General features: G+C 50.0%; 2 protein-coding genes across 4 annotated transcripts in view; one reads left to right on the top strand and one right to left on the bottom strand.

Annotated features, from left to right (window-relative positions):
- EIF2S2 (eukaryotic translation initiation factor 2 subunit beta) overlaps nt 1–8,357 on the top strand; it is an 11,416-nt gene extending 3,059 nt beyond the window's left edge. For 2 of the 3 annotated variants that reach the window (XM_075720993.1, XM_075720994.1), the window contains exons 2-9: nt 1,625–1,805; nt 2,726–2,829; nt 3,858–3,993; nt 4,319–4,419; nt 4,885–5,033; nt 5,947–6,003; nt 7,006–7,091; nt 7,885–8,357. In XM_075720993.1, coding sequence (XP_075577108.1) covers nt 1,625–1,805; nt 2,726–2,829; nt 3,858–3,993; nt 4,319–4,419; nt 4,885–5,033; nt 5,947–6,003; nt 7,006–7,091; nt 7,885–8,060 — 990 coding nt within the window. In that variant the 3' untranslated portion in view covers nt 8,061–8,357. The remainder of the gene's footprint in view (nt 1–1,624; nt 1,806–2,725; nt 2,830–3,857; nt 3,994–4,318; nt 4,420–4,884; nt 5,034–5,946; nt 6,004–7,005; nt 7,092–7,884) is intronic. The other variant, XM_075720995.1, reaches the window with a different exon arrangement.
- A 16,457-nt stretch (nt 8,358–24,814) lies between these two features.
- Nucleotides 24,815–45,353, bottom strand: RALY (RALY heterogeneous nuclear ribonucleoprotein). Its single transcript, XM_075721108.1, has 7 exons — nt 45,098–45,353; nt 39,889–39,961; nt 31,869–31,916; nt 31,457–31,617; nt 30,683–30,796; nt 29,982–30,127; nt 24,815–24,859 (listed from the first exon to the last, which is right to left on the bottom strand). The coding sequence occupies exons 1-7, from the start codon at nt 45,351–45,353 to the stop codon at nt 24,815–24,817; spliced, it is 843 nt and encodes a 280-aa protein (XP_075577223.1).
- Nucleotides 45,354–70,336: the final 24,983 nt, after the last annotated feature.

The raw sequence follows: 70,336 nt of genomic DNA, 5'->3' as shown, positions 1-70,336 counted from the left end.
TGTGGACTCTTGCCTATGCAGGCAGCTTTCCTTCTGTTTCAGCAGGCTGTGGAGGTTACAAGGGGAAGCCAGCAGACAGTGTAACTGGCTGTTCACATTCTTTGATTACTGTGCATGATTCATACACATATCTAAGCATTAGAGGGAAGCCCTCTGACAGAACTTTTTTGAAAAGCATTTTAGTGCAGGGTGTACAGCTAAAGACACACTTCAGCAGTTTGAAAGCGTCAAGCTTCAGTGTCCCATATATGTGGACGCTTCTGTGATGCTGTGCTTCAGACACCCATATGTGCAGTTTACTGCCTTTCAGTAGAGCCTTTATGAAACATGTAAGTTCCAGAAAATAGGAAGAAAATCACAAGAATATCATCTGTAGGAGAATGAGAAGCATGAGGAAAAGATTGCTTCGGGGTGGGGGGGGTGACATGACCTCCAAACTTGCAGGGTGTAACGAAACAAGAAGTTGGAGAACTGCTTCTTTGATGAAGTGGCATTTTCAGGAGTGGGGGTATTCATGGTGCTGAATTTTAACTGTCTAGGAGAATACTCTTCCATTACTAGATAAGAAAAACTGGAGGAAGAGTCTCATTAAGTGTCTAAAATTTTGATGTATTAAATACATACTGTGCTGTGAAAATATGGCCAGATATATGGAACAAAATTGACCAATAGCTATGATGTCAAACTTTCATCTTAAGTGAAAATAGTAAGAGGCATTCCTTTTGTTGGAGAACTGAAGAGCTCGTGTGTTAATGATCTCAGGTCTGTAGATGATGAATAGGTTAAAAGTGAGTCATGGGGTTAGTGCCTTCTTCACAGTCAGACTAGGGGAATTAAGCTGCTTCGCAGGCTCAACTCATTAACAGCTTTTAGTCACTTGGTCTCTGAGCTTCAGTTGCCCACCTGTGGCGGGGGAAAGGATGAGACCTTTGCTATTTCATAGTGTTGAGAGCTGATACAGGTCTTGCTGTATCACCAGCCCCTTCTAGGTTTCTCCCTAGTCCAAAGCATTCTTGTCAAGAGAATTGCTGGTAAATCTTGCCTTTTAATAAATCTGGAAATTAATGTGTCACAAATGGAAGTACAAAGTGTAACTGACATGTAATCAGGCTCTGTGGTATAGGTGTGCTTAAATCTTTTTCTGATGCTGAGTAGTTAGTGGTTGCTTTGCATAGTCTTACCTAAAAATTTGAGCCCAAAGTGATAATAAAATGGAGAAGTAGCTGGTAGCTAGTCTGTCAAAGATTCAGAGCTTTAATATATTTTCAGCTGAACTAATGTGTAGATGGCAGGAAACCTGGACTATCGTAGGAAAAGTAGCGGAGGCTTTAAACTGTCAAGCAGTCTTCTCTTGTAGTTGGTCACATCAGTTACGCCTTGGGACAAGATCTGCGATGTTTTTAAAGAAGCCTTGTGTAATCACTGTTTTGAGTCAGCTAACTTGTGTTACGTTGTTACAGATCCAGAAAAACCCGAGCTGAGATTGAAGCCAAGGAACAGTTTGAGTAACTGAAGGAATGTTGAGAGAAACTTAAAGTTGTTATAAATACTAAGTCCTTAAGGGTGTTATAAATTAAATGGTAGGTGATTTATTACGCTGCTAAGGAACTCTTGACTTTTACAGATGATTTTCGATCCCACTATGAGCAAGAAGAAGAAGAAAAAGAAGAAGCCCTTTATGTTGGATGAGGAAGGAGGGGATACACAAGCAGAAGAGACTCAGCAATCAGAAACAAAAGAAGTTGAACCAGAGCCAACAGAAGACAAAGATGTTGAAGCAGACGAAGAAGACAGCAGGAAGAAAGGTAAAGTGAATCCATGTAGATAAACTCTCAAAGGTAGTCCTTCTGTATTTTGAGGCTGCAAGCCCCATTTCAAGAATTTGGCATCATAGTCTATAATGCTGGGGCCCTAGTTTGTTTAGAGGCTTGTGAGTAATACTCTGCTGCCTGTTTGCAGGGCATATTTCCCTCCTGCTTGAAATCATGTTCACAGGCATCCAGTAAGCTACCAGTGATTTATGTGAATTCCACTTTCCTGACTCAGAGTCTTTTTGTGTGAGACGATGAAAAGAGAATCCCTGAGATAGTTAAAATCTTCCACATGTAGTTGTTGCAATAATGCCACAATTACGGCTGCTTTTCGTTGGAACAGTTAAGCAATAGTGTGAGTAACAGAAATATGGTTGAAAGGGTTTCTAGTTTTTGGACAACTGTGAATGTGATAACTAGAGTGTTCTTTGGAATCTCTCGGGAAGTAAGCTTGCGATTGCGTGTATAACCTTGCTTTTTAAATTGAGGCCGATGTCATTTCAAGATGACCTGATTCAGGGAATGCTGTTAACTTAAATCCAGTTTGTTGATAAAATTGGCTCCTGCAGTAGACCAAAGAAAGTATACCCTCCTCCTACAGTTTTCACTTTTTTCAAGCATCTCTACTATAATGACAAAAGTGGCTGGTTTCTCTTGTACAGCAGAAAGAAAGATTAAGCACTTAAAAAATAAGAAAATGCAGTTAGAAGTTGCAGAGACTGTAAAATGGTACTGAGGTATCTGGGGGTAGAGGGGACTGACCTGTTTAAAACCTGAAGGATATCTGGGGGGGGCTACAGATCATTGCTTAAGTCTTATTGTAATGTTTTGAAGATTTGGATGTAAATTAGAAACCTTAATGTCTAAGCTGTTTCTACAGTTACACTTCTTTTGGCAATCCTTTGGTTTTTTAGATGCCACAGATGACCTGGATGATTTAAACTTCTTCAATCAAAAGAAAAAGAAGAAAAAAACAAAAAAGATATTTGATATAGATGAAGCAGAAGAAGGTGTAAAGGTTTGTTTACATAACTAGGCCATCTTGTCTATGGCTGAAAACTTTCTTGCTTTCATTTTCTCAGGATTGGTGGTGCAGGAGTTGTTTCAAGTCTGTCATTGTGTCTTAGTGCAGTTAATATGAGACTTGCATTTCACTCTGTCTTTCATACATAGTACGTTCTGCTGAACGTGTTGCTTCTGCAGGGCTTTTTGTCCAGAAGTGAAAAAAAATCTAACTGATCTGCACAATGAGCAAGTAATCCTGCAATCTGTAGTGTGGGTTGACTAGCATCGAGGTTAATTGTCTTTTGGGGTGAGAGAAGTAAATGGATGTCAGAAGCCATGCACAGAATAGTCCTCTAAAGGCGAGCCCTCCAAATAGAGGGTATATATCTGCTAAGAAATCTGTTTTTGCTCTGGTGTTTTCTTTAGAAATGATTGGCTGCTGTTCTGTGTTCCAGAAGGTGTATGGGATATTTTTACTCTTCTCAAGTTTTATTCCAAGTTGTGTTTTTGTATCACATGTCAGCATAAGTGGCAAGCCCAGAGAGCAAGAGGACAGAGAAATGTTACGTTATGTGTAAACCTCTTCTTTGGATTCTGCCTTTTGGGGAAGAAAATGTCCCTCTGATTTGCCCCAGACAGGCGAAATGCTTGCTCTGTGTTCTCCACATGTGCAGAATTGTGATAACAGATTGGACTGGCTGCAGGTAGCACAGCTTTGCCTTACCTTATTGTCTGGCATGTCGGGTGTTTTGTTCCCGTATGCCCTAAAATGGCTGATGCCCTTAGGTAAGTGTAGCAATGACCTTGTTCTTGACCAGCCAGAAGTTAGACCAGAAGATAAAATCTACTCCTACTTCATGGTAGTAGTGCAGTGCTCTCTTCAACATACTTGGTTCTGTTCTTATGTGTTATGTTTCAGGATTGTGGTGGATGTTACTAGTATTCATTTAGTATAGTGTGCTACTAGTATTATTTCTAATGCTGTGCAATGGAGATTTGTGTTTAATACTGTAAGCTTACGGGCTTATTATTTCTTTGCAGGACTTGAAAATTGAAGGAGATGTGCCAGAGGCAGTAGAACCTGAAGATGACCTTGATATCATGCTGGGCAATAAGAAGAAGAAAAAGAAGAATGTGAAGTTTCCAGATGAAGATGAGATAATGGAGAAGGATGAAGGTAAAAGTATAAACTAGCCCAATGAGATGTTTAAAGTGAAATGTAGTCCATGTTGTAGGTGAGTAAGTTCTGTTCAAGTGCCTTTTTTGTTTAAAAATTCACTTTGTTACCTTTACTGCTATATTACTTATCAGAAGAATGTTCTATAAAACATAGTATAAATTTGCCATAAGTGCTGGTGTCCCTTGCAGGCGGACAAAAAGAGAAGACTTGTGTCCACATCTTAGTGGAATCTTCTTTGATGTACCTTTTAGAAATGGTGTAAGCATGAGGTTAAAGACTGTTTCTTTTCTCCTTAATGAATCCCAAACAACATTCTTTACAGCTTTTGAGGATGAAGATAGCAAAAAAGATGATGGAATTTCTTTTAGCCTTCAGTCAGGACCTGCATGGGCAGGCTCAGAAAGGGACTACACATATGATGAGGTAATGTTCAAAAGACTTTATAAAAGTATTTTCCATGTTGATGTGTATCAGTAGAGCAGGGTCTTGTGCTTGTATGTCCTGTTTCTAACTTAAAATTAAAGGACTTGTAGTCAGAAGCTCATGAACAGAAAAATAATGAAACACGTCTTTTATCACAGTTTATTTTCATATAGGGCAGTATTAGTGATAGTTAAAACACCTCTGCAAATAGGCTGAGGTACTTGTAAATTATGAAATAAACCCTTGGGGAAAGAGCTTTTATATTTTGCATTATCAGAACATACTTTTTAAGTGTGTGTTCAAAAGCATATGGGGAAATGCTAAGGGGCAAAGACAGTCTAATATTCATTGTGAACGCTGTTTCGAGTTTGGCTTTTTTAGAAGCGATGTACTTCATTTGAGAAATGCAAGCTATTTATTCCTGTTGATGTGAATCCCCCCCCCTTTTTTTTTTTTTTTTTGCAGTTGCTCAATAGAGTATTTAACATCATGCGGGAAAAAAACCCAGATATGGTGGCTGGAGAAAAACGAAAATTTGTCATGAAGCCTCCACAGGTTGTAAGAGTAGGGACCAAGAAAACATCTTTTGTCAACTTTACAGATATCTGCAAATTGTAAGTTTCCTCTTTAGATTTGCCAGGGTTAGCAGATGAATATGCTTTCCTGTGCTGTTGGCTGTTGTGTTGAATGCATGTTTTCTGACAAAAGGCTACGGCAAACCAGAAGTAAACTGAAAGCTGTGTCAATCGTACTGCTCATTTCCGCTACCCTTCTCTGAGAGATATTTATGGAGATGATTTATTGAGATAATTTCTTATTTTATACTTATGGTAGGCTTGCTGCATGGGCCTCATGGACTTAGACTAAACCTATTGCTTTTGTGAGTTCACTGGCTTCTATCAAGTCTGTAGTTGGGTCACCAGTGATATTTGCAAATCTTGGAGCGGGGGGGGAAAGTTCTTTCTAATTTGAGCTGACCACAAATGCTGTTCTCTTGGTAAATGGTATGGAGTTCAGTAAGTTTTTTTTTTTTCCCACTGTTTTCTGCAGTGCTTTCTATGTCTTAATTATTTCTTGTGAAGGTGGTTCTGGGTTTTTTTTGTGGGCACTTCTGGGAAAGCATATCTGATTTGCTTCATAAGTGTGCCAGAAAACAGTCCTGATGAAATCATACTAAGGATCCAGGTAGTATACTGAAGTGAGTTTTTAATGGTAGCTAGTAACACTTGATTCAGGGAATGGCAGGGGGATGGGAGAATAAGAATGGAAAATCTCAAATAGAAAACTTTTTTCAATAGTTACTGTAATTGTGAGTTTGGATTGGGGGGGATAGTGGGGCTTTTTTGTGGACTGCTCAGCTTTCTTGTGCCCTCAGTCATTGTCTGCCTGTGCTCTTTGGTGCAGACCCTGGGACACTGCCCCCTTTTAAACTTGGTAATTTAAGATCGTTTTAGTCTGCCAGTCCTGTATAAATATCAAATTTCTCTGAAGGGGGAAGGTTAAACATATTCTTACTTTTATTTTTAGATTACATCGTCAGCCAAAACATCTCCTGGCGTTTTTGTTGGCAGAATTGGGTACAAGGTAAGGCTACTGGGCTATGTGTGTGCTTGTGCATGTAGGAAGCAATGGCAACGTAGTTGTTGTCCGATCAAAAACCAAAATTCTTGGGCTTAGGTCTGTCTATATGTGCTTGAACATCAGGCTGCTCTTCCCTGCGTGCAGGTGCTGTGCTGGGTGATTGAAGAGATACCATCATAGGGAAGAGGTACAGAGGCAAACTATAAGTCCCAGGGAACAGTTTGGATAAGGGTTTGAATTCCCTATTTGGGAGCTTTCTCCAAGATGCCCTGACAGCAGAGCTGTTTGTCACAGTCGGTGAGGATGGCTCTGTGGCTTGTGTCAGCCTAAGGCAGGTGATGGGCAGCTAGGGAAGAGGCCTGACTGCCTAGTGGCAAGTCTTGTGAGCCTGTAGCTAGTTATTCTGTCTAATGCTGCAGTTAAATCCACCTGTCTTAGTGTAAAAGCAGTGTGGATTTTATATGCCTCTTATTGAAGATCTCATGCTGTGGTGGTATACATCTGCTTGTCTGTTCATTCTCTGGTGTAGACTACAATGTTGTTACATGTAGACAGAGAGAATCAAGGAGTCTAACCGCAGTGTGTATATAACAGATGCCCATTTGATTGGGCTTTGGAGTCTCTTCAGCTCCAGACGACTTAAACTTAGAAACCATAATGTGAAAAAACATTCAACTTGCTACATCAGAATGGCTAGAAGAGGATCTTGTTAGTCGTATTACACCATAACTAGGTAGTTGTCTTGGTCACTTAGGTGAGATAAGCAGGTGTTAATTCTCAGTTCTGTAAAGCTCTTCTGACTCAGTATCTTAACTATGAGGATGATCTCTGCTGGAGTTTGCTTTTACTGCAGTGGGGGTTATGCCTGGGCAAAACTTCCTGTAGGTTTTTAAGTGCCTTCAGAATTTTGCGTATTTTCTTTCCACAAAGTAATTTTGGCTTACTCTTATCTTGAAGAATGCATCATTATCTTCCTTAATGCACTTAATTTTTCTTTTAAATTAGTGGCTCAATAGATGGTAACAACCAACTTGTAATCAAAGGAAGATTCCAGCAAAAACAGATAGAAAATGTCTTGAGAAGATATATCAGTAAGTATAACTCCCTTTTCCACTAGAGATTTCTCTCAGACCCCTTTTGCTGACCAGCGGTCCATGTATGGCCCGTGTGTGTGCACGCTGTGGAGATTCTGTGCTAAGAAGCTACAACTTTGCTGCAGCTTTATAGTGGAATAATGCGAGTGCAGGTGGTTCTGCCCTGGTTATAATAAGCACCTAGGTCGTGGCACTAGAACATACCAAGGAAAACAGTTAAGAGCATTTGAGAATTGCTTGTTTTCATCTGACTTTCATTTCTTGGCGTTGAGGCCTATGGAAAATAACAGTAATTGTTAATTTTAAAGTCTGTTGTACACATTAATTAACAGATACAGTGTGCATGTCACTGACTGCTGGTCAGAGGACTCATTATTATATACATCATATATTTACATTATATATATTATTATATACATTATATGAAACAAAAAAGTACTGCTTTAGTGCTGTGTCTGTACAAGAGTTGCCGACATCTGGGAATGCTGTTTCAGCAGAGGAAGTTACGGAACGCCAGTGGGAAGTCTTAACTGGTGGTTGTTATTTTTAAAACACCAGTGTCCGTGCATAATGTGAAACCATATGAAACCTACAGTTGTTATTAACCTGGGAATGGGGGAATTTCGAGGTTGCCTCAACCTCTGTGGTTTTCATAGTAAGCCACTTCTAAGTTGGTAGATGCGTTTGAAAAGCCTTTCAAGACAACTGCTAAACTAAAGGCTGAAGAAGTGGTGACTTGTCTGCTGATAATGCATTATCTTTTAACTGCAACTTAATTCCTTTTCTGCAGAGGAGTATGTCACCTGTCATACGTGTCGGTCACCAGACACAATCCTACAGAAGGACACCAGATTATATTTCTTGCAGTGTGAGACCTGCCACTCTCGCTGCTCCGTCGCCAGCATCAAAACTGGTTTCCAGGCTGTCACAGGCAAGAGAGCACAGCTCCGTGCCAAAGCTAACTAGTTTGCTAATCAACACTGGATTTTGCAAAGTGTTCTGGGGAGATATGACTGGACAGGTTTACAATCTGAATGGATTTACCATTGTATTAAAACAAGATTGTAAAACAACAAGAAATTTGGCTTTTGATTGATTGGTCTGTGAAATCCTTGCGAGATGCAGATCCTCAAGCTGTTCACATGCATTTGCTCATTGAATATATTTTACCAACTGTAAGGAACGTGATGGGAAAGGAGGTGCTTTTTAATCCGTTCAGACTTCTGTAAAACACAAGATAAATTAAAGATACTATAACAGTGAGTGTCTTCGATTTGGATTTTTCCTTCAGTTTCCTCTTTAAGCAGCTCACGGGAGTGGTTGGCATGTTGTTCTGCAGATCATGTCACTGAACTATGTCCAAGACCCAGAATAAAGTTTAAGATAAAGGTTATTTTGCTTTTACATAACAAGCTTATTTTTAGTTAGGCTATCATTAAACAGAGAAACCAGTCACAAAAAGTCACGGGGACGATACACCATGAGAACTGCTCATGCTTTTATAGCCACGTTAATATGGGAATGCATTTTGCACAGAAAGTGACATCAGGATGTGTTGATACTGCTCAGTTGGGCAGAATGTAGCTCTGAGAGTTCAGACACCATACTGATGCTGATCTTAATGTAGAATTGATAAACTGTACTGTAAGCTTTCATAGTGTCATAGTACTAAATTTTGCAATTTCTATTAAGAAATGTTTATGTTTCCTAAGTCCTGCACTCTTCACCACTTTAAAAAGAATCTAACTAAATGCAGCAAAAAAAAAAAGGATATAGGTAACATCATTATATGATGGCTGCAACACGCTGTCTTACATGAATCTTGAATTTACAGAAGATACTGCCAAGTAGTTTGAGTTCCAAATTAACACATTATGCTTCTTGATCATAACATGCACTTCTCTCCGCTAGCGTCGGTATCAGTAATCTCTAGGGGACATGCATAGTGCTGTCCTAACTAGTTTTTCTAGTGCTGTAGAAATTTTGTTACAGCTGCCAAGTGCAAAGATGCAAATGGGGAGTGAAGACCCTCTTGAGTACCCTAAGGGGGGACAGTTCTCATTTAATCACCAAAACGGCACAGAGTCAGGGTGAGGCGGGGTAGCTCAGGACCCTGGGCACCCATCCCCGCAGGTAAGCGGAGTAGCCTCCTCCCCAGAGAAAACAGTGGGCATTCGGAATGCACTTCATCCGGTATCAGAAACTGAAGGGTTTCTACCAAGTTTTAATTTTTGTATGTATGTTAATACAGAACACAGTCTTGCTGGGAAGTCACTTACTTGCTATTGGAAAACTTGACAGCACTGTAAGGCAAAAATCAAGGTTTTATGGTTGGTTTCTTAAAAGCATTTTGAATTTCAAGTGAGCTATAACAAATGTTGGATGTATCTTGAAGTGAATAAAGCCAGGATCAGTGCCTCTTGTAACGTTATTGTTGTATTCTTGTTTTTTCTCTAGCAAATAGGCGTTCTTCTGTTGGTAGTAAAACTTTTTGGAGATGTGCTAGTTTTGTTTTTGTTTCGGTGACCTGCTGTCGGGACATGCTGAAATAGCTGAAGAACGATACTTTCTGTTTTTAAATGTTTGCTTTTTCCTGGGTCAAATACCTTTAATATACTTTAAAAAATACAGTATGGCCTTGAGCTGGTGCTGTATTTTAGTGCACTACATACAAAGTTTGACTTTAGTATATTTGGATCCAAAAGATCAGGTTAATAAAGGAATAAATAATTGTTCAAACCCATCATCTGTGAGCTCTCCTGGCTCACAGGAGAGCTTTCTAGGTGTATTTTATAGATGTGTTTTGAGTCTGGGCATGAAATCCTGAAGGCGTTGGTTTTGATGGCTAGTACTTGAGTGAAACATCTTGAGCTGTAGACTCTAATTTAGCTGTGGAATAACCTCACTGACACATGAGAAGTCTTCTGTGTCTAGGAGCAGATAATTAATTGATTTTTATTTATTTTAAAAAACAAACACCTTCTTCCAGTGGACGTTCAAAGAGGAGTATAGTCTACCACAGGTGGTGTATGAACATAAATGCTCTTGCCGCTTGTAAGGCTGATGTAAGTTTGAAGTGTAGTCGTGTTCACAGGCAAAAAAGTAGAGTTTTGTACTTAAGCTGACGTAAGTAAGCAGCTTAAGGACGGAGTTCTTAACAGAGTAAGGTGGTAGCTTTGTTTGCCTTGGGTCTGCGTGCAGGCGTGTACTTGGAGGCAGACAACTGTGTTTCTCCATGCTTTTTTCTCTGCGAGCTGAAGATTGGCTGTGTGGTGCTGATGGAAATGTGGGAGCCATATTTTTTTAGGTACTGAAAGATTGCAGAGCAGAATGGAATCCCTGTTTGACTGGGTTGGGGAGGAGCCTGGGAGCTAACAAAGCACAGCGATTTCAGCTGGGTTGCTCCTCTCCGCGGCTCCCGCTGTGCCCGGTGTTCTCTTACACCTTATCCACATAATCTAAGCTGTTGCAGGTCTGTTCCTTTCCGGCAGTAACATCTTTCTAGCAACCCATCTTTCAGCCCAGAACATGCAAAAGAAAATCTTCTGAGACTTGTCACTGGAGGTCCTAGGAGAACTGCACAGAAGGAGTCGTGTTGCTGTCAGCCAGCCTGAAATTTACTGATGTCTTTGTAAGAAGAATAAACTCTTTACAACCCACTTCTGCCAGGTAAATGCTTTTATCTCCATTGTGTAGTCAGGGGGTTGGAACTCAAAGGGTTAGGTGACCTTGCTCGGGTCACCCAAGTCACCAGTAAAATGAAAACAGATCTAGCTCCCTGGTTCAGTACAGATGCGGTGGGATCAGCTACCTTCGAGGTGGTGCAGTTCTGTTCTGCTGAAATAACTGTTTACTATTATGAAAATAACTGAGATCAAGCTCTTTTTGTGGAAGCTTCTGCCCAGAGCAAGGATTTAATCAAAGCAGTAGTATTTTTATAACCAGAAGTGGTGTAAAGGAGGAGAAGCATTTATAAAAAGTTTCTACTGAGAGCGGGGGATTTCTGGTTAGTCCTGTGCGTGGGTCATCGTGCATCATGTCCTCCAGATGTGTGCACCGCACCCTAAAATCCCTGATTTGCGTCAATTGTGGGCCTGCTTGACAGGGAAACTCGGTCACCTAAGAATGTAAGCGAGGAGAAGAAAAAGCAGACTTCTGAAGCTGCTGCTGCTGAAAACAGGACAAGGTTTGTCACGAATTGCATGGGATGTTCAGCTGTAGTCAGGCGAAAGTGCGTATGATGGTAACTAGTGGAGGAGGTGCAGGAATAGAAACAGCAGGAAAGCTCTGAAAGTCAAGAGAATATGAAGTTGAGTGTGATGCTGACGGTTAAGATTCGTTACGACTTATCTATTAATGTTTTAAATGACCTTTCTCCAGCTATGTGTTCTGCCCCTCTGCTCAGTTTTGTGCTAGAGGCTTATTCCAGATTCCCAGACTAACAGAAGAGTATCCAAGCAAGTGGGAGGCCAAGCTTTGAGAAAGAATTGAATGCAGCTATTTAACAGAAAACAGAAGCTGCACAAGAATTACCAGTTCAGCTTCAGCCTGTATGGACAACAAAACTGCAAAGCTACACCAGCTTCCAAAATAATTGCTTGCTTTTATTTTTAAATTCTTTTTGCCCCAGTAAAGGTTAGTCCCATGTTGCCTGAGTAGCAGAATATAGTTTTCTGTAGCTTTCCGTCTGGCCAGCGGTTGCCCTCGCAGTATGTGGGTTTGCACCCTGGCTGCTCCGGCGCAAGCTCTTCACTGAGCAACCTGCCAGAGGCAGGACGTCAGGCTGGGTTCGCCGATGCTGCTTCTGAGCCATCCTGTTAACTGTTGTATTTTTCCAGCCACTAAGCTCGCTCTTCCCTAGAAACGTGAAGGACTCAAATGATGGGAAAACGGGCAGTTTGGTGTCCCTGGAGGAAAATGGCTGGAACACCCAGGGCAGAGATAGTGGTCAGGTATCGGGACGAGCGTGTCCTGGTGGAAGTCTCTCTTGGGCTTTTCCAGCAGTGCAAAGGACTTGATGATCTTAAAGGTCTTTTCCAACCTGAACAATTCTGTGAAACGATTCTAAGGGGGCCTACAGCTAAAGTCTGCAGATGTTTGGATTCCTGCAATGTTTGTGGGGATCGGCCAGGGTTAGGTTGGACCTATATGGCTCTACCTCGCATTCTGCTTTCTGCATGTATAGGGGCATTTTGGCAGTTAACCGAAGTCATGGCTTGCTCTAGTCCCAGGTTTCTGTCAACCTTGGGAAAACTCTTCTCAAATGGCTCTAATTCGGGCTAATAGCTAAAAGGATTTGGGTAAACAGTAAAATCCCATGGCAGAGAAGGGAGGGCAATGCCATGTGTCCCTTCCCTCAGTATGCCTTTGAATGCAGAGCGCTGATGGAGAAGAGAGGTTGCTCTGATCCTGATCAGTTGCTTAAATGCTGTCATGACAGGAGGAGGAAAAAGGCTCTTGAAGGAGGATACTACTTGGAAATTGTGGAATCCTGAAGAGAAACAGGTTTGAGAGCTCTTGCTGATCTTTAACATGCGCTCTCTCACCTGTAAAAGCCTTTGGCTTGAAGGGACCTCACCCAGCTCCAGTCCCTTGGCCAAGAAATCCATTTTTTTCGGCTCTTTCTATAGTCAGTGATGAAGATGGGGAAGTGCCTCCAGAGGCCATTCAGCCAGTCCCTTAGTTTTTAGAAAGAGCCTAAGGAGACTGTGCTTCTATGGTAGGTGCTTCACCATAGATGAATGTAGATAAGATATATGTACATATTCACATGGGTATCTTATACATACACGCACGACACATTCTTATATATTCTGTATATAAGAATATGGCTGAACCTGTGCTGTTAGTCTCTGTCACAAGCCCAGGGGAGTCAACCATACTTCTTTATACAGCAGTAGAAATTTAAGCTGGCCCTGGAAACACGTGGCTGCCTGATAGACATGAGGAATTGGCTTCTCCTTGCAGGAAGAAAAAGACTTTCTCGCTTCCCTTCTGCTTGTGACTGTAACACCAGGCTCATTCCTTGCACTGTAAGCTTCCAGCTCATCCTTTTTCCTTTTCGCATATTGCAAACAGCTGCGTATTTCTGAAATGAAAGTCATAACTTTATATCTGTGTTATTAATCATTTTTTCTGCTGAATACCCGGCAGAAATGTGTGGATGCCTCCCTCTTCAGCCTGTTGCATCTTCCATAGTGGGTCTCTGGCCTCAGAGAGACTTTGGGTTTTCTAACACAGAAGCAGCTTCCTTAATTCTACATTCTATATTAAAGCAAATTGGTTTTGAAACCTTTGTTCCTTCCCCCAGCCTTGCTCGCTGCTTTGGGTAATTATCCCATAGGTTTCATGTATTTCTTCCTTACAGGAGGAAGCATTTCACTTGGAGTGGGGCAGGACCGTGTGGCTTTGATGGCAAACCATGCTTGTGCCCTAATTGTCACCAGTGGTAGGTCACACAGCTGGATCTTGGTGCTTCTATGTGGTCTTACAGTCCTCTTCTGATATTATGCCTTTTCATTAAAAAAGGAAAATAAAAGGGAATTTTATTGCCTTTGTTACAGGGAGAAAAGCTAGATGTGATCATTTTGAAAACAAGGCACAACAGGCAAGTAAAAAATAAATTTTCAGTTCTTTTTAGTTTTGTGGACTGATACGTCTTTCTGTACTGCTCACGGTCCTCAGAGCCTGCTGCAGGCCTTGTGCTATGTCTTTGTTCAGCACCAAAATAGCCTTTTTTCCACCATAAATGTGAAAAAATGAGTCCTGGGAAACATGAACTCATCTGAAATGAAGCTTACAATGTTTTTCTTCCCTGCATTGTCTTCACGCTTTCTGATACCCTCAAACAATGGGTTGCTTTCCTACGGGAGCCAGCCAGTAGGCAGGAGTGCATTTCTTTCTCTTTTCTTCTGAAGGAGCTGTGCAAAGATCTCTTGGGTTCTCTTGAAGTGGTTATTCAGGTTTGAGGCTCTTGCCATTGAGTTTTCCCTGTCGGTGAGAGGCTGCTTGAGGCTGGCCATGTGGACTCAATTTTTTTTTTTTTGTACATGACAGTTTAGTTTTAATTCCAGACCTACTCCAGTTTCTTAAATACATTTAAGCTGTGTGCTGAAGCACATTGTTTCCCTTTACACTTTCCTCTGGATGAGGGAGGTGGCCATTAAATCCTGCCCCTGACCAAAAACATACTTGGGCTTGAAGAATGAGGAGGGTGCTGGGGCTGGAGCCCCATCTGCACCTCACGGAGATGCTGTGGGCAGAGAGGTGTCTTCCGAGCTGGCCAAAATCAGGAGAACAGGATGTTTTGGCACGTGTGGATATGACAGGGATCTTCTGAGCAGTGAGGATGGGGCCAAGCTGGAGCACAGGGTGAAAATCAGGAGTGGATGTCCCAGCTCTGCTGTCGCCCTCTCCCTGAAGGGCTCAGGACCACCCAGCAGAAGGAAACTCTAAGCAAACACAGGGATTGTTTGGACCGTTGTGGCTCTGAGCCCCTCCTGCCTGGGCTAACCTCCCCTCCGCAGCCCGAGCCCCCTGGGCTGGCATCTCGCGACTCCTGCCGCCACCATGGCAGTCCCGCTGCTGCCGCCTTACCAGAGATGGAGCTGCGGTCGTCCCCGCGCAGCGGAGAGCGGTTTTGCTGTGAAGGTTGAAGGTTCTTGAAGATAGAAAGGAAATACGTAGGTAACGAAAAAATAAGATTAAACTTAATGCACAGAAATAACAGAAGGCGAGGATTGGGCAAGTATGCAAATGCCATAGAGAAAAAACTAAGCAATGCAATCAAAAAGGTATCGATTTGTGTGTGCGGAGGCGCTGCTGCTGGGTTAGTATTCCTGCCACCTTGAAATACTGTTGTTTGAGAGCTCTGCTGTTAAAACGGTGATCGTGTATATCAGATTTACCTTTCTAATGTGGATCGTAATGCCCAGTGCGCCACACTTTGCCTGTTAGGCGTTGAATGTTTTCCAGAAGAGTATAATATTCACAGTGGGTCTTGCGTATCCACAGCCTTGGGGGTTGAAATAATGCTTAAAAGGAGTCAAGAAGCCAGAGGCAGGGAAGAGGGGAGTGCTGTGAGGGGCAGAGCTGATGGGGATGAGACGGAGGCAGGAGCTAGCACAGCACGCAGCGACAGCCCGTCCCTCTGCATTCCCATCGAGCGCTCTGCCAAGCCATCGCTATGGCCAGTCCTCGTCTTCTGAAGTACAGAAGGGATTAGGCTGTATATTCTCTTTTTTTTCACTGGTGCTGCCTGTGTGCTTTATACTGCCACATATGAAGTGGGGTATGAGCAGGATTTTTCCATCTCTAAGTTGGGTGGCTCTTTGCATATCCTTGGCGTGGTCGTGTTCTTCCAGTCTCTTTACTGGCTCGAGTTCAGCGGGCTCTCCGAGTTGGTCCCTGCTATGTGTTTAGCAATTTTCCAAGGCAGACGTTCTCCATACGCAACCAGTGGCGATGGACAGCAAAGGTGTTAAGCTGGACATCTAAACGCAAATCCTCTCCTATTAGGATAGTTCCTGGCTGTGGTTTGGGAGGACACAGGACTCTCCCATACGTCTGGGCTTGGTGGCTGGAAAGGCAGGGAGCCTTGCTGCTCGTTTGCTGATGCAATTATTTTTTTCTTTGGTAAGAGAAGAGCAGGGATCTGTCTTGGATTGGAAAATGATCCCACAACAAAAATTATAATGTGGGAAATGGTCTCTACTACGATACTGTAGAAAGGCAGTGTCATTCCGACTATTTTCAACATAGATATTTATGATTAACTGAAAAAGCTATCTTTTACCAGAAAACCAGCTGAAACGATGGCAATAAACCCAGGGTTTTTTGTTCCTTACAGTGAAGTGGTATGAGAGAAATAGTCTTAAAACCACGACAGATTAAATGTACCTCCTGCAAGCGAGTGCTACGTTTTTTGCCCCAGCTGGCTGGTTCTGTGGTGTTGCCAGCCAGTTTCAGTACCTCGCTCACAGCTTCAGTGCAGGTTTCGTAGGTTCTGCTGCTAGGGAAATGCTTTTCCCGCTGGGGGAATAATTCCGATCCATCAAGGCACAGGCTGAAAGCGGTGAGGAGCAGTTGCAAAAGCAGCGCTTGATTTTTGCGTCCATATTTTAAATGAGTGCAGTGATGGATTGTGAGCTGGGGTGATGGAAAGCACATGTGGTGCCGTACAGAACAGGAAAATCCCGCTTGTGCGTTGCCTGTTGCTAGCCCCCACGTACCCCTGTTAGCTTCTCTGGCTTCCCTCTTCCCAGCGCTGCGGCTGGGTGAGGTAACCCGCCCAGCGAGGACAGGTGGGTGGGTGGTGTTCTGCTCCAATGGATGGCGGATCCTCAGATGCATTATTAAGGTTCTTGCAGATGAGAACAATTCCTAATGGCCCATTGTTTTTCATTAATATGGGACTAGATTTCTCAACAGCTTTTTGTAGCACAGCTCCAAGTGTCAGCATTCACAGCTGGGATGGATATTCTTTTTCAAAACAACTCAACACCCAATGCATGGAGTGGTTTTGAAAGCTTAACCAGAGTGAATTAGAGAAGCCAAATACATCTTTTGTCCTTAGTTTTGCTATTAAGTTTCTGAAGCACTTGACTTTTAATACAGGGTTTTGCGGTGTCAGCATTCTTCATGTCAGCCATGTTTTGGGCCACTTTCCCACCAGTCTCGGTGCCCGTGAGGGCAGCGCCGCTCTGAAACCTGTGCTCCTGCCTGCAGCGTTGTGCTGACCGGGGCCGAGCTCCACAGCCTGGGGAACGCTCCCAAGCGTTGCAATGAAGGAAGAGAAATTTTTATGATGGCCTTGTTGGGAAAGCTATGTCACGCGTGCAGGTATGTGACGGGTAACAGTGAGGCTGGAGCAAGGGCGCATTGCTCAATCAACTGCTGCTTTTCAGGAGAGGAGGACAAGAGCAGAAGGACCAGCCGCTTGCGTGCCCCAGCGATTCAGCCGTTGCTGACCTGCCCCCTCCGTTTGCTTCCTGGCAGGCAGAAATGCTGCCCGGCCTGAATCCCTGCAGGCAGGGAGGGTACGGAGAGGTGCCGTACCCTGGAATCATGGAATGCTTTGGGTGGGAAGGGACCTTTAGAGCTCACCCAGCCCAACCCCTGCAGTGCCAGGGACAGCTTTAACCAGAGCAGGGTGCTCAGAGCCCCGTCCAACCTGGCCTGGGATGGTTCTGGGGATGGGGCCTCCACCGCCTCTCTGGGCAACCCATGCCAGTGCCTCACCACCCTCAGTGTAAAAAACTGCTTCCTTATATCCAGTCTGAATCTACCCTCCTTTACTTTAAAACCATTACTCCTTGTCCCGTCGCAACAGGCCTTGCTAAAAAGCCTGTCCCCGTCTTTCCTGCAGGCCCCTTTCAGCGCTGCCAGGCCGCACTCAGGTCTCCCCGCAGCCTTCTCCTCTCCAGGCTGAACACCCCCAGCTCCCCCAGCCTGGCCTCGCAGCAGAGGGGCTCCGGCCCTCGGATCATTTTTGTGGCCTCCTCTGGGCCCGCTCCAACAGCTCCACGTCCCTCTTGTGCCGAGGGCCCCCGAGCTGGGCGCAGGGCTCCAGGTGAGGCCTCACCGGAGCAGAGCAGAGGGGCAGAATCCCCTCCCTCGCCCCGCTGGCCACGCTGCGGGGGATGCAGCCCAGGATGGGGTTGGCTTTCTGGGCTGCCAGCGCACGTTGCCGGCTCATGTCCGGCTTTTCATCCCCCAGCACCCCCAAGTCCTCCTCCGCAGGGCTGCTCTCCACCCCTTCGTCCCCCAGGCTGTGCTGATTTCGGGGGTTGTGCTGTCCCAGGTCCCTGGAGAGGTGCCTCCCCTCGCCACGTCCCCGGGATTTACACTCTGCAAGGACAGAGGCCCCGCCATGGCTGTCGGGTTCAAACCAGTCGCTTCCCCGCGGCGCCAGACAAGTGCAGATGTGACCAGCTCTGTCTGGTGAGCTTTCAAACCAGACTGTTTTGTAAGAAACCGAGAGCAAATGGCTACAGTTAAAACTGATAGGAATTGTATTTTTGCTTCAGCAGAACCACTGGATACCTTCCGAGTTGCTGCGCTGCTGCTTCCTAGGATGTCCCGCGTGTCTGAGCCGTGAGAACTGGGAAATGTCGTGGGGATACCTGTCTGCTGGGGTACGCTTTGGGCTGCGACCGTAGGTGTCCTGGAGGGTTGGGTGCCTGTCTGTTACTTTTCTAAATGTCTTCCTTCCCCCCGCACCGTCCTTTTGGTTTAAATCCACCTTCCCACATTGCTGCTCACGCATCTTGGTTTCTCCTTTTATCCCTCCAGCGTCTCTTCAAGTTTAGGCTTTCGAATGCAAATGCGCGTCCCAGGTGGCTGCATTGGCCGTAAGTGCTCCAAGTCCATAAAACAATTTCTGACTCCTTGTTCATAGCCAATCAGCCAGGGGTATGTGAATTACTGCCGAAGAGCTTTTAGGTACAAAGATAGTTCATTATGGTATGTTTAAAATTATTCTGCTTTTGTCCCTATTCCTCCTGCTTGGCTGCCTGCTTACTGCCTGGCCTGAGCTCCCTTCACATAAAGCTCTTAATGCATTTACTGAAATATTCTATTAGAAGCTGATATGCAAGCAAGTTCCTAATTTCTTGTGTTAGCAGCAGGTGCACACGCTCCCTCCCCCTGTGGCACAGCGTTCAGACACCGCTGCTGCCGCCTCTGGGAACGTGGTGCTGCCGTGGTCTGGGGCTGGACCTGCCTACGAGGACAAGCCTCCCGTGCTGCTGGGCTCCTGCATCGCGATGGGGTAGGATGCTGCATTTGGGTCCCTGGGCCCCGCAGCCGGACTGGTCTTTAAGCAGTTTAAATGGATATATTTAAGTGTCGCCACCTTGTCCCACCCAAAGCAGTTTTATTGGAGACGTGCAGATGAAAGTTCTCGAAGCCTCCCAGGTCTCAGCCATGGTCCTAATGCAGGAAATTTTCACCTTGGCCTCAAGGAGCTGCTTTAGGCTGTGCCCAGAGCGTGATGGTCTGTGCTCCAGAGCTGCTGACAGTGTTCCCGTCCAGCTGCTCGCAGCCAGCCCAACAGCCGAGCGCGGACATCTCTGGCTCCCGAGCGCGGACGTCTCTGGCTCCCGAGCGCGGTGAAGTCAATGGCGGTGCTGAGGATGAGCCGCAGCGGTTGCTCACCAGTGGGGCAGGAGGGGCGAAGAAGTGGCTGGCGAGCAGACGGGGAAGGCTGCAGCTTTGGTCCGCGCTTCACCCCCAGCGACGTCTGCTTGCAAACGGGAGCAGCAGGCGTCAGCGAGGCGGCTCGGGTCGCCGCAGGCAGCTCTGCGGGCAGGGCTGGGAGACCGGGTTCCTGCTTCTGCCTGCATCTCTCACCCCTGTCCTTCCCTTTTACCCCTCGAATCTTGTCTATCTTCATCCCGCTTTCTCTGGGTCTCCTTTGCAACTAGTTTGGGCGAATCACTGGGGCTGTGAGCCTAGGGAGGGGGTGAAAGCTGGGTTCCGTAGGAAGTTGCGTTTGAGGAACGCCCTCAAACCTGTCAGAGAAAATAATCTACCTGCTGGGAAGTAAATCTGGGCAATGTAAAGGTGCTGAACTTGAGGGTTTTCTCACTAAAACGGTACAGCGTGTCTGTGCTGGCACGTGCCTGCCCACATGCCACCACAATGGGTACGCGAGCGGTGCCAGCGTTGCAGGGCTTGGTGTGGGAAAGGCTGCTCGGCCCCTCTGCCAGATGTGTGCAGAGGATTTTGGATATGGACGAGTCCTTTTGGCATCAGACCATCCCTGTCCCTGGCTTGCGTGTGTTTTCCTGGTAGAGGATGGACAGACTCCACCAGGAGCCCTTGGGGTTCTTGCCCACATCTCCAACTATTTCAACAACTTGCTTGAGAAAAGGAAAAAACATGGAATTAAATCTCCTGTAGATAATGGGAACACAATGGAGGAGGCATATGACAGCTCTCACAGGGGCAGCAACCCCCAAAGAATGGGTCCTGTTACAGCTGCAACAGCTGCAGTATTTCCCAAGTGCCCCATGGACTGTAACTGTGATGCTGGTTAAAGTCAATAGGATTTATTAAAACCAGTGGGGGCTTTTGTTGCATCTCCTGACTCAAAATGAATGCAAGATTACAGGTGTTGGGGCCAGACAGTCTTTCCATGTCTAGAAGCACATAAAAGGAGGATTTGGGGCTGGAGTAACCCTGCTCTGTTGCTCTAATGCCTGCTGAGGCCAGCATATGAAAAAGCAGAGCACCAAAGCTTCCCACACATCTGCTGTTCCCATCCAGAGCAGCACGTTCAAGCCCAAAGTGTGTCGGCAACCTCATACATTTCATCTTTCCTTTGCAGAGGTGCAGGCAAGGCAGTGGGGATTGAGACCTTTGGCTTTGTTCCTCGAAAAGACCACCTGCTGTGGCCACCAAATGCAGATGGTAGGAGCAGAGCAGCAAATGTGAGAAGCCAAGCGAGGTCAAGGGCACTTGGTAACGAGATCTTGCCTTTGTGGGTGGTGGGGAAAGGATTTAACAAAAGCTTTTTCTTTTTTTTTTTCCAGTTCACAGGATGGAAACTGCGTGTATATTCGCTTGAGTTGCTCGGTTTGTGTTGGTTGTTTTTCTTCAGAATGTGCGGATGTTGAATTAACTGTGGCCTGGGGGGAGATGCTGGAGAGAATGGGCTGGCCCAGGCCTCATCTTCCCACATCCCAGCAGGGCAGGGATGATTTACAGGGAGCAACTCTATGAGGACACTGGATCACGGAAAAGGAGTTTGAGAGCATGAAGGGTGGGACCCCTTTGACTCCATTCAAGAACTAATAAGATGCAACGGATCTTTTTGTGTCATGGATATTTAAAATGCCTCGGGGAGGAGCACGCATCCTTCTGTTAACAGGCCAAGCCCAGTAACGGGGCTTCCACCCTTCACTGTGGTCTGTTCCCCTGTGGCAGCCGAGCACGGTTTGGGCTGGGGTTGAGGATGAGGAGGGATGGGCTGGGGTTAAAGCGCTGCGTTGCGCTCTGAGCATACAGCACCCTGCACCGTATCTCACGTGCATGGTCACGCTTGGAAAGGTGGGATGGGGGGAGTCGGGGAACAGGAGCTGACTGTGACCAGGCGCACACTTAAACAGCACCCACGGCTTTGTCCGCACTCTGTGTGTGTGTTTGGTGTAAATGCTGGGGAGTCCTTGACTGTCGACAGCCCATGTGCTTTCACCTGCCTTTCTCCAAAGCTCTGCCCCTCTCCGTCCCTGGGAAAGCTCCGAGGGAGGCAGTGACACCTCCTCGCCCTCTGCTCCTCTCTTGATGGACCCGGTGAAGTCAGGAGGAAGCTTTGCAGCTGCTTTACGGCCATAAGGGGTGAAAGGGGCAGCGTGTGTTCCCTTCCCCACCCCTCTGCGGTGCCCTCGCCTCTTCATGCCAAGATTTCCTGGATGGTCATGTACCGAACTCAATGAGCACCAAAACCCCAGAACTCATTTTGTTGAGGCCCTACCTACAGCCAATAGCAAAGTTAATTACCACACAGGGGCCTGCCTAAGAGCTCCCAAACTCCCTCACTCTCCTCCCAAAATAATTAAAACCAACACAGTTGTTTGCTAGGAGACCTTGGCCATGCTCTAATGGCCTAAAGGTGATGAGCTGCACCGCGCTGCGATTGCCCGGTGCCAGGCTCAGTGTTTGGCTGGTGAGGCCGGGTCTCGGTGTGGGGATGGAGCTGGGAACGCTCTGCATTCAGTCTCCAAGGCACTGAGCCACGGTCGCTCTCAGAGCCCAGGTACGCGGCTCAGCAGACCTAAGGTTGGGCTGATTTTGATCTTCCCGATAGCCAAAAGTTTTGACTTGCTTCCCCCTCCCCGTCTTTCCTCCCTCCCAGCCACAAAGATGTCCAGCCATTAGTCTGACCCATCGCGAAGTGAACTGATGGCAGGATGGATGCATGGATGGATGTTCAAGCATCCCCAGGCTCACCATGAACTTGAACAGATGCAATAGGCAGCTTTGTCCTCCAGTGCTGGATGATGGCTCAGGCCAGGCTCAGCAGAAAACTTTCTAGGGCTGGAAATATAAAAAAAGCCTTGCAAATGTGGGAGCAGCTGGCTTCTCCCCACGTGGGCACTGGTGCCCTGCAGACACAGCTCAGGTGCCAAACGCACCAGGGTTTGGATGGTGACGCCAGCCAACACGCGCACCGCTGGCAACACGGGGTGAGCTTTGCTCTGCTGAGGCGGGGACCGGCGAGCCGGCCAGAAGACATTGCGCATAAGGAGCATTTATTAGCACTGTTGGCTTGTGCAAACTGGAACAGCGGCCTCGTTCTTTCCAGTCTGTTATGAGCTGGACCATAGAATCATAGAATCATTTAGGTTGGAAAAGACATTTAAGATCATCCAAACCAGTGCAAAGTCCAGAGATTAAAGGCCTGGATTTGTCTCCTGCATCAAATGAGTTTCCAGGCCTCCAGAGGAAAAGTCCCAGAGCCCCTGTGAACCCAGTGTTTTGCTCAGCCCAGTGGGATATACCATGTGGAAGGGAAAGCAAATCCTGTGGGCAGAGGTGAAGCTTAGAAAGGGAAAGATGACTTGTCTGAAATAGAAGAAAAAAGTGTGTATGTATGACAAAGAGAGCAAATTAGATTGATTTCTTTTATTATACAGGATTGTATGTACAAGGTCACCTTTCTCCCAAACATCAGCATCACAGTCAGTTCATAGCAAAAACTGCAGCTCATCTCTCGAAGCCTAGAAAACAGCTCTACAGCGGCTCAGTACAACACAATGGATAAATTGTACAGGAACCGGAAAAAGGTAGGGGAAAGCACGGTTATCCCTTTAATCCCTCATGAATTATTTGAAACTAAGAAATGCAAATAAAACCTTGTGCTTCAAGAGCCATGCGTGCTCCAGGATGGCCCTCGGGGGAGGGAAGCGTGGCCCCCGGGACCTGTTTTCCCCTTCACCCTTCAAAGAGAGGTGCCGTAGGTGAGGTCTGGCTTTGAGTGCCGGGGCAGGAAGCGGGAGTCCCCTTTCAGAGCACTCCATACGGCCCGGGGGGCCACGCGTTCTGTGCGAGGGTTTGACCACGGGGAAGCTGTGGACGCTGTTTCAGATTCAAAGCGCTGATGTGTGTGTGTGTTTTGGAGGGGAATAGGGGAGACAGGCAGGACACATCTGATCTGGATAAAGTGCTGTGTGAGTTTCAGTCCCATCTGCCCCTGAACTCAGGAAAACTGGCTGAGCCCGCGAAGGAGGAACAAACAAGAAGAAAAAGGCTGAGAGACCTTTGGGGTGTTGCGGTGCAAGGTCGTTCCCACACCAAGTGGCACGCTGGCTGCTGCAGCCCGCGGCTCGCGGGACGTGGCACGGGACGAGAGCAGCTTGAACTTGGGCAGGCAGGGAGGTGCTTGCACGCCCACATGCATCCTGCTCGGGGTAGTCACCGGTCGCGCTACGCTCAGGCGAGTTGTCACGCCGCGCAGACCCCGTCGGCCTGGTGATGGAGCGCAGCCTTCGCAGGCGGGAGCGGCTGCGCCGCTCTCCTGGCGTTCCAGGTTGGTGTGAAGACCCCGCGAGGCTGGGGCAAGAGGAGACGCAAGCACCCTGGGGAAGGTGCTGATGTCTCTGGCACCGGGCTGGAGAAATGGGTGGGCTACAGCCCTTCTGGGGAGCAGGTGGTCCGAGAAAAGGGTCTCATCCATGCATGCTTGCACCACCTCGCTCTGCAGAGACTTGCTCAGCCATAGTGGTTTCCCAGTGGAGAAAGAGGAGCCCATGAAGATGACGTATGCTTTGTTTCTTCTGCTTGGGATCACTTGTTTTCCTGCAGGCAGCTGCCTTTCCCCTTCCCCTCTCTTCGAGCAGCTGCAAAGAGCACAACGCATGCACCAGCACCGACTCCTTTCCACCTGGAAGTGACCGTGTACTCGCGGCAGGTCATGGGGCAAAGGAGACACGACAGGAGGTGACCACTCTGGGAGGACAGTGCACCCCATACCCTCCTCAACATGGCCTTTAGTGTGAGAACACAAATTGTCCAAACGGAGACAGTACTTTTCCCCCAGTTAGCAAATGCTCTGGCTCTCACCTAGCATAGGGAAAAAAAAAAAAAAAAAGGTCTTTATTGGGTTAGGCTTAGTTCTTCCTCCTCTCCTACAAAAAGCTCTATACCATCTCTGATTCGTTTGGTGACACAACCACTCTCCCGTTAGCCAGTCAGTGATGGTTATGGAGTGTGCAGGGTTTGGTTCCTGCCTCTGCTGGCTGCAGAGCTCCCAATCCATTGCACGGGGTAGCGGGGGTTCACTGGGATGATGAGTTGTCTTTGTCTTTGCTTTACAGATGGATGGAAGATGTCGGGCCATGTTTCTCCTTTTGAATGCCAGGTAGAGATGACAGCAGCACTTCGATTCAGCTTGTCTTGCTCAACGTGCCAGGACAGGGTTTAGCCTCGTGCTTTCCTCACACTGTTGCTCACTGCTGATCTGAATGGGCTGCAAGGTGAGAAGGGGTGGGGGGGAAGGTACATCATTTTTCTTAAACCTCAAAGATTTGTGATTTAGGAAAGGGAGTGAGGGGCTGATCAGCAACCCAGCTGGGCAGCCAGGCTCAGTGCTAGGAAAGCAGAGAGGATCAGCAGAAAAGAGCATCTTTGGAAGCAGCACCCCCCCACCCCAACATGCACGGAATGAAAGCTTTTGCTCAGAATCAGCCTCTGAAAGGCAGTGTGTGAGCTGTACCTGGTTACTGTAGTCTGGCATCCTCCGCGTCTGTGTAATGGCTGTTCTCCTGCAGGGAAAAGGGAACCAGAAACAGTAAATCGCCACGTGTCCCTCCCCGCCCTGCCTGGGACACCGTGACACCTCACACGTGGTGAGCAGCTGGTACCGTGGCGTGGGAGAGCTCGCATGCTGTGAGCGGCGTCTGTCGCTCAGCGTGGTGGAGGAGCTCAGAACACACCTGATGTGGGCACCGGGTGCCATGGCTGTGGTTTCTGGCAGACACAGTCCCAGCCAAACCCAAACATTTCCTCTGGCTTGTTATTCTGGAAGGGCTCTGCCAAACAGACCTGGGATGTGTCACTCCCTCTTGGACTTTGAAGTCTGGCTCCTGCTGAACCTCAACGGGACTGGGATGAAATTAAGCCCACTTTCGTACGTGTAAACTCAGGTGTCTGACTGGGGCTACACCAGAGTCAGCACCTCCAGCGGGCATGTCCCAGGGAAGGTCTTGAGCCTGTGCCACGAGTTGCCATGCTTAGACTGGACGCCTAATTTCTGCGTGGCCAGGTTAAGTCCATGGTCAGCACTTTCATAAAGTTTACTGTGTGCGCTTGCACAGCTCATGCCTTGTAGCACTGCAAGAAGTTAATTTGGGACCTAGGACTGGCCTGCACCAGGGAAGAGGCATTCCCGTGTTACTGGAACTGCCCAATGATGTTGAGGTGCGGCCAGTCCGCAATGGCAAACGGTGCACGATGTAATGACTCTGCTGTTGAACACAGAGAGTGGTCCCAGTTTGCAGCAGAACTCATCATCCAGCATGATAACTAACGCTCATAATAATCATCACGCCAAAGGCCACAATAACAGTGCCGGCATGCTGAACCGCTCCCCGTGCAACAGTGAAAGCATGGCCTGTGAAAGTCCCCCTCCCGGAGCCCTTCTGCAATGCAGGATCATTAAAAGAATTAGGTGCTCAGCAGTAGTATTTTACCTCCTGCATAGGCCAAATGTTGTGGTGAGTATTTTAGAGATGGGAATGGATCCAGGAGCTGTCTGCAGGGGATGCTAGGCAATCTGAATGGAACGGCAAGGCAGCCCGGTCCCAACCTTGTTAGCAGCAGGCTGGTTTACAGGGCGCCAGGAGAGATAAAGAGATTTTTACAATCGGAGAGACCAGCAGGGTCTTAGCAGAGACGCCACTGGGGAAAAGCCTCGGGACTGCGATGCGCGAAGAAGGGACAGCTGGAGACTATGCTCAAAGTAGCTGTGGATGGAGACTCCCGAGAGAGGGAAGTCTGGAGGCTTGTGACTTCTGGCAACAGAACAAAGGCTCCTTCTCCGCAATTACAGAGCAGGTAGCGCCCTGGGAACAGGCTCTTCAGGAAAGCCAGGTGAGGTGGCCTGTGCTTGGGCAAAGGAATAGTCCAGGTGCACAGGGATTTGCCTTGGAACAGGTCATGAGTCAGCTGAGAGCTTGTGGGTGAGGCTCGGGGACAGACCAACATGGGTGACATCACGGCAGGCATCTGCTACAGACCACCTGACACGAAGTCTCCTCTGGATGGCTGGAGGAAGCCTCCTGAGCGCAGGCCCTTGTACTCCTGGGGGACTTCAGCCACCCTGGCATCTGGTGGGAGGGCAGCAGAGCTGGGTGCAAGCAACCCAGGAGATTTCTGGAGAGCATCAAGAACGATTTCTTGACACAGCTGCTTGACCAGGGGAGACATTCTTCTGGACTGTTACTGATGACCAAGGAAGAACTGGTCAAAGATGTGAAGATGGAGGGAACTCTTGGCTGCAGGGACCATGAGACTGTGAAGTTGAGTATCCCGAGAGAAGTGACCAAGACAAAGAGCAGAATCAAATCCCTGAACTTAAGAGAGTAGATTTTGGGTTGTCCAGGGATCTGCTTGGCAAAATCCAATGGAAGCCTGCTCCAGAGGCCAAGGTGGCCAGGGCATCTGGGTCACCTTCAAGGACACCTGCCTTGAAGCACAAGAATGGCCTGTTCTGGTAACAGTTGGGCAGCTGTGGCAGGAGGACAGCATGGATAAACAGTAAGTTCCCACCTGAACTTTTTCCTACATAAAAAGGCAGAACCTAGAAGATGGAAAGCAGAGCTGAGCCACCCAGGAGGAATATAGAGCCATCCCTCCAGTGTGCAGCAATGGAGTTAGAAGAACATCTGTAGGAAAGTGTAAGCTCACTGCTCAATGGGGCAGGGGACCAAGGGACCTAGTGACAAAGCACATGGAAAAAGCCAAGGTACTCAATGCTTCTTTTTTTTTTTCTTCTTGGTTTTCACTGGTCCAGTCTGTCTTCTGGCCTCCCAGGTCCCTCAGCCTAGTGGCAGAGCCTGTGGGAATGAAGCATTAACTACTTTATCCTTGCTCTGCAGAGCTCCTTTCCTGCCCACCCGCTCTGAAAAGGGCACAAACTCATGCTGGGAGGGGGGGACCCCCTTCATCCTTCTCCCTGGGGGCTGCAGCATGTATTTTGCACTTGATTTCCCCAGGTGATGTTGGAAACTACACCAAGGCCAAGCAGAGATTTGTGCACAAAACCAGGGCAGTCAGCTTTGCAGTGGAATTGCAGTTCCTTTCCTACTGAAAGGGAGTATTTGCCCAGCTCCCATTGACTTTGGATGGAAATTGTGTGCCTGACTCCCACTCCTTTGGGGTCTAAAATGCTCCCCCTCACCCAGCTGGGGCTAACACCACTGTGAAGCACCACTCTGCTTAGCCATTGTAGTTTCACGTGAGCTCTGGTTCAGTGAACTCCCCTGTGAACGGCGATGTTCAGGCCTGTTGGTCCCCAGGAGACATCCTGCAGTTGTCTACAGGGTAGAGGTGGGACCTAGACCCAAGTCCGGTTGGATCTTCCCCACCTGCCACTATGGGGAAGAGGTTCATGGCAGGGAAGCCTCTGTGCTGGGTACCACACAGAGTATGGCTCTGGTTCCTGCCTTGCATAAACTATGCCTTTCCTGTTTGTGGTGGATGCACTCCTCCTGTTTGCACTAACTGGACTTTGGTTCAGGCGGATGCTCAGCAAGTACGTCTAAACAAAGTTAATCCTCTTGTGTGAGGCTATCAGTGAGAACCCAGCACCAAAACCTAAAAACCAGTTTGGCTGGAGACTGGGCTGATAAGTGGCCGAAACTGCATGAACACAGCAGAAAAATCTGACTACACGTCAACCACTTTATCCTATAAATATCTGCAGCCATCAGGGCCCGTTGAGCTCTCCCTCCATAGCAGCTGGCTGCGTGGCGGGGATCTCCCCTTGAGCAGGGACACCTCTCAAGGTTATCTCTCGAAGCTGGGAGATTCCTTACCTGGCAGCAGGCATCGATGGGTTGGTAAGTGACATTTTTTGCATGCATGTAACATTTAAGATAAGTACAGTAAGCTTACACGATAATCTCTGCATCCCATCCTAACTTTAAGTGTAGTAAATAGAGCATTGACCACCAATCCGACTGTACTTATTAAATATTTTACATACCTAAATTCACTGATTAGAACTCAATAAACTAACTACTAGATCAGCTCTGTCTGAGTGACCGCTCACTCTTCTCCTGCGACACCGCTGTCCCTCAAAGCCAAGGGTAGATAATGTTTTTAGGGACCAGTGTGGGCACCGTGTCCATGGACAGCAGGTGGTGAAGGCTACGCTACTGTGTTTAAGCCAAAGAGACGTGGGATAAAGGAGTCACTCCCCAGAACTCGAAACTGTTCAGTGTTGTAAGGTCGGGAGCAAAATATAAAGGATGGCTTTTGTGAGTCACCTTGCAGTGAACAGCCCAGCAGACAAACTGCACACATTAACGTGCCCCACGCTGAGCACATGCGAGCCTGTCTGATGTTGGCAGTAAAATATTTCTGATCTCACTTTAGGACCAGAGTTACAAAAAATAGACACGGAAGGGAGCCGAAATAGTCATCTTGTTCATCTAGCTGAAGACCAGCTCTTCTTAAATCATTGCCAGCAGATGTCTGTCCACTCTCTTTTCTTATCCCACTAATGGCAGAAGAGTCCACATTTTTTTTGTTGACAGGCTGTGTGCTACTTTATCATCAGTAATTTCTACCATCTCTTTCCCTTGGTGTAATTCAAATCTGGCCTTCCTTGTCCTAACTGACATAGAGATGGAGGCCAGCTTTTGCCTTTCATCTTTATTGCGTCTGTTAAGACGTCTCCCCTTAACCACCTCTTCTTAGATTTAGCAGGAGTCACAGATTTCAGCTATGAGGCCCAGAAACGGAAACAGCTGAAAGACCCTGTTCAGATCCCTCATCCATCATGACTAAGGTGGGACAGAGTAGAAGAGTACAAACAGGCTGGGAAGTGTTTTGAGTTAGAGGAGCTTTTTAGCCATATGAAGAGTGCCGCACACGTGCAATGTGGTGCGGTCACCCCAGCGAAGAGGCAGCAAGCAGGGCTGTCCTTCCACCCAGCACCTTGTTGCCCTTTGCCTGGGTCTGGAGCAGATCGTGTTCTCAGAGGAGCCTTAATTTGGGATAAATGACCGTGCTGCCAGTGGTAATGCAGCGCCCTGTACTACCCTTGCCATCAGAGTACCCAAGAACAGGGCTCCCATCCAGATGCATTTTAGGCACAAAATTTGCTCACTGGGTTCATCAGGAGTGTCCTTATTCGGAGCAGGACTATCACCAAGGTGGCTGATGTGTGCACGACATCAGGCCGGCCATGCCCGAGCGCTGCCTTCACCATCGATGTGCAGCATAGCGGTCGTGGCTTGCTCAGACCTGATAACCTGGTGTGGTCCAGACGAAAAGGCATTGCAAATGCACGTAGTTAGGAAAGTGCAGTTAATATAACGTGGCCCGTCTTTGCCATATGTTTCAATCCATCTGAGAATTACTTGGGAGCAGAGCAACTTGTTTTAACTGTTAATTAATAGTTGCGAAACCAAGGTTAAATGCGGTCCAAATTTCAAGAGCCAACCATGATTCTTCAGCATCGCCACATGCATTTGCTAGGTCAGTGCTTTTGCAAGCAGTAGAACAGTTTGAAAGAACAAGCTGTGAGCAATCATGGGATTTAAATTTCTTCTGAGGAAGGAAAAACTATTTTTCTGGGGCTTTAGTAAGTTCCAGTAAAAGTGTGGTCCATTACTGAACTCCTTTGGCTGGAGGGATGTATTACCCAAACTCTCTTACCAGTTCATCTTCACACTCATCCCGTGCGAGACCCTCTTCCTCACCCTCGTCCCCGTTCAGCGGCTCCTCCGTGTTGACCTCTGCCTCTGACGCCGTGTCTTCCTGCGAGATTTCACTTTTGCTGCCATCCGCCTTCTTCCGTACCTCTGTGAGAGCAAGAGCCAAGCCACCAGGATCAGGGGCCGGGGGAGGCAATGTCCGGAGCCTGATGACGCTAATCCAGTGGGCCCCCAAATTCAGTTGGTAGGTAAATAATGGATCTAGGGGTTTTTTTTTGCAATGGGAAGTTTTGCTGATTTTGAGGAAGCTGCCTGAAAGCAACCCTGGAGAGGGCAGAGCAGGTCATCGTTTTGCATCCCTCCAGAGCGAGTGTGGGAGGCAGACAGGAACAGAATTGAATGGAATGGAATGGAATAGGAATAGGAATAGAATAATAGAACAAAAAACCAAACTAAAAAAATACAAACTATATGATGAAAGAAAAAAAAAAAGTCTCATCATTTTAAAACCCAATTCCATAATTTGGGGAATTTTGGGATGTAGTTTTGGCCTGTGATTCTACCCTGGAACCTGGGGTCGACACTTCCCTGTCAGAGCCCGCAGGATGCCCTAAGCTGTGACCGTTTCAAGGCCAGCTCTGCAGGGGCTTCCCTGCACTCTTTGCACGTTCTCCCCGAGGCATCCGCACGCACCCAACTGACCTGCAGACATCTTCTGCTCTTCAGCGATCTGCTCCAGTCGGCCCAGGAGAGCATCAATGTTGGATTTGATCTGTGTCAGCTCAGTTTTGATTGTTTGCAGCTCACTGCACTTCACTTGGGAGGAAGGAAGGGAAAAAAGGCATTTAGTGCCCTGCAGAGCGCCCGAGGCGCCTGCCTCACCCCTCTGCCTGGCCCAAGTCACCTCGCTGGGCAGGTTAAAAAAATCAACTGGAAACCCCACGCTAGGCACATACTCCTCGCATCCCTGGGGTCAACGTGTGGTGATGCTCACAGCTCGCTGCACGGCGTATCTGAGCTGGAAGGAGCCGTGGTGAGCGGCGTGCAGGGTGTCCTGCATGGCTAACGGGGGCTTGGTGGGCGGGCGAGGAGAGGCTGGCTTTGCATGGAGCAGCGATGCGCCCTCCTCCCCTGCCAGCCCTCGCTGCCTCTTACGGCACCGGCAGGGAAAGCTGGGGGGGGGCTGCGGGTGGTGGTACGCACCCAAAACCACCTCTGTGTCTGTTGTTCCGGCACGTTGCGGAGGCCGACGCCAGGCTTTGGCACGCTCAGGTTGTACGTGCACCTTTCCCTGCTGCATTCGCAGCCTGCGGGCTTCTGAAAGGCCCTCGCTTGGGCTGTTGTTTCCAGATGTTTTGGGTTTTTTAAGGTTTTTCCCTGGGAGCATCTGGCCCTGTGGGTGAATGCCCGGGGACGGGAGGTCCATGTGCACAGCACTCTCCACACCGTCCTGCTGCACCTCGTGCACATACTCACACTTCAACTTGGCCGAGCTGTTGGCAATGGCAGCCGATCTGGCGAAGAGCTTGACGGGGAGCGTCGCCTTCACGCGCCGGACGAGGGGGATGGTGACCCGCGGCCGCTTCACAGGAACCACCCTGGGCACTGGAGAGACTCGGCCCCGGTACTCGAAGAGCCTGGGGAAGGATGGCAGGGCTGAAGCAGCCCTGCGGCACCCCCAGCCCTGCCGCGCCGGCCATCGGGTGCCACGGCTGGAACCCAAGCAGCGCTGGCGGCGAGCCGGGGCACAGCCTGGCCATGGGACCCCAGCGCACCGGGCTGGGCTGGACCACCCTGCACCCCACCTCGCTCCCCACGGCAGGAGCCGCGCTGCAGGGAAGATCTGGCCCCAGAGAAAGCCCCTTTGGCTGATGCCTCCCCTGCTCACCTGTCGTAGAAGTCGTCTCTGTAATAGTCATAGTCGAAGTCGTAGCCGCTGCAGAGACAGAGTCAGGATGGCAGGGGTTAATTAGGGCTGGCAATTCATTATTATTAGTATTCCCTCATTACCTGCTGAGCCTCCCAGGTCCTTTACTTACTCCCCCTCCATAGGGGACCCCCTCCATAGGGGACCCCCTCCATCCTTCCACCCAGCAGGACTGCACGCTTGTCCTCCCGCCTGCGAGGGTCTGCAGGGAGGTGGGCCGAGCCCGGGAGAAAGATTTGGGGGGGCTGACCGCACTGGGCAGGGTGACGTTGGCAGCAGTGTTAACCTGGTTATCTCGAGGTGGAGCAAGAAGATGTGTGGGCAGATTAAAACCTACAAACTGGGGTGGGGAGAAATGTCCGCAAACACCCCGTGGGGCTGTCTGCATTTGAAGCGATGGCTGAGTCTGTGGAGCGGGGACCAGCCCTCCATCCCCAGCCGGCCGCGCAGAGAAGCTGAAAGTACAGCTAATGGGTTCTGTCCGTAAAGCGTCGGCTGAACTGTTCTCATGGCATTGCCGATATCCCTCCGTCCTGCCTTTTGTACAGCGGAACCGTGCTCGTGCCAGGAGGGCACTGCCCTGCCACCACCCTCATACAATTTTTTTTTTTCATACCATATATAACTGTTGGGGGAGAAGTCAGGAAGAACGGGTTATTTATTAATTTAACATCTTTGCTATCAAAGATGTTTAAACCTCTCTCCTCCCGGCAAGACACTGCCCATGCCCTGTTTTCTTAAGCTTGAACTGCATTTTAACCCAAAGTTGGAGCAATGCATTTCTCACTCCCTGGAGACCCAGTACCGCGCTTTCTCTCTTGCCGCAGCTGGTTTTTCACAAGGCAACACAAACGAGGTGGTTACAGCGGGCAACCACAGCTCTGCAGGCCCAAGACCTGCTCTGGTGCTGCCTGATGCCCCGGCATGCTCACAGCAGCGGGAAGAGCAACGCTGCCAAACGTACCAGCCGCCCCCAGCTAAACGCAGCGTCTGGTTCCCTTGTGTGTTGCTGGCTGAATTAATAATGCTTAAATAAGAAGTTATGCTGACGTTCCCTCCTCTCTGCACTGAACACAGAGAATGGTTATTGCAGCCCTTGAAAGCAAAGAGTCTGTCCTGCATCGTGAAACCTTTTGAAGTGGCTTATAAAACCCAAGAAAAATCTAATGGGAATAAAGAGAGAGTGATGGGGAGCGGGAAGGACTCTGAGCCAGGAGAAACTGGGCCATGGGGAGAGGGAAGGATGAGCGCTCAAGTATGTAGCTGAGAGTAAATTTGGTGTCCTGTGTTTAGGCAAGAAGTGACAAGAAGAACATGTGGCTGGCCAGGACGGCCGGTGGGAAGTGTGGTTTGGACCAGAAATTCCAGGCTTGACCCGGGACGCCTGTCCTGCCTAAGCTGGCACTGGGCTTCCCACCTACTGTTTTAGTTTCAGTAACCGGCTGGTTTCTTAAATGGGTTTCTTCCATGCTCCTTGGGTTCCCCAGAAGCCTGTGGTGGCATGCGGAGGCTCAGCCTATGCCTCGGGGGGGACCTGAAGCATGCTCTGGATGGTTGGAGATACCAGGGCTCCTTTGGGGCCACAGACAGGTGGTGCAAAGGGTTCAGGACAAGACAGCACTTGCACCTACTGCCTCTTTTGGGGTTTGCTGCCACCATCATGCACTGCCACGGTGACTTCAAGCAAGGAGGTATTTTATAAAGCTGGACCTTATCTCCATGGCTGGTCAGGATGCTGGATGCAGGGTCTCGGCCAAGCAAGCAGCAATGGCAGGATAGGGAAAGATGTGACTATGGAGGTGTTATTGCCATCAGCCTTCCAAATTCAAATGCATGATGAAAAATAGTCATTTTGCTGACAGTCTCAGCATAGATGAATTCCAACATCTTTTCAGCCTTGGCATCCTCCCCTTCTGACCTGACTTGTAGAGAATGTTTCTGCTGGGCTCACAGAGGAGAAATTAATATCATGGCAGCCTTCTGTCCCAACCACTGTGTGATCTGTATTTATTCCCTTGTGTGCTTTTCTGAATTGAAAAGGAAAGGTAATTCCTACCACGTCAGCTCTTGCTCAAATATAACCAGCCTGTTCGTATGGCTGAGGAGATGGGCAGTATGAAATGAGGAAATGTATTTGCACGGAGATTTTCGTGACTGGTAACTTGATTTTCATTCTAACCTAGGATGAAACCTGGAAATACAGAAAATGTCCAAGAAAATAGCTCCCCTCAGCCCGCCAATCTATTTTGATCGCTGAGGATATTTGACTGCAGTTCTGTTTCAATCCAATAAACACAGAATACAATCAAAATAGGAAGTCATTTGAAAGGAAAATTGAACTAGGATGCTTCTACACTGTCAGACTCCCCTTCATTTCTGGGCTTTTTTTTGGTTTTCCTTAGATGCAACTTAAACGAAATTGCTGCAATTTTGTAATATTTGTCAATCCTGACAGGCTGTGGTGAACTGCTTCTGGCTTGATCCAGCAATGCCCTGGAGCCAATGTTCTCCATAGCCACAGGCAAGAAAAGACAGTGGCATCTCCCTGCGGCTCAAGGACTCCAAATGGGATGAAGCGGTTTCTTTATTCACAGCAAAAACTCCCTCCATGGGCTGTTGCTCTTGCTTGGAAGCTCACTGTGCCGTGGAGACCATGAGGGAGCTTTAGACCATTTGCTCATAAACAACACAAAGCTTGGGGCCATTTGGCAAAACTTTGAAACACCTGCACTCCTTTCTTCTCACCCTATTTATGCTCCTGGTCTGAGCTGGCTTTTGTCCCAAAAGGTCCTTCGCTCCCCAGCGGGAGCCCCATTGGTCGAGTTGTGGACACCATGGGCTCAGCTCGTGGCCAGCTCCCTGGAGAGATGGGGATGCAGAGGAGCTGCAGCTCCAACCCCATCACGTGGGCATTGCCCTGCTGCTGTCAGCTCTGTCCCGGGCAAAGCCCTGCATCTAGAAACAAGGAATGAAGCCCCCAACGGGGTGGGCACCCTCCATCTCCATCACCGACCCTGCCCTGCGGTGTTTGGTCACCTCTGCCTCACTCCTGGGCTCTGCTACAGCACCAACAGGATGAAGCCCGGCCTCAAGTACCTCTAGATGCAACCTGGCGTGGACTGGAGAAAGATGGAGAAGCCTAAAACCTCCGGCGAAGTCCTAAGCCTTTTTCAAGACCAGTCAAACCAGCAGTTTGGTATATGAAGTGGCTAATAAACACTGTACATGCTACTACGCTATTTGCAGTAGAGAATGTGTGAGCAAAGCTGGGCAGCCTCGCGTTTTTCTGGTGGAAATCACTACTGGCCCAGTTTTGCAGCTGGTTTACAGAGGCAGTGCAGTTGACTTACAACATGGCTGATCTACAGGGCAGGGGGTCCAAGAGCATCTACTAATACTTGTGGGTGAAAAGCAAGGGGGCGGGGCGGTACACCTGCCCTGGCCTCGAATCCTTAGGGGACTGGAGACACTTCCACCCATTTCAAATGGAATTAGGGGCATAATCATCCCAGGGAGCTGGTCCCCACTTCCCAAACCCAGTGTGATTCATCTTTGGCTTCAGACACCGGGAATGTAAAGAGATAAATCCAAGCCCGGGGGGGAAGAGGCAGTTCCAGGTCATGGTACATCACATCCAAAGGCAGACATCTAAAATACTGTCAGGTGAAGAACTGGTTTTTTTATCCAGCAAGCATAAAGGGAGTCCAGACAAGCAGCCCACGTAAAGGCCTTGACAGCATAAAGGGCTGAACTCACGTGCGATGAACCCATCCTTAGACTTAAGACGCTGCGGGCCGGCAAATACTCTGATCTCAGCCTCTGGCAGCACCGCTTTCAATACCTGCTAACCATGAGGCAGCCCTCAAGGGAGGCAGCAGGCTGAAATACAGGATTTTTGGAAGTCTGTGACTGTATGACCCTGCTATAAGATGCCAGTCGGGTCACGGTTTTACAGATGATGCCAGGGAGGCAGTGACTGGATGCATTTACCAGCATCCTTGGAAGTCAGGCGTTGAGCAAAAGGCAGGTCTTCCAACACGAACGCAGAAAAAAAAAGTTAGTAAAAAGTGAGTGCCTTAGTGTGGGTGATTTATCTGGACATTGTGTACCTGAAAATTTCACTGCACGTAGGATAAACCTTCCTGAGACTGATGGGTCATTTTTCAGTGACCTGGCAGGGCTTCCTTTGTGTACAGGAATAATTTTTGCTGGTTTTCAATCAGTTGGTGACATTGCGCCCTTTAAAAATAAAGCAGGGACAATCAGAGTGGGAGGCTGTGTCAAGTAACACGATGCTTCCGCCTCCTGATGCATTTCTTCTTGCTCTGTTTTTCCTTAGTAATTAAATAACATTTATTAATGACTCACAAAGGTTCAAAATCCAAATATTCATAATTGAAGGGCAACTGTTTGTGTGTGCTGCCTTTACATTGCATTTGCGGTGCCATTTCTGAGCGTGTACCTGAATAGAAAATGTCCATTTGAGCGGCTGTGCTTTTAATTACTGGCCGACAGCCCCGCACCGATAATCGCAAGCGACACTTTGTACTCAGCTCACGTCCTTCTACTAATGGTTGCACAACCTTAATTATTACAGCAGTAGAAATAATACCCTGGAATAGTAGAAATAATAGCTGGAAAGCTACTTTGGAAAATCTGGCACTGATCAAATAGTGAGCTTTGGTGCCTCTGGTGTAAGATTCCTTCCTCCTGCAAGCAGCCACGGTAGCGGGAAGCTGGGAGAGAAACGTGGGAAGGGAGCCCGGCACTTCCAAGATGCCGGGGCTGCAGAGGGGCTGCTCCAGGCTGGGACAGCGTGCACGTTCTTACTGCCCATGTTGGGCCTGCCGGGTTTGGGTACCATCACTCGCCTCCGCCTCTGCCCTGTGGTTGTTTCTCAGCCCTGTCTGTGTGGATTTGGCAGCAGGGCTTGCCGGGCTGTCGTTGCTCCCGGCACCGCCGCCGAGACGTGGGAGCAGTGGATCTGTTTGGAGGTGGGCTGACACCAGCTTTCTGCAGGGATCGTAATGGGTGTAACAAGGGATGTGAACGCCAGCCGAGCTGGAAGGACATTGTCCGTTTGTATCTGTAGACTGTGAAAATAAGTCAGCGATCAGCGGTGGTTTGTGTCTGTCGCCGTTTCAGAGACAGTTCCTCGGGCCACCGAGCTGCCAGACACTCGGTCGCTCTTGCAGTTCTTGCTTAGGTTGTCCTCACCGCCCTTTTGGCTACAGAGCAACATTAGCACCAGCATGACAGGGAAGGGCAGAGATTTGTGCTTCCAAAGGTCAAGTGCGGCACTAGCAGACCCCACTGCCCTGGGGCAGAGCCACCTGCCCTTCCCAGCCCACGGCAACAAGCAGCCAACTCACAGCACAGCAGGATCACTGGCACCGACCCGAACGTGGCTCAAACCGCCCTAGGAAATCCTCTCCAGACATTCGCTATGCAGGCAAGGAAAGTATTGGCAGAAGGCAAAAGGTTTTGAGACACAGTACGTGAATACCTGGGGGACATGGTCAAAACACAAGTTCATTTTCCAGCCGTCCTCACTAACTCATCTGCAGGATCTCCAGGCACGTCTGTGTTCAGCAGCGGTGGCCGGGGTGCCAGGCAGGAGCACCCGGGGGACTTCCCGCATGCTCTGGCAAATGCCAGAGGCAGAGGGAGGGAGGTCCTGAAGATCCAGAGAGGTCAGGGGAGAGCAGTGATGACAGCAAGGTTTTATATTAGCTGAAGGTCGCTCTTGTGGAGAGACCTGAGAAACTTTATGATTGCATGACCCTGGGTGTATGTTTTACCTGTTTTACCTCCTGGAGGTAGATGGGAGGCTACCCGAAAGGATTTCTATTAAACACCCATGTACGCCCTGGGCTAGTGGATCAAGTACGAGTGTCAAAAATGTTGCTTCCTCTATGTCCAAAATGAGATTTCCTTTCCCTTCCCTTCCCCTTGACCCTCTCATACAGACGTGGAGTGAGGCACAGTAAAACCCAACCTTCAGAAAAATAATCTTATGTGTTTAACACAGCATTTCTATAAATTATAGTGCTGTGATTTTTGATGTCTAACATTTAGAAAAATTTATGGTGGTTAGGGAAGCTATAACCACGGTTCACTGCAAACCTGGGTTCCCTGCTTTCTCTGAGATATCGTATGTTCTGCTAGTCCAGATGGCAAAGCTTAAATCTGTCACCAATCTGGGATGATATATTGCTGAAGCTCAGAGCAGTGTAGTCTTCTGGCCCATATTTTAGCATATCCGTATTTGTGGGAGGAAGCAAACATCTCTCGTTTGCCCTCTCTTCATCTACATGGCAGCCTGGAAGACTGAAATATTTGTCATTTCAACAGAAATGGATTAGCGGTCAAGGCACGGACGAAGAGTAAATGAAATGCTCTTTATTGCAAGATGTATGGAATGAATTGATTTGCATTACGGCTACCAGCACCACGTAAGGAGTATACGTGCAGCTGAATGGAAAGATTTGTGTCATCTCTATTTCCATCCATCAGCATGGTTAATGCACTGAGAGTCCACTTCCCCTCGACTGGTGTCCCCCGCGAATCCAGAGGGCCAAGTTCTAGTGAAGGGCCAAGGTGGCCCAAGGTGGGAGGAAAAAATTGCCCGGTGAAAGCTGCAAAGGGAGAGCTCAGCTGAGAGACTCGGGGAAGGTCTCAACAGACGCCTTGGGGGTGGTGGTGGGAGGGTTGCTGAAGCTGTGGAGGGTTTGCCTATGCCAGAAGAGCGTTGCCAGCACTGAGGATTGCCATTTTGTAGCACACTGGTGGTGGACTGCGTAGCTGAGCCTGAATCGTAGGCTTTTTCATTTCTCTTCATCCCTCTCACATTTTTTTCTTTTTGTAGAAAAATCTGCAGTTCTCTCATGGTTTCCTTTTTTATTACACCTACCTATAACCCTGATACTGATTTTAGTCATTTCTTCCCAACATCGCACCTTCTAAATCCTGACTCAGTGCCCCAGTCTCCACACCATGAGACTAGCATACAAACAATGAGAATTTATAAATAAAACACATTTTGGGATCTTGTTATTTTGTTTTGGGTTCTTGAAACCTGCAGGGTACTCTCCAAATACCTTTTCCAGTTTTCCCTTCTGCAACCTCAGGAGCAAGAACTTAATGAGTTCCTCCCATATTTCCATGACTCCAGACTCTGGGACTTAAATTGAAATCTTCACTTCTTGTCAAAATCTTGATAAAGTCTCTAGAGCTGGCAACAGTGGCATTGAAGGCTCACTGACATCTGTAACAGCTTACAGCTCCCACAGACCTGCTCCATGTCCTGCTTGTCCCTCCCGTTCCCTTGATCCCTTGGTCACTGCTCCTCGGCGTGGGCTCCCTTGGGGATTCCCCCGGCCACCTCCTTGGGCCACCTCCATCTGTTGCCCCAAGGGCTTCCCACTTTCTTCCTTTCTTCTTTCCCTTTCCCTGTCCTTCTTCTCTTGCCCTTTTCTCCAGTGTCTTTCCGTAAATTATCCCTGTTCCCTGCTCTCCCCAACACCCAACATATGCCAGTGTGCCCCACTCCTACTCCCCAGCTGGAGAAGCTGGGGCTGGAGGGGAGCGCTCGCCTTGCTACCCCTCTTTCAAGACCCCTGATCTGGTTAAAGCAGGTACTGCCTGCTTTTCTCCAACGATCTCCAGGTCCAACACCATTCACAGGTTGGACCATGCCCAGGCAGAGTCCCGCAATGCCATGAGTGTTGGCCAACCTTGGGTCTGCCGCTGACGCCTCTCGCTGGCTCTCCTCCCTGCAGCCTACCACTGAGGGGCACTGCAAAGGCCAAGAAGCCCATGGGAGGAGATCTGAACGTGCAGCAGCAGCCCAGGGCTGCCTGGGGTAGGGGCCAGGGAGCTTGGGGCAGCAGCCTGCGGGGTGCGAAAAATCAGCCCCAGCTGGAAGGCAAATGCCAGCCCGGAGACCTCGCCGCAGGGAGGTGGCGCAGTGGAGACCTACCTGTACAACGCGGAGGCTGCTCTCTTCAGCCCTTTAGGTCTGTTGGGTTTAGGTTCCCCGGCCATGTTGATATCTGCAATGAACAGACATGCAGCTATGACACGGCACGTCCACACTCACTGGGAGCCGTACCCGACCGCGGAGCAAGGGAGGCTGTGCACAGCCCTGCCATCAGCAGAAACAAACTCCTCCACAGCTCCCATCACATTCCCACCTGCTTTTAGCATGGCTGGGGCCCTGCTGGACCTCAGCAAGAAGGCAAATATATTCTTGCACCTGGCAAGCCTCTTCCTTTTCCTTTACAAAGCTACTAACCATTTATTTTTGACATCAACACCCTGCACATGTCTAATACCTCCCCCCTCCCTGCAAATTCAGGACAGACTTCTCCGGAGAACTCTGTGCTGTAATGACAAGGTACAGACAATATATAAAACAACTGCTGCACGTTGCAAACTGCTAACAATTTATCCCTTGCTCCTTCTAGAATAAAAATGAATGCTAAGCACGAGCCAGCCAGGCATCACTGTGGACTGGGCTGCATTAAAAGCTGCACGGGGTGCAGGCACACGCCTGCAGCCACCCCTGCGGATCTCAGAGGAGCGTCTTCTACCAGGGGAGGTGAGAATGGGCTCTTCTAATACCCCGAGGAAATTTCTCTCCTCGGCCTCAATGCCAAATGCACTTTTGATGTGAGAATAAAGTGATACAGCCAATTTCATGGAGGCTGCCGAGAGCCTGGCAATCTAACGCTGAGTGTGGCCCCAGAACTGCAGAGAGATGAGCTGTTGGGAGCACGAGGCCTCACCCCGTCTTCGTTTCTTTGCCCAGGAGCGAGCAAATTCCCTGCTGGCTTCTCCAATCAGCCCTGAACTTTTTCTGTTCTTCAGGTCCTTTCTGTCTGAATAGGTGTCAGACCTCTGGGCATGCCAGATCTGAGCCAAGCAAGACAGGATTTCCTTACATAGGCAAAAGCACCATCTGCACTGCGCTGGACAGGGGCTGCCCCACAGCACTGGGGCAGGTCCTCGTGCTAAGCTGGTGGCACGAGTTACAGCCCCTGAGGTGCAGGTGGATTTGAAGGTCTCTATCTGGGGCGCAGGGTTTGTGGATCTGTGGCTGCCAGCTGGGGAATTTAAGTTCTCACCTCTTCAGGACTTGCAGGATATGCCATGGAACTCAGCAGGTTTAAGCTTATTAATCATTGCTTTTTTCATGCTGGATGAAGGGACTTTATGGAGAAATGTGGACAGGTTGGTCCTCTCACCATCAAAATAAAGAGCTTGCAAAGTGATCCAGAGTGAACAGGGTGCCGACTTCATTATTAACCAAGAAAATCATCTTCAGGAGCACAAGGAAGCTGCAGCACTGCTGAAACAACCTGAGCAGGAGGAGTACAGGCTGCACTCATCGGACACGGCGCCGGAGGAGCACGGACATGCTCCCACTGCCCAAATGTCTTGCCGTGCAATTCCTCAGACTGCCTTTTAGGGTCTAGCAAGAGACATCGTTCCTACTGAAGCTGGAGCTTAGCCTGTTTATAAGCTTGCATAACAAGCGTGGTATTAGGGTGCCGCTCAGCCACTACATTGAATGTTCCTCTGGAGGCACATTCAGATCAGAGCCTGTGTTTTCTTTGCTGCTTTCCACCCTCCATCCTCCCATACTCAACTGCTAAGGGGAATGCAGACGAGCGTTGAGCCTGAACGCTAGCAAGGACGCGCACGGCCGTAGGACGGGTCGGTGGACGACTGCTGCTGGTGTGAACATTACGCATGTGGTTGCCTTCCTGAGTCTGCCGAGCAATGCAATGCTTCTGGCAATGCTGTTTGCTGTAAAGGAAGAGAGGAATAAATGCTGCCTTGGTGCATCCCAGAACACAGCCCTGCTCAGCTCCAGTTCCCTTGTCGTGAACCCTTTCTGCTGTCAGGGTGCATCTTGCCAGCTGGCAGTCACTTTTCGTGACAAATGAAGAGCTAATGACAGCACCATGCTGATTAACACCCTTCAAGGTAGATTGAATGAAAGCCCAGTGGTGGCTGATGACAACAATTAGCTCAATTTGCTGGTACGCACTGCTAGAAATAGCACTGTGGAGCCTGTATTGGGGCATACACACAGATCAGGAATTTATACTTCCAACCTAGAGTGGTGATGAGCAGTCAGATCCCTCAGGATTCCCTTGGTAGTGAACAAGGAGAGACAAGAGCTCTGCAATGCACATCAGCCTGGACAGATTTTGCATCTCGTTCCCATTCTGGCTCCCTCCTCTGCGTTGCTGAATCCATCTGCCTACCCCATCGCAGCATCCACCCCTCCTGCTCATATCCAGGCAGCCTGTCCCACACTCAGTGGGGAGGTCGAGCTTTGTCTGGCCAACACGGTAGGGTCAGACTATGGTGTGGATCCAGCTTCCAGTGCAGAGCTTTCCGCCCTGGAATGGTAACTGCCTCCTGCAACGACCGGGGTGCCTGGGAGCATCTGGAGAAAGCACAGAGGTTGCCAGGACCTGGCTGGCAGAGCAGTCCATGTCCCAGCACATGATGGGCTACAGCCGTGGTTTCAAACACGTCCGTTTTGTGATAAATTCAGCTTCTTGCCGATCAATTAAAACACAAGTTTGATATCTGGTGACAAAGGAAGAAGAAGAAAAAAGGAAAAATGGAAGAAAAGCTGTTAGACCACTCAGCTTGAGAGCTGACCTTAGCTGGGAGACACGAGCTAGAAAGATGCTGCTGCTTTGCGCGTTCATTCTGGCATGTGCTGGAAGATGTTACCTGCAAATCACCGCTGGCACTCAGGAGCAGACGGAGGGCTGAACCCTCCTGGCACCACCGGTGCGTGTAACTGTCCCTCGGCAGCACAGCCAGCTGTGCTCCTGGAGGGACAAGTACCACCGAGAGCCGGGGTCGTTGACTTAAGGGTTTCTGCAAGGACCAGCTTTTCTATGCTCTATTTGAAGGAGCTGCAAGAGCCTTGACGGATGCTGGGGGAGATACGAGATCCTGAGACTACATGCCCACTCAGACGAGTCAGGCACAGCACTCACGGCACATGCAAAACTGGATGCTTTCCCCACAACATTTCTTAAACGTTGGTGCAAATTCTCTTTCCCACCTGAACGGCGCAGGCAGGAAAGGCAGTTTCACCTGAACTGTGCCACGCAGGGCTGCTACAACTGAGCCACTCCGGGAAGTGCTGGCAGGAGTGGCTCTGGATTTGGATGGAGATGCTGGCACGGGGGACATGTGGCCTTGCACTGTCAACAAGCCGCTGCCCCTGGGCAGGTTGGGGGTAGTTCGCCCCTACTCCGGGCACTGCCTTCAGCCATGCTGCCCCACCGCGCAGGCGGTGATCCCCCTTGAGCTCCTGCCATGCCCAGCGCAGCCGTTTGCCTGGCAGTCATGGTTTGCAGCTCTTCCACAGGATCGCATGGTGGCACCCTGCTGAACTTTCTGGAGCTGCCAGGGCAGAAAGCAGCCTAGCTCCCTGCTGCCCACCTGGGGAGCGAAGTTTTATCATCACCTCAAAGGACCCCCCCAAAACCTTGCCCATGAACAGAAGCAGGGACAGCCTCTTCAGCAATGTGTCAGCCATGTCCCCTGCCTGTTCCATCCTGTCCTTCCTCTCCACATTCCTATGGGGCCATCACCTCCTCTTTTTTCGGGGGGGGACACTTTCTACCTTGTTTTGTGCAAAGACATTTCCTAACCACATTGTTCAGCTCTTCTCTGCTGGATTATCCTGAAAGGTGAGCGTTGCCGTGTTTATACTGGTCCACGAACAGCAAAGAAAGCCTGCTGAGTCCTCCTGCGGTAAGGCTGGCCCATGAAGGGAAGGCAGATGCAAGGGAGCTGAATTTGCACCTTGTCCAGTACACGTACAGGACTCCCAGTTATAATACAGTCCTTTTGTCTTGTTGGCATGCCAGACCTCTGGGACCCGCACTGAGAGCAGAGTAAGATGTTCCTATCATGGTAAACCTTTCATCTCTCTTCAGCTAAGTGGGCAAGCGTCCCCTGTCTCTCAGCTGCATCTCTTGTATCTGCCTGGAGCATCACGACAAGCTCCTTTGCTCCCCAAGGTCCTCTTTGTGGTATCTACAGACCGCACACATGGGCAATGCCTGGGCTGGAAGCATCCCTGGCACGCTGCGCTTCGCCTTGGTCTGCAGCTCTGCTCTCTGGACCGTAAGAGAAGGGAAAAGAAGTTTCTGGTATTTGAATAAACCATGGATGGAAATGGCATGCTGTCTTAAAGATCAGACCTAACATGCAACTTTTTATTTCAGGCTGCTGTGCCAGAAGCAGGGTGGGAATGGGCTGCAAATCGCTCTCCTGAGTGCCCAATGACCACTCCTTGCAGCAGGCTTGGAAATAACAATTTTTCATTAAAAATACTGTCTCTGATTCCAATTCTCAGCTTAGAGCTGGTGACAAGAGCTTTTCAGCATGTGACACTTCAGAGCAATCTGCAAAATAAGGATGTAGCTGGGAGCAGCTGGGGTGGCTTTGTTTGTTATTTCTTATCACATAGCAGTGAAGATGAGAGACTTCCATGTGTCTGGGGGGGAAGTTATCTCATTTAACATCAGCTGGCTAAAGTTAGCCTGAGCTAGTCTGAGCTAGACTACCACCTCTCTTGGCAGGCAAAGGGTAAGGCTTGGTCCAGAAAGGGAACCAGGCAATGTGTTTTCCCACCCTTGTCCTTCCCCACCAGATCAAGGACAAGCACGTGGGATGACTCAGAACTGTGAGCTTACAGCTTCTACAATCGCAGCCTGCAACATGAGTTTTTGGGCCACAATGTCACAGCCCTGAGGGCACTAATGTGCCTGAACGGCCATGACCGGCCTCACTCTGCGGCCTACCCACCGGGGACCCGGGAGCCTTCAGCCCCCACCCAAGCTGTGTGGTAGGAGTGCTGGTCTCCAGCTCTGTCACAGCCACGCCTGTGCCTGGCCATGGACCCTACTGATCCTGACCCACTGGCTGACTTCCCAGCCTGGCCCCAGACCTGCCCTGTCACTACGGACCTGCTTGGTCATCACCGGGTTGTGTCTGACCCACTCACCATCACTGGACCTGACCCCGACCTGCAGATTGATGTCCCAGTTTGACCTTGGAGTGGCCATCCCTTGACCATCCCCCAGGGAGCAATCAACCCACGTTGCACCCGGACACCTAAAATGGCTCAAGAAAAGACTTACCAAGTGTCTGGCCAGCAAGCACGCGCCCGTTCTCGCCCAGGACAGCGGCACGCGCGTGCCTCTCATTTGAGTACTGTACGAAGGCGTAGCCCTTGTGAACGGAGCAGCCCACCACTCGGCCATACTTGGAGAAAATGGTCTCCACATCTGACTTCTTGACCACGGCTGTGTTGAGATTGCCAATGAAGACTCTGGAGTTGATGGACTTGGGGTCATTCTTGTTCGTGATGTTGCTTGTCTGCACCTTCAATGACATCTTGAACACCTGAATGAACAAATCGGCAGTCAGGAAGGTGTGCAAGGGAATTGCTGGAATCTTACAAAAAGAGGTGGGGGATAAATCTCCCAGCAAGCCTGGAGGGAAGAGAAGCAGCTCCTCAACTTCAACGAGTCACAGCTGGGTGGATCCCACCTCCACAGAGCCCGTGTGTGTTGGGGAGGGGAATGTCACAGCCAGCTCAAAACTTCTGCTGGAAACCTATTTATCAGGCTGACACTCTGGGTGTAAGCTGGTTGCTTTTGGGGGACAAAGCAAGATTTAAATCAATTGTACATCTAAGTAAAAGCTTTAATGCAAGTATAGGAAAGCTTCTACCCCTCTAAGGACTGCTCTTGGTAAAGCAGTTTGCATTCAGCACCTTTGTTCATGCCTGCCTCTCCGAGCCTTCCCCTGCTGCTGAGCACCTCCCAGCACAGGCCAGCTCCCACCACGCACAGGGATGGCCTCACCCCTGCGGATCCGCGCTTGCAGCTGGGAAGAGGATGTGAGTTTTCTGGATGCAAATGAAGAGCTTTAGGTGGCGGAGCAGCCCATGTGCTCCCCTCTGCTATACGCACTTTGCTGCCTGCCTGCATATTTACATGCTGGGCTTTGAGCTGAATTTTGCGCAAACAGGAGGTGTCACTGTTAGCTTGGGAATCGCTAAGCCATCAGCTGGATCAGCTGGAAGCCACTCCAACCCGCTTCCCACAGCTGCAAGGCATGATCCCCTGGGTTTTTTGCCTGGGGTATTTAATGGGCAGCCCCTGAGCACAGGTGTCACCTCTGAGGACAAAGAGGAGCCAGGGATAGGGCTGGAAATTGTGTGAAATTAAAGCTAGCCTGGCTGCCTATTACACAGCCCGCTCACATTTCTGCAGCAAAAATTACAGCTGTCCAAAGATATCAGTTTGATTTTCATCTTCCAGAAACAGAGGGGATGCTTTGGGATCGCTGCTGCGTGCTGCATACATAGTGTGTGGTATTTACCTGGGAGAAGTCAGCTCAGAGCTGTGGAAGGCATCTGATGATGCACGTTGCAGTGCTGCTCTTCCCCAGCCCCTTCCAGCAGGAATTCCCAGCACCTGGGGCAATGCCACCGGGGTGTCCACGACCCCAGGCAGTCACCGAGCCTCTTGCCCTGCACAGGGGACACGCTGCTACCGCAGGGCCACGGTGTCCCCTCCCTGGTAGTCCCCGGCGTCTGCCTTGGCACTGGGCAGAGCTAAAGCACCACCTGGCTTTGGGGCTTTGGCTCTCTGGGCTCAAAGCCCAGGTTTGTCTGAGCCCTTGGTCCGAGGTGGGGATGGTGGTGGCTGCGTGTATGCAGCTCCCGTGGACAGGGTCACCCTGGTCCCCAAGCCCTGACAGGCTCCGCTTGCCCACAGCCCAGCCTGCCCGAGGCACTGACAGCGGCAGCGTGCGATGCCCTGGCGTTGCCGAGCCCTAGTCTTCTCTCTGCTCCTCACTAGACAGGCAGAGGCCTGGGGAAAAGCTGCAGCATTTCCTCATGTGCTTTTGGGGTTTCACCCAAAGCTTTCAAAGAACCTACATCCTCCTTCTTCCCCATCTTCTGCATATATCTTCCACACATGATGGGCATAGGTTGCTCCTATCTGCCCCTAAAGCTGTTACGGGGGATAACTTCATCATACCTATCTCACCCCTTTGCCAGGTGAGCCCCATTTTGGCTTCTTGGGTGACGGATGTCCTCCTGATGGAGCCTGCTCAGCTACCAGCCCCTCAGGACACCTGGGGGGCTGCTTCTGCCCATAGTCCTATTTTTGCCTGAGGGTACTTCTGCCCACACAGACAAGTGCTAGGGCTCGCTGCCGCTAGCTCTGTATCTCCAGGATCTGAAACTTCAGTCCAGCATGGAGGTAAAGAGACAACAGAGGAGACTCACCCAGCCTGGCACGCAGATGGTGCTTGCAGCCCGACCTGGGGAGACACGGAGCATTTGAACACCGATTGCAATCAATGAGCTCTGAACAGACGAGCTATGATGTCCAGACCTCCGCCTTTTTAATTTTCAGAGCACAAAGGCCTGGACACTCGATTCCTTTCATCATTTAAAGGCAGACCATACAGAGCATTGGAGATACCTGGCAAGGCTGATCCTCTGCATGGAGCAGGGGGAGGATGCGATGGCACAATAAATCTTGTCCAGCTCTAACCCCTGTGACTCTATTAATCTACCACTGAGGCTGGAAATTATCTCCCTGATAAACCCAATCAAAAAAAAAGTTAGACTTTGTCTGAGTCTGGCTCGTTAAATTTTCCCTTTCACCCTTACAGATTAAAAGAGCCGGAGACTTTTGGTTTATTTTTTTAAAAACAATTCCTGGCAGCACAATGTTCCTAAAAACACTAGAAAAAATAACCAAAGGACAGGACTTCTAAAGGCATCCAAGTGAATTAAATCCTCACATCTTTAGCAAGCGGTGCCCAACTCCTTCAGGTTGCTCGAAGTCCCAACCTATACAATAACATTTGCTTAATACTATCTATTTTAAGGTGTTTTTGCAGTGCAGTCTGGAAGAGGTTCACAGAGGAAACTGTCCTCATTCCTGGTGCAGAGGTGGAGAAACAGAGGAAGAGCCAAGGCTGTTTCCAGCCATTCACTCTCTTGCGTACCCAGCTTGAGCCTCGAGGACTCATTTCTTAGAAATCCCGAATATCTGCACAAAGCCCTGGCTGGAGGCTGTTCCAGGATGGCCAGTCCCCAGGAAATCTCCATCTTAAACCCCCCCAGGCCAGTTAAGGCTGTGTGGAACCTTCAGAGAGCCTGCACACGCGTAGGGTACCTGTATCCAGGTAGCTCTGGATGGTCTTGGTACCCAAGGACATGTCTGACCCATGGTGAACCCATGGCTCTCCTTGCCCTGGGGTTTCAGCGATGTTGCAGGACGGTGACTGCAACATGTGCCTTTACACTTGGTGACTCCTGGAGTTTCCAGTTCCTGATGCCCATGTTTTCTATTTCAGAGTAAATCTGCCCTGGCACCTCTCTTGCCTACACTAGCCCATGTCACGTGGACATCTTCGGCCCCACTCAGCTGCTTCCCTTCTAGACGGTGCACTCCCACCTTTCCATCTTGCTCATCTGCCAGAGTTTATGCGAGTCTCCAACCCATTTTGCTACCCACCCATGGCCCTCCTTTCCCCCAACCCCAGTCCCCGGAGGAACTCCTCTTGCAGCTGGTCTCCAGACAGATTACGAGCCCTTATCACTGCCCTTGGAGCCCCACCATCCAGCTTGCACTGCTCTTGGAGGCCGCTCATCCGGACTGCCGTGTCCCAGCTTGGACGCCAGGATGCTGCGGGAGATCATGTCAAAAGCCTTCCCGAAGTCAAGGCAGACATCATCCACGTCATCTCCTCGGCCACACGCTTCGCCACAGAAAGCGAGTAGGTTGGTCAAATTTGGCCATACCGTTTCCAGGTCTGGCCCAGCTGCAGGCAGGCAGGAGGAATGCTCTCTTCCTCAAAATAAAATATAGCGCTCAAATAAAATATACCCGTCTCTGTTTTTTCACCCCATCTCTGAGGAGTTTTACTGTTGCTACCCCAAGCCCCAGCTCAGGGAAATCCCAGGCTGCTGTTTGCCCAAACCCTTCCCCAATTCTAACGAGTCCAGAAATGTGTTATTTACAACAGTTTGAATCTCCGACCAGCTGTTTGCAGCTGCAAACGCCAATTACATCAGGGTGCTGAGCTCCTTAAGCCTCTGTAGGAGCGATGTGGCTTAAGCTGCCCCTGTGCATGGGAACAGAAAGGGCTGGCTGGAGGATTCGGGTAGGACGGGGTTGTGTGGGGGCATAAAACGTGTGTCTTCCCCCAAATCTAGTGGGCTGCCCTCTCCCAGCAGGTGCAACATGAGCCAGCTCTGCTGCTGCCAATGGATCCTCTGCTCTGTGGGTGTTTTAAAAAGAGCTGGATGAAGAGGATGTGTTTCTCAGGGGGGCACTAAGGCACCAGATGGATTTTCACTTGGAGAAGGACATCACCTAAGGCGTCTCCCAAGGTATGACCTTGGCCGCCACGGAGGTGGGGGGGTGTAGGGGAACCTGCGCCTCTCCCAATTGCCTGTTCCCCTAACCCCGCCTTGCATCCTCCTTGTCCAGCTCCCGTGACTTTCCTCCACGCTTCTTGCAGTTGGACCAGTGTGTGCTTGTCCCCTGTGCCGTCTCCTCTCCTCCCCAGGTGGGATGCTGGGTCCCCCCAACCCAACAGAGCCTGTGGCTGTAGGAGCTGGAGATGGGAGACCTCACTTGCACCACCCACTGCGGGGACGGGTGATGGAGCGGGTAGCTCAGCGTCACCCCTCCCTCGGCAGAGCCTTTCCCTTGGCTCCCTGGTAGCTCCCCAGCAGCTCTGCGCATCGGGGCCATCTCGGGACACTGCAGGGCTGCGCAGGGGACGTGCCTGTGGCTGATGAGCCATGGGACGGGGCCACCAGATGGCAAACTCAAGGTCAGGCAAGGTGACGGCCACGCAGCTGGGAAAGACTTGGGAGGAAGCCAACGAGGACCCGACGTCTCCGCGGATGGGATGCTCTCCCGGCGCCATCTGCCACTGACTGCTGTCCCTGCCCAGGCAGGGAGCGGGGCTTTGGCAGCGAGCGCTGCGCGAGGCTGGGGAGCTGGAACGCTGGGGCTTCTAGCATGGCATCGCTCTGAGATGTCAGGCACCATCAATGACGTCCTCCATTTAGCAAGCAGCCTGCACTGCTCTCGTTTAGCAGCTTATAAAACAGTCAGCGCCGGGTGTTCAAAAACCCTGTGCCAAGTGCTCTTCTGCTGTCCCCACACAAGCCCGGCAGCCCCTGGAGAAAACTGCCTCCCTTGCCTCCTCTGTCCCATTCATTTAGGGTTTCTTCCTACACACAATATTCATTTCGCATCACTTATTGCCCCCCTTACTGCAACAACTGGAAAGGACATTTTAATCATCGCATATTAATATTTCACCCTCCGCCTAACTGCCTTCCATCAGAGCACTTTGCGCTGCGCCCAGATGAAATCCGGCACAGCATCGGCCACGTCGGCTTAGTGCCCCTTCCGCGTGAAACACCACAGCTCGCCAGTGCCACGAAGTACAACGTCTTCCCAAGCCACCGTCTCTTTGATACGCCGCGTAGAAACCAGTGGGCGTGAGTCAGAGCAGAGTATCCCGGTGATGTGTCTGATTAGACAAATATACACAGCAGAGACACGTATCACCGGTTATAGGTTAATATTCTAATAACTACACTGTCTTCAGCAGATGCATTTTCACAGCTATTATTTTACCTTTCACCCCCCCAAAGCAGAACTGCGTTTCCAACTTGAGCTGGGAAAGAGAACAAGACAAAATGCAACTAGTAGTAATACTTGGACATAGACAAATGAATGTATAAAGGGGTCCTTCATCCGTAGGACCCCAAAGAACACCAACAGATTAGTATGATTATCCCTGTTTTCTGCAAGGGAAACTGAGGCCCAGATGGGAGAGGTCCGAGAGCCCCAGACTCCTCACCAAAGCTTACAGAAACATCGTAACGACACCTCCTGCTCCCAATCGCCCCCAAAGATGGATGCACTTAAGGATGAGATTGTCAGAAGTTCCTTCCCGTGCGGCCCGTGTCCCTCTGCACGGGGCAGGAGCCTGTACTGGTGGGGACCCTGCGAGCTCTGCGGGGGCCAGCAGTGGAGCCACGCCACGGTGACCCCAGAAACACGTCCGTCTGCACCCAGGCTGCGCCGCCCCCGGGCTCTCCCACCACCCTCTGACCATCGCCCCCACACCCTGACCCTACCGCAGATCCCAGGACCGCAGCTCTCCGCGGATTTACCGCCCCGCTATGCACGGCACAAGGAAACCTGTTTGCCACTGCCAGGCTTAGAAGAAAACACAACAGGGGATTAACTGAGCTTTGTACCCCGAAAAGTCAAGGACACCCCATGCCATTTATTAGGGGTGGTGAGAACGACTCTGAGCTCCCAAGAAGCTCCCACGCTCGAGGAAAGGCTGCGCCTGGTCCGGACACCCACCCAGTCCCCTCCCCGCCAGCGCTTCTCCTCTCTTCCTAGGACAGCATGCCTGGAAACAATGTCATGGTCCCTGCTGCCGCTAACGCTCAGGAATCCCTTAAAAATATTGATATTCAATCTGGTAAGAGCCCAAGGCCAGAGCTGGTTTACTTGATAAGCTATTTTTCCTCCCTGCTTTAAGTGCCTTGCTTCACAGATTAGCTGTTTAATTGAGAGCCAGGTGTCTGAAAACCCCAGGGGCCTCAGTCTTAGTGACGAACTGTCAAAGGTGGCGGCGGCAAAGAAAAACCAGCGAGCCTCACCGCTGTCTCCTGCAGAAAGCGCTCCTTATTTCAGTGATGGCAGCACGCAGCCGGGCTGTTATTCTCCTCTTATCACGCTTGCTCACAAAAGGGGAGACGCGGCTTTTCATCCTGTCCCCGTCTCCATACGGTAACAAGTTTTCCCAACTTGGTGGCTTTCCGCCGGCAGCCCAATGACACATGAAGACACCCTGCGTGGACCTCTGGCACGGGGCGAGGGGCCAAATCCGCGCCTCGCCAGGTCTGGGGAAAATTTGGCATTCGGGGTGCGGAAAAAAGCCCCAGCAAACCTGCGTCTTGCCAGCACACGTGATGGATGTTACAGCCCGCGGTGCACCCGCTGGGCTTCGGGGAGAGCTGGGTGGTGCCCAGCTCCGACGGCGGGGCTGGTGCACCCCTGCTCACACGCTGGAGGACGCCTGACGGACGCGCTTTCGTTCGGGGCATCTTTAACCACCTCGTATACTCTTGCGTAAGAGAAAACCCAATTCCGCACCACCTCACTGCTTTTTGGAGGTCGTCCCCCTGCTTTCATCCCAAACCTTTAACGTCCGTCCATCTTTCTTGACGCGTTCTTGCAAGTGGCAAGAAAGATGATTTTTAGGGAGGAACAGGGCAGTCAACATGCCCTAGCACAAACAAATTGGCATCGCTGTCACCCGGCAAGCATCTCGCTTCGGGCAGTGATCAAGCCAGACGCTTGGCTCTGAGGGATTCCTGACTAAAACAGCCCTTCTTTTAGCCGAAAAAAAGCAGTTTTGAGAAGAAACACGGCCAGCTGCAAGACAGAGGGACTGCACTGATTGCACTGCCACAGCCCCAGCGATAGCACAGAAATGCACAGGCATTTAAAAACGAAGTCCCCGCCACCCCCAGTGCCAATCATTCCTCCCCTGAGAGCTGCGAATAATTTGCTAGTGAGTCCCCAAACACCAGAGCCAAGCTGCAAAGCATTAGTTTAATAACCAACACAAACCCTGCAATCTTTTTAATAACTTGTGAGTCGCCAACAGGTCCTGCACAGAAACCCAGAGGGGCCCAGCCCTCCTCCCGGGGAGCGGTCAGACCCTGCTCACTGTTGTGTGCTTCAATAAACAGAATAAACTGGAAGGAAACCACTCCTTGGGTTTTCTGGGGAAAAGAGCTTCGATTCTCCCAAACGTGATTGTTAAGGGACCAGAAAGTTATTAAAAAAAGGGGACAGACAAAGATGTCACAATTATTAGACTAGTTCTGCAGGACCAGGGCTGTCTTTTGGGGAAATTTCTGCTACGCTGAGCGAGCTGGAAGGGCCAGAAAGCTGGAGATCAGCTCAGCAGGAGCCAGACTAGCTTGCTGGGAAGCTGTGCGTTCCCTGTGTAAATCTTTTTCCCCCTGTAAAGCGCAACTGAGCGCAGCCGGGTAAGGGCGGATGCTTTTGCTGCGGGCAGAGCAGGTCCTTGGGTCTCGTGAGTGCTATTTTGGGCTATTCCATCTCCCATCGGACAAGGAGTATGTGAATTTTTCCAAACACTTCCCAAGGCTCCACCCTGTAGACGAGTCAGCCCAGACCCGTCCAGGCTCAGGCTTCATCTGCTGCAATCGCTGCCCTGGCTCCCGGTCCTGCCGCGGTTTAACCCCAGCCAGCAGCTCACGCTGTCCCGGTGGGATGGGGGAGAGAATCGGAAGGGTAAAAGTGAGAAAACTCGTGGGTTGAGATAAGGACAGTTTAACAGGGAAAGCGAAAGCCGTGCACGCAAGCAAAGCAAACCAGGGAATCCATTCCCTCCTTCCCACGGGCAGGCGGGTGCTCAGCCATCCCCAGGACAGCCGGGCTCCAGCACGCGTAGCGGTGCCTTGGGCAGACAAACGCCATCGCTCCCAACGTCCCCCCCTTCCTCCTCCTCCCCCCAGCTCTGTGTGCTGAGCGTGACGCCGTGCGGTGTGGGACAGCCCTGGGCTCAGCTGTCCCGGCCGTGTCCCCCCCAGCTCCTTGTGCCCCCCAGCCTGCCCGCGGGTGGGGTGGGGGAGAGGCAGGAAAGGCCTTGGCTCTGTGCAAGCGCTGCTCAGCTACAACCAAAACATCCCTGCGTTATCAGCGTTATTCTCATCCTAAATCCAAAACCAGCACTATACCAGCTACTAGAAAGAAAATTAACTCTACCCCAGCCGAAACCAGCACACGGTCCCCACGGAGACGCCACTGCCTTACCCACCCAGCGCCCAGCCCCAGCCCGCCTCCAGCGCGGGACCCCGCAGCCCCCCAGCCCCCCAAGCCTCCACACCCAGCCCCCCAGCCCTCCACACCCAGCCCCCCAAGCCTCCACACCCAGCCCCCCACTCAGGACCGTGTGGCAGGAGCAGAGATGCAGAAGGCACTGATGCTGCCCTCACCCCACCCTGCATCCCCGCAGCCCCCCCGACATTTTTGCTGGGGGGCGGGGGGGGGGGGCACTTTCTGCCTGAGGACGCTGTTTCCTCCTCCTGAGCACGCAGGCCCTGCGGGCTTAGGCGGCGAGCCCGGTTTCAGCCCAGTTTCCACCCTGCACATCGTGTTTTCCTTGATAGAATGAAACAGCCTTAACACCTGACGTGGCAGGAGACAGCGGCGCTGCAACAGCTGCGGATGGGGACTGCCCAAAATGACACAGGCGGCGATGCCCCTGCACCACCCCGGGTCACGGGAGAGCACCCAGCAATTATGCACGCTGGGAATCAGAATCATGGAAGGCTTTGGGTGGGAAGGGACCTTTAGAGCTCACCCAGCCCAACCCTGCAGTGCCAGGGACAGCTTTAACCAGAGCAGGGTGCTCAGAGCCCCGTCCAACCTGGCCTGGGATGGTTCTGGGGATGGGGCCTCCACCGCCTCTCTGGGCAACCTCTGCCAGTGCCTCACCGCCCTCGGTGTAAACAATTTCTTCCTTATGTCCAGTCCAAATCTATTCTTCTTTAGTTTAAATCCATTACTCCTTGTCCCGTCGCAACAGGCCTTGCTAAAAAGCCTGTCCCCGTCTTTCCTGCAGGCCCCTTTCAGCGCTGCCAGGCCGCACTCAGGTCTCCCCGCAGCCTTCTCCTCTCCAGGCTGAACACCCCCAGCTCCCCCAGCCTGGCCTCGCACTCCTGGGGAGCTGGGGGTCGCAGCCGTATTTATGACCCGACCTCGTTGCCTGCTCCGCACCGAGCACTGGGGTCTCAGTTTCGGGGGTGGGTGAAGCGGGGGGTACCTGCTGCCCACCCCTTGGCTCCTTCACCCCCGTTTAGACGGAGGCTGCAGCCATCCTGCGCGCTTGGACTGCGCAGAGGAAAAGCAAAGCTACCGAGCGGGAGGGAGAGGAAACACCAGCCAAGCCTGGCTCATTAAAGCACATTTGCTGCGGGATGGAAGCAAATAATCCAGACCGACACCTTTAGCTTGCGGCAGATGCCGCGTTGTGCAGCAGGAGGGGCTGACTCGGTCCCCTTGCTCCATCTTACTTTATGCCGCGTCCGACGCGCTGTGAATTTTTACGTCGGCGCACCCTCTCCCAGAGCCGCGCCGGGCTCGGCGTAGCTGCAGCACGCCGTCACTGCCACGCACGGGCTCATGTCACCTCTTGCTGAAGCACCGGCACCTGCAAGCCTGGGGACGTCTGCAGCCCCCCCGGGCTGGTGCCTCTGTGCTGAGCGGCGGCGTGCGAGGCAGAACGAGTTTCCTGAACTTCCCTGGTTTGGAGTGGTATCTCCACAAATTTGGGGTTCAATCTGGTTCGATGAAGGGTGCCGCTGCCCAGAGGAGTGGATGCTGAGCGCACAGCAGCATGAACACAATTAGCTCCCTCATAATCGTCCTTCAACTACTCATCTTGCTATGCAAGTAGCCTCCTTTTTAAATTTTTAATTAAAACAAGAAGTCATTTTGAACCGGAGAAATCCTGCTAATCCTTTGAAAACCTGGCTCTGACTTAAATTTCATTGCGACTGGTAAAGCCTTCATAAAGGAGCAATAAATAATCAATAGCTGGTTTAATAAGTATTTAATCAGTTGTTAAAGGTACAACGGTTACAGAGTTTATCAGGTCAGCATATAGTTTATAGCTGTGGCTCAGAACCACCTGTCCTATATATCATGCGTGCCTATAGAAAGCTTAAAAATCTGTTCATTAGAGCTTTAAATCCTTCCTAGCAAGTGCGATAAAGGGACGACCTATGGCTGGAAGCTCCGAGATCCCTCCAAGCAGCCCCTGCAGCAGCGCTGCTCCTCACCCTGCCCATCTCCACGACTCTGGGGCTCGCTCCAAGCGCTGCCCAGCTCGTTGCACGCACGCGTGCGGCCACGCGGGAGCTCACGGGGGTCCCTGCGGGGCAGGACACGGCTCCCAGAAGCAGATTCAGGAGGTAAGCACATATACGTGCTCCTCACCACGGGGTCACGGTGCTGCCGATCTGCATCGCCTTTGGGGCAGTGTTTTCTCCCACCTGCTTGAGAAAGCCAAAGTCTCCCCTTGTGCCGAGACAAAAGCTGTCCCACCAGCAGTGCAACGTGGCAGCAAGGAGCATCCGCAGTGCCCCTGACCCTCAGTCCTGCCCTTCCGTTCAGAGCTGAATTCCTTTGAAAACAAGGATTCCTGTCGTGCCACTGCTCAGGATTTTCAGGCAGGTATCAACCTCGGCGGGTTAAATTTGGGTTTCCACTCCCATGCTAGCAACGCTGCATTTAAAACATGAGAAGAGTCCTGACTGCGTACAGAACCAAGAAAGAAAACCCACCATTAGTACTGATGTAGAACCAAGAATTAGGGCATCTTCTGAAGCCTACATGGAGGAGCTCCCTGGGTTTCACCCTCCGAGGAGCTCCTCAGCTCTTTGACTGTCTACATGAACACGGACTCCCCATTCGCACTGAACTTCTCTGGACTCTGCTTCTCCATGAAAATATTTTTTAAATTAAGGCATTTTTCTCCTAAAAATAAAAAAAGCTAGGATCATCCTTTGATTGCAGAATATGCAACAAGTAGACTTTTCAGGAGTCTCTGCTTCTAATCATCTTGGAAATCTCTCGTGAACAGACTAACATTCTTTTTGACAGCAGCAAAATAAATTTTAAAGGTCAATTGAATCAGATAAGCCCAGTCTGGCAGCACTTTCAGATGCAGAATTCCATGGATAACATTTAGGTTATGTTCGAGAACAGAAACAGAATTCTTCGGAGGAAAGAATCTTTAAAAGAAAAAAAAAAAAAAGGAAGAAAATGAAAAGGAAACAGCAATTAAATAGAATGTCATCCGTAATCCCACTGGTGCAAAACCTGATGATTACCTACTGGGCTATGGACAATGCTACATGTATTAATCTAATTAAAGTCCTTTTTTACAGGCATCTGAAGCCAGCTCATTAGTGTGTTACCAAGATGCTCATTAATGGCTGGCCATGACTAATTTCTGGAGAATTATTCTTTAATTCTTCATCATTCACAGCCTAATAGGAAAACACAGTGTTTCCATCCCCCACTCTCCCACTCGTATGCAGTGGAGACAGGTTCTCATCAGCCACCTATTGACTTGATGTTCCTTAATGAACAACCCCCCCCACCCACCAGTCCAAATGTTGTTTTAACAGCAAATGATTTATTTATGAGGAAAAGCAAGTGAACTTTCTGGGAACTTTCTTAGCTGTTAATGAACTGGCATCTTCGCTGCTGCTTTTTGCATCTCCCTGCATGTGGCAGAGCGGAAACGGGGCGGTGGGAGAGTGGGGCTCCCAGTCTGGCCGCAGAAGAGCCTGGTCCATGAGCCCAGTGCTCGCCTCCCCCTCTGGCCATGCCTAATGGGTGACCTCAGGAGCACTCCCAAGCTCCAACACTGGGCCATGGCCCACCCTACACAGGGCCTTCCTGTGAGAAGGACACGTGGACCTCTTACCATGGGGCAATGTTGAAGTGAGAGGAAAATCTGGGCTCCAGGAGGGACCCCATTTCACGCTGCCAACCCACCACCAGATAATTTATAATCACCTGCCCGGGCCACCCAGCTCCCAAAAGAGGAGCTGCTGCAGGTGGAGCTTCACTGATGCAACTCTCATTATTTAGCTCTGCTGGTGTCTTCTAAACAGAAGTCCTGCATCTTGATGCCACGGCTGCTTTAATACGCAAATGCTGCTCTGTTCCCAGCCAAACCGGTCCTGCTCATCCCCCGGGCTGTGCTGCGGGGCCATCCCTGCCTCTTCCAAGCCATGAGGGCTGTGGCTGTTTTTTCTGAATGACCGAACAGAAGTCAGGGATTTCCACATCACCACGTGCTTCCTGCCACGTGCCCCCAATTGCCAGGAGACTTGGCAAAACCACGAGCTGAGGATGATACCACCAGTCACCACCCGCAGATCAAAGGTGTCCCTCTGGGACCCAGACCAGACCGTTCCTCCAAAATGCTTGTCCGTGTTTTTCCTACAGAGAAAAACAGCTGATTGTCGTCGTCCCCCCGCTACATGACTTCATGTCACGGGTGTCACCAAAGCCAGGCGCTCGCTCCCCAGCGACTGTGCTGGTGGGGTGGGGAGCAGGACACGGGATGGGGAGCCTTAGGGAGCGCAGAGCAAGAGAAAGTTGCTGGTCCTTGGCACACTAACCCTCGATTCTTTAACAGCTGAGGTTTCTGACATGGTCCCTTCCTCTCTCAGAGTTAGTTACCAGCTGATTGCCTTTCAAAATTATTTCAGACACTTTAATTACGCAGAATGACATAAATTATTAAGATACATATCTCTAAAGTCGCTGGGATGTGGGCTCCTACTTCACTTGTGGTGGGATTTGCTGAGGTTTGGTTGTCTAAAGGCCACCTCTGAGGCTCCACGGAGACTGGGGAGGCACCCTCACCCCAAGGAAAGCACCTCAGATGGGAGGGATGCAGCCTGCAGTGATGGGAGAGGGAGACCTGAAAAGCAGGTCTCCTGCTCGAGGTGACTGCTGCAGCAAGACCTATGTTGGTAGCCATTCCTTTTCCTCCTGAAAAATAAGAAATCCGGCTCCCCATCCACCGGTCTTTGCCTCTCCAGTTTTACATGGATACAAAGGCTAAAAGAAAGCCTGGTTTTACGGGGGGTACACCCGCTCCCGTGTGCTGTGCTGCCCTCGGCATCGGTTTGCCTGAGGCCCAAAGGTGACTGATGGTCTGGAGATTTTATCACCGACGCCAGCGGGCTTCAGGCCAAAGCTGGAGATGAAAGCACGTTGTCTACTGCTCTCATTCTCCATCAATATCACCACGGCAGTCTTGCATACTGTGACTATGTGTGATGGTCCAGGACCACACGGGCTCTCAGGGCTCCCCGTTGATGCTGTTTTCATCCCTTCACGCTCTGCCAGCCCTTCTCCGGGACAGCATCACCCTTCCCTTCACAGCGTTAAGCTCCCATAGAGGGAGCTAAAGACAGAGACTCCTTTTTTAAAAATACAGAAAGATTAGTAACCCATCACTGTTTGTTGATTATGGTCATTCTTTTCTGTAAATGAAGTTTAAAAGTCATTAAAAGATTTGTCAGCTGTGACTTATGAGCCCTTCTTGCCGTAGGGGAGTGAAGCAATGACAAATTCCCCCCACCGCCGTATCATCTGTTATGTGTTAGAAGTTGCCATGTTCCAATTACCAGGGACCCACCGAATCCATAAACGAAAAGCAACTCAAATATCCTACACAGCTGCTGGGACCATTAGTCAGAGCTGGTGGGTTTCACCGCCGGCGCATCAGGCTGAGAGGGAGTTGGGAACAAATAACGCTTTGCATGCGTGCAGGGCATCGCTGGCTGCCGCCCGCAGCTTGATCAACGTTAATTATGCCTTGGGCCCACCTTTGGGGAGGTGGAGCAGCTCCTGGCTTCCCAAGCAGGAGACACGGCTGAGGGGCTGCAGGAGCTGGGGGCCACTGGGACATGACCAGCATCGGGTGGTAGGTCAGGGCCAGAAGAGCTCTGTAGCCCAGTCAAAAACTAAATAAAAAAATCAACTTGCTCATTTTTCTTCCTTGCAGCAGAGTGGCAAAGGATATAGTTAGAGCCAAGCGCTGTGCTGCCTTGCCTGCCACTTCCAGCGAAGCCTTCCACACAGCCCCAGACCCCTGAGGACACAGAGGGGCTCTGAGCTGCCCCAGCAGGCTGGAGAGCCCAGCTCACCCCGCTGCGCCTCGCCCCCAGCCCAGGGAAGCTCCTCCTGATGGCACAAGGAGGAGGAATATGAAGGACGGAGAGCCCGCGCTTGCTGGGAGAGCAGCCGGTGCTGTACACGGTGCAAGAGATCTGCCTGGGGTGCAGGACACGGGGCCACCTTTCTCATCCCAGCCAGCAGAGCCTGGCACGGCCCCTCGTCTCCGCTCTGGGAGCGGGGGGTTGCTCCCCATAGCTCATCCTGATGGAGGCATCCAGTTAAAGTCAAATTTTCCTGCCAGGGCAGGGGCCGGCGCTGGCACCAAGCACTCCCCAGCTCCGTGGAGACCCTGCAGCTCCTCACCAACATGGGTTGCTCAACCTCGCCCTTCCCATGGGATGCTGAACAGCTTCCCTGCACCAGACCGGCGCTCCTTCTGCCCACACCGGGCTCCCAAACACCCCAGGGGAGTCAGGACCAAGGCACTGGTCCCTGAGTCATGGCAGGGAGGTAGAAGCTCTCCAGGTCTCTGTAGCATCCTCTCTCTAACCCTTGCCCTGGGGACCAGCCCCAGTGGGGGGGTCACACGCAAAGCTGATGCCTACCAGCAGCTCCCAGTGCTCGCCCACCGCTGGGGAAGGGCACGCACCAGATGTTACCAAACCGTCTGGGCGATGTCAGGGGAACAGCGTAGAGCTTCTTGTTAACACAACAGCTTGAAAAATCAATTAGATCACATTAAATGGCAATTTGGCCCTCATCACACTTAACCTCCTCTGGGAGAGGGGTAATGGCCCATGGAAGTTTACCGCCTGTTTGGCTTTAATTTGTTGGGCATGGTGGAGGGAACATTCGCAATGGCAAACCTTGCTTTCCCAGACAACAAAATCTATCACTAAAATCTTCGGGACGAGCTTCTCCCCACAGTTTTCTCTGTCAGAGGAGGTGTCCTGGAGGAGCCACAGCAGAGCAGGGACGCGGCACTGCAGTCGTGACCCAGTCGCGGGGCTGTCATGATGGACCAGACCGCTGTGTCAGGAGCTCTGCGCTCTGCACCTGGCAGCGGCCAACACCTAACTGCTTCCCCTGATGCCGGCAGAGAGGACTAATGAGCCTGCTTGGTGCGAAGAACTGCCCTTAGGTCCCCTGAAGTGGGTGGCTGACATCCTCATGCATGAAGGTTGATTATCTGTCATTCACCCTCTCTGACCACGCACAGCAGCAGGCTGGCATTCATCCCGTTAACCCTATTTTATCCTATTTAACCCTATAAAATCTGATCTTTTACCAGCAAAACTGGCTGCCTGGGGCTGTGTCTACCACCACTGATCCACAGATCTTTGGAGACTCACCCGAGGCAGCATGACTTTCAGCTGCTGTTTACTTTCCTTGCTGTGTAGGGCATCTTTGACTATCACCAAGAACTGTGAGCAGAAACAGTTCTGTCTGGACACGGCTGCTTCACAATTACTCATTTTAACAGTAGCAGTCATTGGAAAAGCAAAAGAAGAAGAATGATTTCATTTTCATAACCTTGAGTTCCCCCTGCCCTGCTTGGACGAGTTTGCCTGCGTTATTTTTATCCCCCAGGAATGCAGATACCACATTGCTCCTGCTACAGAGCACACCATGCATCTTCCACACGCGCTGAAGCCTTGGTCTGAGCACTTGGATGCCCAGGACTGGTTCCAGTCTGATGGATGACGAACCCCCCCAGGGAACCTGCTATTGACCCTAACAGATAAACCCTGGGCAACCAACCAACACCTGGCTCCTCCGGTTAGCGCTCATCTGCAAAGGCTAAATGAGCTGGGTGCAAACTCTGCTGCTCTGCTCCACCGGGCACCTCGGAATAAACGAGGGAGTTCATGCCATTGCTGTGCCGACAGCCCAGAGCCGAGCGCTGGCTCTTTGACGAACTGAAGCCGATGAAGTTAAATGGGGATTCAAGCTGGTTTATGAAACCTTCATGGTTCGCTGTGGTGGGGTTTCAGCCATTCCCTCATCTTCTGCTTTGCAAGGGTGCTGGTTATGCACGCAAACACACACTGATGCACCCACAGCCACGACACAGACAAACCCTCGTGATACACCAAATGGTCTTGTGAGAGTCTGATCCTGGGAAAGGCAAGGAGGAGGTTTTATAATGCTCTGCATTTATATTTTATAGTGGAGTCTGAAACATGCCAACACCTCTCCACCGTACGCAGTTATTGCTTAGGAACTCACTACTGCAGAATACCAACACTAGAGACAGAGAAATCAAGAACATTCCATTTTTAAGTGTTTTCCTAACCCCCGTCCATCCACAAGACTTTAATTTCATTAGGTCAAAGTGATAGCTGTTTTGTTTTTTGCAGGTGGAGTATGTAATGGCAAAGGGGCAGCACTTGGCATTCGCATTTAATGACTGTACTGGGAACCCACTGGTAACCAGCATTTTCTCCTGGCACCAGGTGATATTGTGAAACCCATTTTGATTTTGCAAAACACAACTCCCACCCCCCCTTTGCAGTGGAGAACAGCAAATGTATCCTAAATACTTTGGCAGGAATAAAGAGGAAAGAGTGTTTACTTTAAAAAGTTCTCATCTTTTAAAAACCAAACTAGGGAAGAGGGTGAGGGAGGGAAAGACCGGCTGCTGAGTCCATGGGGTTGGCAAGAACTCTCCATCAGCTGGTGCGAGGCAGGTGATCCTGGAGAAACCTTCTCGGGGTTTCTGGAAGAGGCGGGGTGGGTTCAGCAGACTTCATCGAGGATCACCTACTGCATGTGTTGGCCCTCAGGGGTCTGTCTCGGGGTGCCCGGAGGGAGCTGGTCCCCCCACAGAGAACCACTGGCTGAGGAGGTCCCACCCGTGGGTATGTTCTGCAGCTCCATGAGACCACTGCTCCATGGGAGCGTTCCGGATGGACCCGAGATGTGATGGGGAAAAAAAATGGCTTGCTTTCTGATACCTGCAGCTTATGGGGCATCAAGACAGCTTTTATCACATCAGGCTATTCAAAACATTTTTTTTCCCCCAAAGGAAGAATTCATAAACAGTCGTGTTTATCCTCCTGGCTTTGCAGAGGTGTTTATCCACAGCGCTACCTGGCCAGCTGACCTCTCGTTCCTGAGCAGAGAGGAGTAAATACCATTGCAGTCATTTTCTCCAAAGTTATTTAATTTCTTAACTCGTCTATATGGCTCACATACACTTTGTCTCTGCAACTGGCTGCCAATTTGGGAGTACAGCTGAAATTGGGAGGGCTCTGCATTAAAGGTGCTGATCATCCTTCAGGTATGGAGGTGAAAACCTCACCCTCTGAAGTACCCATGAGAACACCTTACATGGGAAAGCTGGGAGAAATCCTCTTTCTTTCATTAAAATCTTTAACTTCCCTTTATGTCCGCATGAGCATAAAGAGGTTGCTTCTTGGGTTCGATATAGTCATGAAGATTTGTTTGTGGCTGCAAATCACCTTGACGAAAAGCAACCTGTAAATGCAAATGACAGCGATAGCTGCTATATATAATGTCTGTAAGATCATTAACGCCAATCAACTCGCATACATGGAATATACATCTCGCCAAAGTAAAGCGAGATCATTTTACAATAAGATCCCAAGCTGCGTTTATAGAGGTAATAATAGTATCAATAAACTTAGACTTCTTTAAGGTATTTGACCTGGGGCACATGTTTTCAGTAAGAAATCTGAACAGTAAAACATCAGCTTGGATTAAGACCTGGCTAAACAGGGAAGTCCTGAACCATCAGCACATGGCCGCTCCCGGGGTCCCACCACACCTGGTTTTTGCACCCATGCTGTTTCCTGTCTTTATTAATGACCTGGAGGGAGGCATTAAACCATCACTGCTGCTGTCTGCAGGTGAGAGAAAGTTGGGGGAGCAGAAAATAACAAAGAGAGTGGGCCACAGCCACACGCACGGTACCGGCGCAGAGCCGCTTCTCTTTCAGGAAGCGGAAACTCTGGAAAGTCCTTGAGCTCATCATGGAAAACTACCTGGACCCAAAATAGCTGATGAAGTCCTGGGGTCATCAGACCAGGCAACGGTTTGAGGAAGCATCAATAATTCTGCTTTTGGCTCTGGCAGAACTATTCCTGGGCAAAATCCAAGGAAAACACAGACAGTTTGGGGACAGCTTGGTCACAGGAACTATGCAAGGACTGGAAAACATACTTTTTTACAAAATCTTTGTTGCTTGATGAAGAATAATTTACCTGGTGACTTGGCCAGGAGCTGTAAGTGCCGTTATGGAGAGTGCAAATGGAAAAGAGAATTTATCAATCCGCCGGACCAAGCCATGACAGCATCCAGCAACTGGAAGAAGCAGCTCAACAGATTATAAACAAGGTACAAATGCTTAACACCGTGGGTACTCAGCCTGAGAGACTGCTTGTTTTGATAGATTCTCTATTGCAAGGCGGATTATTTTCACAAAAAACCTGCTACCGTTCACGTGTTAGTTCAATATGGAATTCCAGGCAGTCCCAGGGCCTGATTTACACAGGTGGTCAGGTTAAGGGATAATTTGACTTAATAAATTTATTCAGCACCTTATCATACACATGACTGCTCATGCACATGCTGCATTTGTTTCCCTCCAGTTTCCCTGCCAGAGTTCTCCTCCCTTCGCCACCAACAGGACACGCTGGCAGAAGCAGGAGGTGATCCCGTTGCCTTGCTAAAGCTAACGTTAGTTGTAACACTTTATCTAGACCCTTAAAATCTATAAGAATGTGCCTTTGGCTGTTAAATTACAAGCCTCTCCATTTAAAGGATATTCAGGTCCTACTTTCAACTCTCTTTGAAATGAAATCCACATTTTCATTCATCTTTTGACAGTCACTATTAACAGATGAATCCTAATTTCAGTCCAGCACCAGTGATGCTGTTGGCATCACTAAAACTGAGCAGGGAAGGGACACCGGTGTTTTGTTCAGGGTTCAATTCTCGTTCAGCGTGAACAAAAACCTGTTAGTTTAAAGTTCAGGTGGCCAGCTACGCAAGTAGAGATGGGTGCCTTGAACCGCTCCTTTCCTGACCCATGAACTATTACCCTTCTGCGCGCCCACACAGAGACTGGCTCCTGATGCAATTAAGTATCACTGCCCCATTGAGATCACTAGCAAAAATATAGTAGGAACGTGCAAATTAGCATTACGACTTTTTTTTTTTTTTTTTTTTCCCCTGCCTGAAACCTCACGTGATGCCGTTTCTTTCTGCGCTCTACGGTCCTGCATTGAGATCAATTCAGCTGCAGTTTCTCCTGGCTCTGCTCAGGCTGCAGAGCAGGAGAAGACAAAGTGCTGAGTACCCGATGATATCAAACTGCATGCAATCGCAGTCACGCTTTCGGAAGGCAGCATGTGGAGTGCATGCACTTTGCAGAGAAATTTCTCTTTGGGACAGGAATGGGCTGCAATGGATGGCACAGGTCCCTTGTGCTCTGCATGAGCAGGAGCAGACCGTGCCTCCTCCGTCTGCACATCTGCATTATAGACCTGGTGTAGTGCCCCGGGAGCACATAAGGAGAAGCAAGACCCAGAGGAGAGGTATGGGAGCCACCAAGCCCGAACCAAGCACTGGCATCAGGAGGAAGCCATGGGTGACAGTCCTTGGAGACACCCTCCTAGATACAGAGGCACCCATCGGCCAACGCAACTGGCTATCTCCACAGGTTTGTTGCTTGCCTGGGGACCTGGATCAGGGATGTTGTACAGAGACTTATGCGGCAGAAAATGAGAGATGCTCTGTTGGACCTGTTATTCATGAACCGGGAAGAACGGAACAAAGACCTGAAGGTTAAGAGAAGTCTTGGTTGCAGTGACCATGAGACTGCGAAGTTGAACATCCCAAGAGAAGTGAGCAATAAAATAGCAGATCCTGGACTTATGACAACAGATTTCAGTTTGTTCAGGGATCTGCTTGGCAGAATCCCATGGGAGCCTGCTCTGGAGGTCCAAGGAACCCAGAGCAACTGGGTCATCTTCAAGGACAGAGCTAATGATGCTGCTGAAGAACATCAAGCCATGAGGGAAAGGAGACATTGCAGCACAGGGGCTTTACTCAAAGAGCAGGGGAGTAAGTTGGGAAGAGGGTCTCTAGAGCTAGCATGACTAACCTCAGGAGCAGATGTATGTGGAATGAGATGGTGAAAGCATGGTGCACATTCCCACTGTCAGCATCCCCACCGCTGCTTGAGGAGCTGCGCTTCCTAGCTAATTCTTGGTGTAAGAGCTCCCTGCTTGGCTGCCCAACAAAGCTCCTACAGGATAATGGGACCTTACAACTGGCCCTCTTGCACAGCCGACGGCATGAAGGATGGCCCCCAGCTCAAGGAGATATGAAAGGCAGGTGGCAATTTGTAACCAGCTTACCAAAAGATGGCAACATCCCCATCAAGGCAACCATTCCTCATCCCCCCATTGTCACTCTTGTGCTTCCTTGTCATACTTGTCTGTCTTTGACATGTCACCTGCAACCTGCCAGAGCACAGCCAGTCAAGACTGGCTTGATGCAGGGCACCTCCCAAGTCAACCTGTTTGGCAAACTCTCAACAGTGCTGCTGGGAATCGGGCTGCCAAATCTGTGATCCTTGCTCAGGCAAAATCCCCTAGAATTTGGGAGTGAGCTTTGCTAAAACAAAGATCTACCGTTGCCAAACCAAAGGGCTGAGTGGACTTCTGCAGAAGCTCCATGACTAAGCCATGGACTAGATAATTCATGCCTTCAGCACATTTCAGGTCTACTCTTTTGAGTTAGTTGTTCATCTGGGCAACAAAACACCTCTGAAAATTCTACTATTTACTCTATTTAATTCACCAGTTTAAGCCTCTAGGAAACGCAGTGTAGCAGAATGAGGAGGTGATGGGCAAATACAGGCATTAAATAGGTACAGATGGAAAAAATTACAGCCCAGCTCAAAACCTTGATGCTCTGCATAGATTGTGCCTTGAGCTGGTCACATGGACTTTGCTATCCACTGATGGCAGCCCAGCAGTACTGTCCCTTGCCCCTGTTGGTGCTGTCCAGTGAAGGAGATGGATGGTCTATCTCAAAAGTGCTGTGATGGAGATGGGCAAAACTCCCAGAAGGTGGGAGAGGAAAGGGACTCGCAGCAGGTTTAGAAAGAGGTCCCTTTCTTCTTAGCCGCTTTTCAACTCACAAAATCATTATCTTGCACATTTGGCATTGCCCTTCCTTGATCTGCCTCCAGCAGCCAGGTAACGTGTCGCCGCAGAGCTACCAGGAGCACAGAGCAGGACGGCATTACATGGGAATTTGGTGAGATTTCCACACCTTTACAAAGCTCCGTGCTGCCTGGACGTCTCCTGACTAGAAAGATTAAAGGGATTAGAAGCTTACAAATGATGAGGCAGGGAAGTGAAAGGCTTTAGAAAATACCAAGGTCTTAATTTACAAGGGATGTTTAAAAAATGAATGGAGTGAGGATTTTCCCCCACAGGGAAGTGGGAAAATTTATGCTGAAGAAAAGTTATTTGACCAGTAAAATGGTCGGCTCATCCCATGTGAAAGTACTAATGTATATTTTACACGGTGCAGAGACAAAGGCATCTCTCATTTGCTCCTCTGCATACTAGGTGAAGAGAGTGAATGGGGTTAGTAGGATGGGTAGAGAATATGGTTTTATGAACACAACAAAGCACTGCTAGAGTAAAGCTGGGAAGCACGTTTCCAGATGAGTAGTTCATTGACTAAAAATTCTATTTTGGGGTAGGCTGAACACTGCTCCCAAAGCAAGCAAAAAGTCCAGCTGGAGCACTTGCAGAAGGCGTAAAGTACAAATATCTTATTTTCCACAGACGTATGGGCAGCGTTTTAGTTCAGCACTGGCAACACCCTGCCGAGCTCCCTCCTTTCTGCCACCCCCCTCCCTGCCCCCGGCAGGGCTGTGTGATTTCCCATGCTAACTGGTTGCTCGGGCCAGTTTAGTATCCAGCCCTGGTTAAAACAAAATTTAACTGAGCCTGTAAAAAGCAGGGGGTGGAAAGAGCTCTTGAAGGCTTTCCAAAGTGGGGTTTACAAGTCAAGAATATGTTCCTCCCTTTCCATTCTCCCCAGGCACAGATCTGGCAGAGAGGTGGTGCGTAATGGCCAGGCAAAAAGCCTTTTTAAATGATTTTTGATGTGTCTAGCTGTAACCAACTTACCCCTTGCAGAGCAGAGCACAACTGGAGTCACCCATTACTTCTGCTAGTAAAAACCACCCCAAGTCCAGATACTTTGGTGCAGAGCAAACACTAAACGTGACAGCAAAAGGCAAGTAGCAAGTGAGAAGAATTTAGCTCTCTATAATTGACCTTGTGACGCTTCTGAACGGCTGACAGTCCGAGATGTACAGAAGTGGTTTTTAACTGATTCAGGATTTTTGTTTTCATGCAGATACAGCCAGGTTTTCATCAGACAGCTCCTCATCCTCAACCTGCTTGATCCGATCTTCCACTACCCGCATGGCTAACGCAGCACTAAAACTCTTCCTGGTGCAAACCGTAGGTACGTTATGTGCAATCCCACCGGGGAACGCACCCGGCCGCCGATGGCCACAGCACAAACGCCAAAAGCAGCAGCAGAGCTAAACGGTCCTCAGCCCTTCGGAGGCCATGCTGGCAGCAAGCGCCTCCTCTCACAGCTGCGTACCGCCGCAACCAGCCCACCGCAAACAGATCATTTAGGTTGTGTTTTAAATTAGCAACAGGGGTGCAGAGAGGTTTAAAACATGACATCAAAAGAAACGTCTCCCTGATTTTAGGGTTGCGGCTAATATTTTTATGTTGTTCAGCCTCCCCTGCAGTGTCATAAACCATAATGAAAATAGGTCCATGCCAGAGGGTATGAACTGGAGTATTAAATCTGTTAACCTACTTATACTTCAAAAACCCTATGCAAAGTTGAAAGAAATTAAGACAGGTTAGGGCTCTTAATGGAATTCAACGGTTTCAGATGTTTCAGTTAAATTACAAAATCCCAGCCGTAAGGCCTAGAAGGGGGGCAGCAAGGATGCTCCGCTGGGGCTTCCAGCTCCCAACAGCCTGACCACGGCCATAAGGTCTTTGGAGTCGGATCGTCCTCGGTTCACTTGCGCTATGCCTTGCACAAAGGGGCTGTTTTTCCTAATCTGATCTGTGGTTCACTCCTGCAGAAAAATCAATAACCGCTGTAATCACACCCTAGCAGTGCTCCTAGTCTACATCTCTCTCATTACCCTAATTTTGGAGGTGTCTAACTTTGCTGATTTCCGTGCCTCGCTCCTGGTTTATTTCTAGGGTTGTCACCTATCGCTTTCCAAACAGCCTCTGTTTGTCGCAGAGGACTTGCTGGTGGCTCCTGGGGAGCGCGGTGGTGTGAAGGCAGTGGTCCTCCACCCTGGGTGCTGGGGGGCTCGGGCTTCAGAGGGGCAGCACCCTCCACCACATCGCAAGCGAGACGCACGTGGGTGTATCTGTTTCAAGTGCCGGGTGGCATTGTCCATTGCTGGCTGCGCACAGAGTTCCCTTCTCCCTTGGGTGCAAGCCCTGGGGGGGTCTCAGCTGCTCCTGCGATGGTCAACGTGCCCTGGGTGTGGGCACGGACCCCACTCAGAGCCAGCAGCGCCCAGCCCTGCCCCGTGCCGAGAGCCAGCCCCAGCCTGAGCAGAGGAACGCCGCTGATCCAGAGAGGAGGCTGACATGCTCCTGCTTAGGGCACAATCTCTGCTGGCTCTAATAGCAATGGCGGCGTGACTTGACAGAGTGCTTTTAAAACTTTGCAGGCTCGGGGTGAGATTTACAGAGCGTTGGGCGTACGAAAGTATTTATCGTGGAGCAGAGGCGACAGCGAAGCTAGAGAGTGCGGGACACGGAAAGGAAGGCAGCATGATTCATCAGCGGGGAAGAGCAAGACAACTTATCTGTTTTCTGCAATTCCACTTACAGCCAAGAAAAATGAGCCATAGTAACAGAAATTATGTGTGACAGGGAAGGACAAACCGCTCTAATCAAAACAACAGCGGTTCAGATAACTCCTGGAAGAACCCTGCCACGGGCACCCGACTCTATTTGGAGGGTGATATTGGGCTGGGAGGACGCTCCTGGCTGGACAACGAGGCACAGGCACCGCACAACCTCACCTCCTCCGGGATGGATAAATAAGTACTCAAAAAGCAAGCAATGCACCTCCGGAATACTGATTCCCTGGTGCTAATATTTTCTGGCTCCTTGCTACAAAGCCAAGGCGGTTTGATTTAAGCCAAAGCAAAATAAATAAATGAGAACTTCCCAGCTGTAGGGTGAGGTGAGGCATAAGAGGAGGGTGAGGAAATACGGAAGCAATGAAAACAAAAGATAATAATGCAAGTCACTGAGAATGACTGGCTCCCAGAAACGCTTGAAATGGCTCCTGAAGGCAAAGCTTTCATCTGGGTCTCCAATGCACTGTTCATTTTGCTCAAGTGAAATAGCATCACCTTGAAGCTCCTCTCAAGTCAGCTGAGTCCTGAGCAGCAATCAACTCCTTTCTGCCATCGTGTTGGCAGAGAACAAACCCCAG

This window comes from Pelecanus crispus, chromosome 14, assembly GCF_030463565.1.
Source record: "Pelecanus crispus isolate bPelCri1 chromosome 14, bPelCri1.pri, whole genome shotgun sequence".
NCBI lineage: Eukaryota > Metazoa > Chordata > Aves > Pelecaniformes > Pelecanidae > Pelecanus > Pelecanus crispus.
The sequence above is the reverse complement of the archived record's forward strand: the minus strand, read 5'-3'. Positions and strand labels throughout refer to the sequence as shown.

Coding starts and splice junctions, on each gene's coding strand:
- RALY (XM_075721108.1), bottom strand. CDS start 45,353: ATGTCATTGAAGGTGCAGACAAGCAACATCACGAACAAGAATGACCCC. Junction 31,618..31,868: donor AGAGACGACTTCTACGACAG/GTGAGCAGGGGA, acceptor ATCCTTCCCCAG/GCTCTTCGAGTACCGGGGCC. Junction 30,128..30,682: donor AGAGCAGAAGATGTCTGCAG/GTCAGTTGGGTG, acceptor TTGCTCTCACAG/AGGTACGGAAGAAGGCGGAT.